This window comes from Natator depressus, chromosome 14, assembly GCF_965152275.1.
Source record: "Natator depressus isolate rNatDep1 chromosome 14, rNatDep2.hap1, whole genome shotgun sequence".
NCBI classification, from domain to species: domain Eukaryota; kingdom Metazoa; phylum Chordata; order Testudines; family Cheloniidae; genus Natator; species Natator depressus.
This window is the reverse complement of record NC_134247.1, coordinates 29,134,655-29,195,633: the sequence shown is the minus strand read 5'-3', so window position 1 is coordinate 29,195,633 and position 60,979 is coordinate 29,134,655. Positions and strand designations below refer to the sequence as shown.

At 55.1% G+C, this 60,979-nt stretch overlaps 2 long non-coding RNA genes, 1 other non-coding gene and 1 pseudogene across 3 annotated transcripts; all 4 read left to right on the top strand.

Annotated features, from left to right (window-relative positions):
* The first annotated feature begins 9,633 nt into the window (after positions 1–9,633).
* LOC141998307 (C-type lectin domain family 2 member D-like) lies at positions 9,634–21,726 on the top strand (annotated as a pseudogene).
* Positions 21,727–25,740: 4,014 nt separating this feature from the next.
* On the top strand, positions 25,741–25,814 carry TRNAN-GUU (transfer RNA asparagine (anticodon GUU)). The gene has a single exon. It is a non-coding gene; the product is annotated as a tRNA-Asn (tRNA).
* A 6,148-nt stretch (positions 25,815–31,962) lies between these two features.
* LOC141998806 (uncharacterized) lies at positions 31,963–36,435 on the top strand. The gene is made up of 3 exons (XR_012641925.1): positions 31,963–32,032; positions 32,223–32,340; positions 35,931–36,435. It is a non-coding gene; the product is annotated as an uncharacterized LOC141998806 (long non-coding RNA).
* Positions 36,436–49,420: 12,985 nt separating this feature from the next.
* Positions 49,421–52,581, top strand: LOC141998210 (uncharacterized). The gene is made up of 3 exons (XR_012641807.1): positions 49,421–49,612; positions 51,232–51,378; positions 52,480–52,581. It is a non-coding gene; the product is annotated as an uncharacterized LOC141998210 (long non-coding RNA).
* The last annotated feature ends 8,398 nt before the right edge of the window (positions 52,582–60,979 follow it).

The following is a 60,979-nucleotide window of genomic DNA, read 5'->3' as shown; positions in this document are numbered from 1 at the left end:
GTTTTCTTACAAGAAGACTTTTAATAGAAATAGAAGTAAATAGAAGTAAAGGAATCACCTCTGTAAAATCAGGATGGTAGATACCTTACAGGGTAATTAGATTCAAAACATAGAGAATCCCTCTAGGCAAAACCTTAAGTTACAAAAAAGACACACAGACAGGAACAGTCATTCTATTCAGCACAATTCTTTTCTCAGCCATTTAAAGAAATCATAATCTAACACATACCTAGCTAGATTACTTACTAAAAGTTCTAAGACTCCATTCCTGTTCTATCCCCGGCAAAAGCAGCATACCAACAGACACAGACCCTTTGTTTCTCTCCCTCCTCCCAGCTTTTGAAAGTATCTTGTCTCCTCATTGGTCATTTTGGTCAGGTGCCAGCGAGGTTACCTTTAGCTTCTTAACCCTTTACAGGTGAGAGGATTTTTCCTCTGGCCAGGAGGGATTTTAAAGGGGTTTACCCTTCCCTTTATATTTATGACAAGGGGGCAGAAAAGTCTGATCGGATTCTCCCCTAAGCAGCTGGGAAATATCAGGCTTATTAATGTGCTAAAGAGACTGTGATGGCTACATTAAACAAATTTAAAAAAAAAAAACTTTCAGAGTGAACCTCTGTGTATTAAAAGGGAGGTGAATGACTTGGAAAAGTGCTGTGATTTTCACTCAGTGGCATGCAGTGGGCATGTGGTGCTGTGCCACAAGAACTGCATGCCCCAGGCTGTTAGACACTAACTCCAGACACTGCTAGAAAGTGATTCACCGTTTATTTAAAGGGGGGACTTGTTTCTCGTGGGAGGAGATGGGTTAAACAAGAGAGAGACTCAAGATCAGTGTCTGAAATTTAACCCTTTCCGGGCCTTGAAGGAGACGCAGTTGGGTCACTTATAAATGACTGTGAGTGTTATGGTGGCACCTAGAGCTCAGCTCTTGAGGTCAGGGCTGCATTGTACTGAGCGCTGCACAGAGACACAGCGAGAGACAGTCCCATCCCCCGCTCAAGATCAGGGGCCCCTTATGCCAGGCTGGGGAGCAGGTCCCCTTGCCTTCAAACCCCTCTGCAAATGAGTTGGCAGCGTGTGGAGCTGATTGATCCTTTTTGTTTCTTGTTTCAATTCAGTTCCTCCTGTGGGCGGGGGGAGGGAAATGGACAATTCATGAAATGGAGTCAGACTGATCTTTGAAAACAGCGTGAGAAAACTCAAACTTTGTAACTGCCATTTCTGGGTGGGATCTGGGGTCCCTCTGACCTCAGGGCCAGGGGGCACAGGAGGAGGAGGAGGGAAGGGTGGCGTGGCGTTGATAGCCATGTAAACAGAGTATTAGGGAAGGTTTCTGGCTGTAAGAACCATAGCACAAAATGTCCACTGGAAACCAAAGGACAGCACTTTGCTCATCACAGAGAGCAGGGTTCCTCTTGAAAGCCTCCTATCTCCACACCCAGAGAACAGGCTGCATGCAGAGCAGACTCAGGAAAGGGGGTGGGGAGAACTCTGGGGGGGGGGGGAGGAGAGAGATTGAAATTGAGGTGAGGAAAGGAAGGAGGGAGGACTGAGAAAAGGGGGAACAGGAGAAATACAGGAAGGGGACGGGGGAGAGAAAGAATTGGGATAGAAGCAGGAACTGGAGAAGGAAAGAGAGAGGAGAGGAGGGAGAAGAAGAAAAACCCGAAAGAATCAGGGAGGGAAAATAGGGAGCAGCCCCCAGCGACTGCGATAAAGAAACCCCAGAGCTGGGAATGAACTCCGCATTCACGGCCCCTGGAATCAATGTGCACCTCTGAGAGGTGAAACACTGATGGGGGGTTGGGGGGTCAGATTGCACCCTTCAGCCTGGCCCCCCTCCATGCACCATGTAACCTAAACCAGCTCCCCACATCTGCCTGGAATCAGGGCCTCAGCCTGCAAATCCCAGCAGCCTCTCTCGCTCCCCCGTTCTCTGCACACTGCCCCCTAGGTCAAGTGGCTGCAACGCGGCTGTTAGCCCATCTTGGGTCTTTGTCCCAGCCCTGCAGCCAGCCAGCCACGGGCCCTGCATAATCCAGCAGGTTTTGGTCATTGCCTGACTGCTGCGTATGATCTGCATGCTCTGGTCCTCTTTGGCTCCTGGGAACCAGCAAGCAAGAAGTGGCCATGAGCCACGAGGCTCCTATCATGGCTCTAAATCACGGGCTTGACCCCCTGGGTCCTTTACTGCCGTGGCAGGTTGTTAGACACTGCAATGGCCCATGCTGTCTGTTCCCTGCTGCACACGTAGGAGGGGTGAACCAAAGAGCTCTGTCCCCTTGAAGGGATTTGGCGCGCTTTGTGCTAATCTGATCAGTGTCGTGACAAATGTCCCGCCACGCTGGTAAAGTTTCATTCATTTCAACAGCGGATGTAGTTAAGGCTCTTGGTGCCTTGTCCAATCCAGGATCAGGATGCTAATAGAGTATATGTCCCCGCCCCTGTGTGTATTGCAGTTCCCTTGCGGCGGGCTTTTTTCGCGGGTTTTTCCTTGCACTAGCAATGGGGGAAGACATGATGTGTGTGAAGAGGGGAGTTTGGGCTCCCCCTCCTCAGCTAATGCACAGAGAGGGGGAGATGGAGCAGGGACCTGACCTGCAAGGAGTGCTGCAGCCATGAAGTCCCTGGACGAGGGAAGCTGTGATCTTCCTACGTAGCAGTGGCTTGTGAAACTGACCCCCAACCCCCTGCTCTGCAAAGGGGGACACGGGCTTGGGTGGAGATCAGAGGTTATGTGGGAGACCCTGATATGGCAGCAGCCCTATTGTTGTTTTTACAGCCCCCAAAGGTGGGCTAAAGGGCCTCCCAGGACACATGAATGATGTACTATTATTTGCAGATTTAATAATTTTATTAAGATGATGTTGAAGTAAAAAGAAAATGGTACAGAATTTAAGCATAGAAGTTTCTGGTTATCAGGGAATAAGGTACAGATTATCAAGGGATGTGAAATTCAGTTTAGGAACAGATGGCGTAAGGAATACATAATCTGCAATCTCCGCGATTGGGGGTAAAAGTTTAACGGGTCAAAGTACAGACATTGAGATATGGGGTCATGTTGTTCATATAATGGCTATGTTCAGGTGTGGAGTATAATGAGTGGATACGATGATGAGGATGGATTGACCCTCATTTGGTGGGAATTAATGTTCAGTGGTTTATGGCTCCCAGCAGAACAGAATCCCATTGTGCTCGGTGCTGTATCTGTATGTAGTAAGAGACTGTCTCTGCCCTGAAGAGCTGTGCTAGGTGCTGTAGAGACACTTAGTTAGAACTGCACGGTCTCTACCCTGAAGCTGGTATGATCCAGTTTCACATGTGGCACCAGGAAAGGGATGAACAAAATACCTGAAAGGAGGATAGGTGTGTTACTGCCTCAGTTTCCATAGATACAGGTTTTTTAGGTCTACTTCTGAGTCCTCAGCTTGCCTAATCCCTATGGTATATCACAGCCCCAGTGCATGAAATGCAGCCACCTCTGGGTTGGGGCAGCTGGCAATAGCCATGCAGCAACGTTGCCCAGGGATTGCTTGCCAAGTACTGAAATATAACTGCCTCTGGGGTTGGGTGCAGCAGCTGGTTGACAGCCATATAGTAACAATGCGCAGCGATCGCTCGTCCAGTGCCGAAATGCAGCCATCTCTGGGGTGGGACTCATCAAATGTTTAAATGTATATCAACGTTTTTGCAAAAATTTTTAGTTGCATTTTTTCACTTAGAACAAACTCAGGTTTTGGGTTAAAGGGGATGGAGGCATGGAAGAGAGTATATAGTGAACAAAAGATTGATTTTAAAAGTGTCAGAACAATATTGTGAAACCAAGAAATTCCTATAGTCTTGACAATCTTTCACGAAAAACCCTTGCATTCCAAAAATAGTCACTTTTCTACAGACAATCCTTCCTTTGGAAAAGATTTTCAACCGTGTCTAGAAATCGCTCCCAGGTCAGTGTCTCTCTGAGTGTGGGGTGCACTCATTTGCCCTCCCCCTGGGGATGTGTATGAAGCACTCGTTAGAGGGGTACAGAAGAGGTATAAATAAAGATGATTAGGTCTTTAGGAATACACATGTGGAGGGTGTGGGGGGAGAGAGACATGACTGATTGTATTGTCCTGAAGCAGTGCACAGCTTCCGAAGATTTGGTGAATGCTTCTCTGGGGGAAGCAGTGAAACTGACGACACAGAGTGCTGTCAGTTGCACAAGGATAAAATGGGGAAAGGTTGTGTGTGTTTAACCTCTTTCAATCAGTGGGCTCTTAAATGTTGCAAATAATCTCTCGCTCAACCAGAAGTTAGGGGCTTGAGGTAGGAGTCTCCCAGGCATGGTCTTCACTGCAAAAGTGTGTTTACACGGAGATAGCTAACTTCATGTAAAATCCTAGTGGAGACAAGGCACCAGTGGCTTTAACCTCAGTGTCACTTGTCCAGGTAAATTCCAGGCTGAGCGTATAGCATTCCTGGACTAGCTACATCAAGGTAAAAGACACCTCTCCCTCACCTCTACTAGTACTTTACATTGAGTTAGCCAGCTGAGTGTAAACACATACTTTTTGAGCTGGGAGGTTGATTTTTTTGTTTTGCTGCTTTTTGGTGGGGGGGGGGGGAGGGCACTGAAGCCATAATAGTGACATTTTCTAGCCTGTGTTATTTGTATTACTGTAGCACATAGGAGCCCCAGTCATGGATCAGGACCCGATTGTGCTAGGTGCTGTACAAAATAGTACAAAAGACAGTCCCTGCCCCAAAGAGTTGACAATCTAAGTATAAGACAAGAGACAGATGGAGGCAGACAGACAGACAGGGGAGTGGAAGGAAATAATGAGACTGTATTGGTCGGTATGATAGGCAGTGGTCTCAGCACCCCAGGAGACAGGCTGTTGAATTTTTGGTAGACCTCAGGGCAAAGAAGAGCTTTGATTTGGGAATTGGAGATGGATAATGAGGTAGGTTTGCAAATGTTGAAGGGGCTCTCCTCCCGAGCATGTAGGGCATGTGGCAGAAAGCACGAAGGTAGTTGTCTGAAAATTTAGCAAGTGGGTGTTGCTGGCAGCATGGACCGATTGGAGGTGGGAGTCAACACCTTGGTACAGTGAATGAGAGATGTCCGGTTGGGAGAGGACAGTACGTGAAGGGCCTTGAAAGCGAAGACAAGCAGCTTCTGTTTGATGCGATAGAGAAGGGGGAGCCAGTGGAGGGATGCAAAGAGGGGTGACATGGTGAAAGCAATGGGCTAGGAGAATGATCTTTGCAGCTTGCAGCAATATTCTGAATGGATCTGAGCCGGGCAAGAGTGAGAAGAGAAGCATGTGGCAGTAACTGAGATGTGATGTGATCAGAGCCTCGATGGGAATTTTAGCTGTGTGGATGGAGAGGAAAGGCTGTATCTTAGAGATGTTATGCAGGAAAACTCCACAAGACTTAAGCACAGCCCTGGATGTGAGGACCTAGATCAGAGGTGGGAAAGTACGGCTCGCGGGCCACATCCGGCCTGCGGGACTGTCATTCCCGGCCCCTGAGCTCCCGGCAGGGGAGGCTAGCCCCCGGTCCCCCCGCCCCTGCAGCCTCACCTCACTGCGCCGCCGGCGCTCTGGCCCGCTGCTCCTACCGGGCAGCGTGGCTGCAAGCTCCTGCTGCTCTGAGCAGCGTGGTAAGGGGGTGGGGGGGGTGGATAAGGGGCAGTCAGGGGACAGGGGGCAGTTGGATGGGGTGGAGGTTCTGGGGGGGGCAGTCAGGGGATGGGGAACAGGGGGGGTTGGATAGGTGTGGGATTCCCGGGGGGGGGCTGTCAGGGAGCAGGGGTGTGGATAGGGGTCGGGGCACTCAGGGGACAGGGGTTGGTTAGGGGATGGGGTCCCAGAGGGGGTGGTTAGGGATGGGGGTCAGTCAGGGGGTGGGAAGTGGGAGGGGGCGGATGGGGGTGGGGGCCAGGCTACTTGGGGAGTCACAGCCTTCCCTACCCAGCCCCCCATGCCGTTTTGCAACCCCGATGTGGCCCTTGGGCCAAAAAGTTTGCCCACCCCTGACCTAGAGAGAGGTGTGAGTGGAAGATGACAGGTTATGGGCCTGAGTGACAGGCAGGATGCTGGCGTTGTCCACAGCGATGGAGAAAGGAGGTAACAGAGAGGGCTTAGACAGGAGGGGAGAGACAGAGAGCTCTGCTTTAGCCATGTTGGGCTTGAGCTGACAGCTAGGTAGGCACAAGGAGATGTCCCAGAGACAGGCTGAGGTGTTCATTTGGCCAGCAGGAGATGGGGCTGGTGCAGAGAGGCAAATGGGTGAGTTGTCAGCATCGAGAGGGGAGTTGAATTTGTGTTTACAGAGGAGACAACCCAGAGACGAGGGGCAGAGGGAGAAGAGAACAGAAGAGGGAGGCTGGCCATAAACCATGTCACATTTACTGGTGTTTTTTTTTTTTTCAAGACCTCCCCCTTCCTTGTAGCACACTGTTACACCGAAACAAACCAGTAAGGACCCTCCCCGCCCCATGTGTTTATATACTATTTGGTCAGCCCCAGGGGACCAAGGACAGAGCCCTTGGAAGGGCCCCGGAGAGCTGGCAGGAGGGGGAAGCAGCGATCAGAGGGGTCGGGGGTGGGGGGAGCAGGGGAGGGCAGAGGGAGGACAAGGTTTCAGGAGGAGGGCGGGCAGGGCGGGCAGGCCAGGGAGGGCGAGGACTGAGCCCCGATCGGAGCTTTGCCCGGGGCCGGGCGGGACGCCGCTCGGGCACCCGGCCAGCCCGGGAGAGAGGGGGAAGGTTTGTCGGGAGCGGAGTGGCCGGGAGTCCAGTGGCGGGGATCGGCGGCTGTTGCGATGACACTCCGCCACATGATGTCAGAGCTGGTCTCTTCGGTCGCTCTGCGGCTGCGAACTCACCCGGCGGGATCCGGCTGCGAGCCCGCCTGGCTGCTGGGACCTCAGCTGCTTCCCCCGGCTGCGGCGCCGGGCGCTCTTCCCGCGGGGTGAGACGCTCCGGGTCCCAGGGGTCCCTGCCCGGACCGCGGGTGGGTGGATGCTGAGGGCTGCTCGGCGGTGGCTCGCTCGCTGCGCGGCGGGGTTTGCAGGCCGGTTCCAGCCACCGCCGGGCTGGGGCGAGGGGGGAGCGCGGGCCTGAATGGGGGGGGGCTCAGGCGGGGGCCCGGAGGGGGAGGGGCCGGGACCCGAATGGGGGGCGGGGCTCGGGCGGTGCCTGCGGACCGCATGGGGAGGGCAGCGCGGCGGCGGGGGCCGGTTCTTGGCCGAAGGGGGGTGATTCAGGGGGGCGGGCCCCGGGTCGAAGGGCGGGGGGGGGTTCGGGAGAGCCCCCCCCCCAAGGGAAAGGAGGTGCTGGGCAGAGGAGCGCCGGACGCCGGTTCAAGTCCCGCCCTTCAGGGAGGGGGCTGGGCCAGGGACAGGGCTGTTTCGAGCCCCAGCCCCTCCCCTTCTGATATCCGACTCACACTTACTTCTAGAAAAAAGAAAAGGAGTACTGGTGGCACCTTAGAGACTAACCAATTTATTTGAGCATAAGCTTTCGTGAGCTACAGCTCACTTCATCGGATGCATACTGTGGAAGCTGCAGAAGACATTAGATACACAGAGACCATGAAACAATACCTCCTCCCACCCCACTCTCCTGCTGGTAATAGCTTATCTAAAGTGATCATCAAGTTGGGCCATTTCCAGCACAAATCCAGGTTTTCTCACCCTTCCCCCCCCCCCCCCGCCACACACACACAAACTCACTCTCCTGCTGGTAATAGCCCATCCAAAGTGACCACTCTCTTCACAATGTGTATGATAATCAAGGTGGGCCATTTCCTGCACAAATCCAGGTTCTCTCACCCCCCCCTTTTTCCAAAAAACACACACACAAACTCACTCTCCTGCTGGTAATAGCTTATCCAAAGTGACCACTCTCCCTACAATGTGCATGATAATCAAGGTGGGCCATTTCCAGCACGAATCCAGGTGTTCTCACACACACACACCCCCAAACACACACAGAAACTCACTCTCCTGCTGGCAATAGCTCATCCAAACTGACCACTCTCCCCACAGTGTGCATGACAATCAAGGTGGGCCATTTCCAGCATAAATCCAAGTTTAACCAGAAGGTTGGGGGGGGGGGCTAGGAAAAAACAAGGGGAAATAGGCTACCTTGCATAATGACTTAGCCACTCCCAGTCTCTATTTAAGCCTAAATTAATAGTATCCAATTTGCAAATGAATTCCAATTCAGCAGTTTCTCGCTGGAGTCTGGATTTGAAGTTTGTTTGTTGTAAGATAGCGACCTTCATGTCTGTGATTGCGTGACCAGAGAGATTGAAGTGTTCTCCGACTGGTTTATGAGTGTTATAATTCTTGACATCTGATTTGTGTCCATTTATTCTTTTACGTAGAGACTGTCCAGTTTGACCAATGTACATGGCAGAGGGGCATTGCTGGCACATGATGGCATATATCACATTATGCTGGAAATGGCCCACCTTGATTGTCATGCACATTGTGGGGAGAGTGGTCAGTTTGGATGAGCTATTGCCAGCAGGAGAGTGAGTTTCTGTGTGTGTTTGGGGGTGGGGGGGTGAGAAAACCTGGATTTGTGCTGGAAATGGCCCACCTTGATTATCATGCACATTGTAGGGAGAGTGGTCACTTTCGATAAGCTATTACCAGCAGGAAAGTGAGTTTGTGTGTGTGTGTGTTTTGGAAAAAAAAAGGGGGGGGGGGGTGAGAAAACCTGTATTTGTGCTGGAAATATCCCACCTTGATTTTCATGCACGTTGTAAGGAGAGTGGTCACTTTGGATAGGCTATTACCAGCAGGAGAGTGAGTTTGTGTGTGTGTGTTTTTGGAGGGGGGTGAGGGGGTGAGAGAACCTGGATTTGTGCAGGAAATGGCCCACCTTGATTATCATACACATTGTGAAGAGAGTGGTCACTTTGGATGGGCTATTACCAGCAGGAGAGTGAGTTTGTGTGTGTGTGGCGGGGGGGGGGGGGCGCGGAGGGTGAGAAAACCTGGATTTGTGCTGGAAATGGCCCAACTTGATGATCACTTTACATAAGCTATTACCAGCAGGAGAGTGGGGTGGGAGGAGGTATTGTTTCATGGTCTCTGTGTGTATATAATGTCTTCTGCAGCTTCCACAGTATGCATCCGATGAAGTGAGCTGTAGCTCATGAAAGCTCATGCTCAAATAAATTGGTTAGTCTCTAAGGTGCCACAAGTACTCCTTTTCTTTCTAGGAGGATTGTGTGTGTGAGGAGGGTCTTCTCCCCCACCCCCAGCTGGGTGCCTGTCACGGGTGGGCGGGGCCTGTAGTAGATCAGGTCTCTGAGGCCCTGGGGGCGGAGGAGCTGATAGGAGTAAAGGGGTTTTAATCATCATGGCACCGCCTCTGGCAGGGGGTTGGGCTGCTGGGCAGGGAACGAGAAACCACAAATCGCCTCCCCCATCCCTGACCTGTCCTGCTGGGTCCGCCTCGGTTTCAGATCGGCTGGAGAGTCTGGAGCAGGGACGGGGAGCCAGGGCCAGGACCTCTGCCTCAGCTTTGCTGCTGCCAAATCGGACCCACTCAGACGGAGAGGAGCTGAGCCCAGCCCAGCACCTGCAGCAGCGTCTGTGGCCTGAGTGTCGCTGAGAGAGACAATGGGGACAGCATCTGGGGCTGCTGAGAGTGAAGAGCTGCTGCAGGAGTTGTGTGTTAATGGCAATGGACACCGGGAGACTGGAGGGAACCCAGGTAATGGGGCATCTCTGCCTGGGGGCAGGCTGGAGAGAGACACTGAGACTGCCCGGGGTGCTGAAAGGGGGCATGGCCCTCCCACTTTTTGTCACTGGCCCCGCCCTTCCCCCTCTTCTTCCCCCTGAGGTCCCCCCACCCCGCCTCTGGCTGGCAGCTGGAGTCCAGGCAGTTGCAGGGAGCCGAGGATGACCCTCCACTTGCCTGGGGTGGGGGGCCGAGAGCAGCCCCTGGTCCGTATCCCTCCCCCCAGGCTCCCTGGCCAGAGCAGAAGGAGAGTCTATAGTTCCCCACAGCTGTGGCTCTTACCGTGGCCCGGCTGCTGCTCTGAGGCCCTGCTACCCAGCCAGAGCCGGATCTTGGTAACAGCCCCCGGGTAGCTCTAGGGAGCCATGGACCCTCCATCTGCCCTTGGGGGGGGGGGGGTCTGCCTGACCCTCGGGGCTCCTTTCCCAGAGCATCTGAGGGAAGGAGCAATCGACAGAACGGTGCATGTTCCAGGGCAGCTCCAGCCCTGGTGCTGTCAGTGAGACGTGTCCCCCCAGCCCTGCCTGACGGGTCTTTCTGTTTCAGACCCTCCTTGTAACTGCAAGAAAAGTCCAACCCGTAGAGTTGTGGTTGCACTGATAGCTGTATCGTCTGCTTTGATCGCTGCCATCATTGCTCTGGCAGGTGAGTTCCCAGCTTCCGCCCTGCTCCCTTCCCCTCCAGCTACGATCTCCGTGCATCCCATTCCCCCGTGACCTACCACGCTCACTCTCTCCTCCCGGCCTGTCTGGCTTTTGCCCCTGGGACAGAGGATTCCTGGGGGATGTTCCTCCCCGACCCTCCTCCTGCTCCCTCCCAGACCCCTGCACCTGGGCACTCTCTGTGTCGGGACGATCTGACTGACATTAGCCCCCCCAGCCCATCTCTGAGCACTTTGGGTCCAAGTCGCCTTTGCCATGCGCCATGAAGCAGTCCCTGACCAGGGTGTCCAGTGGGACAGGGTGCAGAGCATCCCTGAGCCCTTTGCCTTCCCTGTGTTGCTCTGAGGTTACCAGCCTGGCCTTTCTGGATCTTCAGGTCATGCCTGTGGCCGGGCGGCAGGTGCTGCCGTGTTACTGAAATGAGCCGTAGAACTCAGTCGAGCCCCCTCCACCAGCGCAGTGTGGAAACCCACCAATCGCTGAGCTGGGCCATGAAGGGTCCCTTAGCACCATTCACTCCCCTGGGCCGCCCAGACGGCGTGTGCTCGTGCAGAGGGCATCTGTTTGCCGTGAACATGAACCCTGCTGTATCCCCCCGTCGTCTGGGGCAGGGGGTGCTGGAGACTGTCAGGGTTGGGATTTCTCTATTGCCCTGGGATCTGATCACTGGGCCCCAGGAGGGTTTAGCAGCTGGCAGAGGGGATTGAATCCAGGTCTGTCTGCATTAGGAATCCTCTGTGCCGATGTCATGACATCCGTGCAGTTGAATTGGGGCAAACCGCTAAAGGAGACGCACTGCACTGGTGCACAAAGGAGCTTGCCTTGGTGCAGTTTGCTGCAGGAAGTTATCAGAGCGAGCCGCACTGCTCCAGCGCATCTCCAGGAGGTGTTTGCCCTGATGTCACTGAGTCACTGTGATTATACTGGTGCAAATTGCTCTGATACAGATGGGCCCTGAATCCCAGCTCCCTGCTGTAATGGCAGGCTGTTGCAATGGGCAGCATTGGCTCTCGCTGTGTAAGGTGGGAATCTGTGAGCTTAGGGTTGGTTACACACCTGCAGGTGCAGGGAGCTCTGCAGAATATGTGGCATCTGACCTGGAGATGGATGGTGGAGACAGCCTGTGCCATCAACTGTTAGTCACTGACTTCTCTGCTCAGTTCAGTAGGGGAGGGGTGTGGGCTACTGTGCACTGCACAGTTAAATCTACAGGGTCAGACATGCCTTGTGCATGAGGTGAACACATGCTCGTTTTCTGATCACCGCTGCCACGTTTCCTAACTCTTCCAGACTCAGAGTGTCTGTTCCTCGCTGAGCGCCAGCCACATGGGAAGGCTTGAAAACCAGCTACTGAGTTACTGTGGTGCAAAAAAAAGTGATGTGCTCAAAAATGTCTGGAGGGGTTTGAGTCCAACTCCTCTCAACTAGACAGGCCTTTCAAATCCTCTTTGGTGTCACTTATGGGTGACCCCACCGCTGCTCTTTCATGGCTCTGAAAGGGTTATGCTGCCGTGAGGGCTTCCAGAAAGTGCCTTTCTTGCTGCTGTGTTTGGGGAAAGAAAAGTCTGCAGGTAGGAGGTGAATTAAGTTCCATCATTCCTGGCCCACAGGGCAACAGGTCACTTCCGGTTGCTGTGGTTTCTGGCACCCCCTTGTGGCTTTCATGTCCCTGCGTGAAAGTTCCCACATTCTTCTCAGTTGTTCACCTGCTGTTTGTTGCGAGGTTGAACGTCCATCTGTTGATCTTGTGCCTGGGGTGAAATGCTCTGAGCTGTGTCAGTCCTTCCCCGGCTGGGAGTGTCCCTGGAATCCTTCTTGCCAGGCAAATTTACTGTGGTAAACGCCTCCGTCCCCCTGCTTCTAATTGCCTTGGACCTGCCCCAGCTGGGGGTCCCAGCAGGCTTGGCAAACCGGTCAATTGACTGCCTGTTTGGCCACAGTCAAATAGTGTCAAATACTCCAGCAAGAACCCTGGGGGTAGGAGGCAGTGAGATTTTTGATTGCGTCTTGGAGCCTCACTTGTGTTTTTCAGAACTTGGTTTCAGTGTTTCACTTTTTAATCTGAGTTAAAATAACTCAGTTCAATATTTTTTTAAAAATTAGGCATAAGTATCTATCTAAAGCTAAACCTACTGGAGACAATGACATCTTGCTCTTTTTTGTTACTGTTCTGATAGATTGGTATTTTAAAATATTTGACCATTTGTTTTGTTTTATGACACATTTGATGAACCAGTCAAATGCCCAATTCTAGGTGCAACTCTTACCCTCCATGTTACTTTCTCATTCTCAGTGCTGGCGTCTAAGCTTTCATCAGCTGATCTGTGCCCCCCTGCTTGCCCAGACGGCTGGATGGGATACTGAGGGAAATGCTACTATTTCTCAGAGATGGAAGGGAGCTGGACTGACAGCCGGAGCCGCTGCTCTGCAGCGGGTGCCTCCCTGGCTGGGATCGACAGTGAGCAGGAAATGGTGAGAGACTCTGGAATTGCCGTACACTGATCTTGGCACAGCGGTGGCTGCTGCAGTAGGACCTGGGCTCTGCCCCGTGGGGTGAGGAGCAGCTCTGACCCCTCCCGTGCTGGGAGGCCAGAGTGAATGAACTTCCAGCGGCTGAACGCCAGCCCTGGCTGGGCCCAGGGCCCTACTGTCTGTGTGTGATCACAGGGATTGCCCATTCTCCGCTGCCCCCCTCCCCAAATAGGGAGACAGCTTCTGTCTAGGGCAGGGCTGGCTCAGGCATCTCCTGGCCTGCTGGCTGCTGGAGTGGGACTGAGAACCCAGCCAGTGCTCCTGTTGTGGGGATGGGAAAGGAGCAGCCAGCTGAGGAGGCGGCGGAGGAGGGGATCCTCTCACATTGACCCCTCCCACTTCAGCTTGACTCGCTCCCCCCTCCTGCCTTGCTGTGGTGAGTGGGGGCTGCTCTGTAAGAAGAGACGTCTCTGCAGAGAGCTCAGACCCAGCAGCTGCCCCCAGCCCAGGGGGACTTGGGGTGCGTGTGACTGGGAGCACTGGGGTGGGGCTGCTCTGTCCAGGGGGAGGGTTAATACTGCCTGGGTGATCTTATACTTTGCAAAAGGGAGGGGAAATGCCCCCCCGAAAATTGAGTGCCTTCAATATGGGGGGAGGGGTAGCTCAGTGGTTTGAGCATTGGCCTGCTAAACCCCGGGTTGTGAGTTCAATTCTTGAGGGGGCCATTTAGGGATATGGGGCAAACATCTGTTGGATGATTTAATTGGGGATGGGGGTGGGACTAGAAGATCTCCTGAGGTCCCTTCCAACCCTGACACTCTATGAATATGCGGCTGGGATTCTCTGCAGCACAGAGCCCTGGAGGGGTGGGGGAAGCACCGGAGCTGGGGCTGATACCTGCTGTCCCTCGGCTTTCTTTAAGGCGTTCCTGCTGCGCCATAAGGGTGTCCGGGACCACTGGATCGGCCTCCGGAGGGAGCAGGGTCAGGCCTGGAAATGGGCCAACGGCACCGAATTCAACCACCTGTGAGTCTCTCTCACCCTCTGGACTAATGCCCTGGGCCTGGGGATGCTGGTGTCTGAGCTGTTTGAGTTCAGGGAGATCCACCATTCAGTGCTGGTGAAACAGCCAGACCCGGCCCTGGTCCGTTCGCGTCCTGCGTGTATCGGAGAGCGACGGGAGCCGGCGTGTCCCTGAGCTCTCGGCCCCTCCCCGCAGCACGGTGCTGGGCCGGAGACAGAGCCCGCCATAGCCAGAGGTGCCCTCGCAGCCCGCTGGGATTTCAGCGGGGACACTCGCTGTTCTCCCCCAGCCCTCTTCAGCAATGTCTCTGGGGGTGTCTGACCCCCCTGGGGAAAGGAGGCAGCAGGGAGCTCAGGTTAACAGTGGCTGCTGGAGAGGGCAGCATGCCGAGCACTGCATGGCAGGTGCAGGTCCCGCTGGGGATTGCAGCCGGCAGGTTTGAGTGACTTGGCTGGTGAGGCCTCTGAATCCGCAGCAAGGCACCGATGTTAAAGGAGCCTGCGGTTCACAGGTGCTGGACGCCTGGGGCTCCCACTGGAACGGGGTACAGTAGTGATGGCTGCCCAGCCAACAACCCGCGATGGGTTTCAGTGGGCTCCAAGTGTGATCACAAAACCTTGAGCCCGGAGCAGGGTTTGAACCCTGGAATTCAGCACTAGAAGCATGAGCCTCTGCCATAGGAGCGAAAGAATCCACTTCTTTAAATGAAAATCCCACCGACTGATAAAGCTCTTACGCAGGCCAGCCATTAGAGGGGGATGGAGACCCCCCACTTCCCTGGTCTGGGTTACTTCAGTACTTTGAAAACTCAGGCTGTTATGGCACTGGGTCAGGGCTCCCCAATGGACAGTCCCCATTCTGCTGTATTGGACCCAACCTTTGGATCCCACCTGCTTCCAGCCTCACTCGGTCTGAATAGCCACCAGACACTGTCCAGTGTTCGGGCCTCTGTGGCCCTCTCCTGTGGTGCAGACTCCCTGTCTGGTACCCTCCTTAGGATGTGGGACCCTGCAGATCAGCTGCTGTAGGACCCAAAACCAGGTCTGAACCCTCCCAAACCTCCCGAGAGGCATGTTGTTCCTAGAGCTCCACCCTCCGCTCCAGATGAACTCTGGGAGGGTCACGTGAGGGTTACAAACAAGGCACACATGCTTTCACAAAGGAACTTCTTCAACACTCTCTTTTTCCCCCATCCCCAATGGAAAGCTCAAGAGTTATAGATCAATGGAAAAGGAAACCCCTGAATGCAATTTCCTCTTTCAGTGTCATCTTGGTTCTGCTCCGTGTGTTTCAAGGAGGCGAGATCCCTCCTGCCCCCCGCTTTTCCTGCTCGGTCGTCTGGTTCTGGTGATGGTCTTCCCCTCTTGTTAGAGGACCGGTCCCTTTTGACAATCAGTCTAACAAATTCTCTCCGTCCTGCTGGGGACTTTCCGTTCTCCAGCACCCCTGTGGGCGGCTCAGCCTAGAGGGTCACGAACAGTCAGCGGTTCTGCAAAGCCCCCGCTGTCCTGAGCTCTGCTCCTGAGGGGCTGGGAGAGTAGCTGCTCCGCACTCAGGCCTGCACTGTGGAGAAGGGCTCCCCTGGCTGGGACTAGTGTGAAATGCCCGGCTTCTGCCTGACTGCAGCTCCCTGGCTTCTGTGTTGCAGGTTTCAGATAAGAGGAGGAGGTGACTGCGCGTATCTGAAGGACGAGAAAGGGGTCAGCAGCTCACGGTGCTACATGGGAAGACGGTGGATCTGTAGCAAACCTGAGGTGTATGTGATGGTGTGAGGATGTGACGCAGCAGGGAGGGGGGAGTGTTGACCTGGGAATGTGCCCTGGGGACGGGAGACCTGAGAGCCTGTCACCTGAGCCAGGAGGGGGAGGGGGAGGTGACACCTCTGCCCAGGAATGTGGACGGAGGCTGCAGCAGGGAACCTGCTCGGTGGGTTTAGTTTCAGTTTGGGGCTGGGTGGAGGAACACAGGGAACCCCAGGGCTGGGGTCTAAGCTCCCTGCTCCCCCAGAAGGACTTCACTGAGGGGTCCTGGGTGTACCCACAAGCTCTGTTTTGGACTGTGTTCCTGTTGTCCAATAAACCTTCGGTTTTACTGGCTGGCTGAGAGTCTCAGTGAATCCCAGGAAGAGGGGTGCAGGGCCTGGACTCCCCCACACTCCGTGACAACTGGTGGCAGCGGTGGGATCTACTGCACCCCGTGAACGGCGCTTCCTGCAGTAAGTGACTGGGGAACAGTAAAACGAAGGGGGATTGACGGGGACCAGGCGTGCTGAAGATTCAGAGAGAGACGGTTTCAGGGGGCGGTTAACCCCTGGGAGTGTGTCACCAGAGAGAAGGACTTTTGCAGTAACAGGGTCCCCCGGGGGATTGCAGCGAGCGGTCCCAGGGGCGGAGGAGTCTGCAGCTCGACCCTGGCAAAGAGGTGGTGACCTCAAGAAGGACTGGCACACTAGGGGCTTTTCCTGGAAACCGTGGACAGCTGCCCGGCCTGCGAGTGGCCAGCCGGGAGATGTACGCTAAACGCCTTAAGAGCGACCTGGTGGAGCTGTGCAGGCAGAGGGGGCTGCGCGTCGGGAGGTCCACCAAGGAACAGCTGATTGCCCAGCTGGAGGAGAGGGATCGCTTGGATGACCCGATCCCTGTCCCTGAGGGAAGCCGCCCGGCGGACGCAGCGTGGGCCCTGGGGCCTGACCAGGCTGGGAGGGGTCAGACTGCTGCCCAGGACACCCCGAGACCCTTCCTACCTATGCCTGGGGGAGGGGTTGTGGGAAGCCCAGCGAATACCGAGGGCCCCCTGACCCCAGCAGCCAGCAGGGGATCCTCCCAGCGGAGCTCCCCATCCCTGGAGCGGATGCGGCTGGAATGGGAGAGGGAGAGGAAAATGAGGGAGCTGGAGGATCATGAAAAACAACGTCAACATGAGGAGAAACAACGTCAACATGAGCAGGAGGAGAAGGAGAAACAACGTCAACATGAGCAGGAGGAGAAGGAGAGGGAGCGTCAGGAGAAGGAGAGGGAGCGTCAGGAGAAGGAGAGGGAACGTCAACATGAGCAGGAGGAGAAGGAGAAACAAAGACAGCATGAACTGGAGCTGGCCAGGCTGAGGAGCAGTGGGGCCCCGGCTGCGGTGAGTGCGGGGGGACCCAAGACTGCAAGGAGCTTTGATAGGTGCTTCCTGGCCCAGCGGAAGGAGGGGGAGGACATAGATAGCTTCCTGACGGCCTTTGAGAATGCCTGCGAGCTGCACAGGGTTGACCCTGCCGACAGGCTCCAGTTCCTCACCCCCTTACTGGACCCCAAAGCCGTGGAGGTCTACAGCCGGATGACAGGGGCAGAGGCAGGGGACTATGAACTGTTCAAACAGGCCCTGCTCCGTGAGTTTGGGCTGACCCCCGAGATGTACCGGAGAAGGTTCCGGAGTCAGCGTAAAACGCCTGAGGTCACCTACCTACAACTGGTCAACAGGATGCAGGGATATGCCCGCAAGTGGACAGCTGGGGCCCAAGCTAAAGAGGACCTGCTTGACCTGTTTGTACTGGAGCACCTGTATGAACAGTGCCCTTCCGACCTGAGGCTGTGGCTGGTGGACAAAAAGCTCGCGAACCCCCAGCATGCAGGGCAGCTGGCCGACGAGTTTGTGAACAGTCGGTCAGGGGGTAGCCGGGAGGAGTCCCAAAAGAACAGGCCCCCCCCGATGCAGAGAGAGAGTCACCATGGGGCCTCCCAGCGGGGAAATAGGGAGAACCCCCTCCAAAGGGGAACGCCTGGTGTCGGGCCCCTCCGACCCGTTCGAGGGGACCAACGTGACCTGAGCTGCTATCACTGTGGCCAGAGAGGCCACGTACGGGCCCAGTGCCCCGGGCTCAGGGACAAACTGAGCAGACCCAACCTACCCAGGGTTAACTGGGTAGGGACTCAGCTGGACGAGGGGCAGGCGACCCAGGAAAGGGGGGCTACCAGTTTGCCACCTGCTCAGGAGGGAAGAGTACCCCCAGCCAGCCCCGCCAGAGGGCTGGAGGCTCTGGACTCAGGGTGCTCGGTTTACAGGGTGGGTGCGGGGCTGTCCCTCCGGAGAGAGTGCCTTGTTCCCCTGGAGGTGGATGGGAGGAAGGTCAATGGATACTGGGATACGGGCGCGGAGGTGACGCTGGCCCGGCCCGAGGTGGTGGCCCCAGATCGGGTGGTGCCCAACACCTACCTGACCCTGACGGGGGTGGGCGGGACCCCATTTAAGGTGCCCGTGGCAAGGGTACACCTGAAATGGGGGGCCAAGGAGGGCCCCAAGGATGTGGGGTACACCACCATTTGCCCACTGAAGTTTTGATGGGGGGAGACCTAGAGGACTGGCCAAGCGACCCCCAACCGCCCTGGTTGTGACCCGTAGCCAGAGCCGGCGAGGGGCACTGCGACCTGACCCTGGGGAGGGTACCACACTGGAGGCGCGAGACCCTACTCGGGTGGGGAGGGAGCGCCGAGGGGCACGGCTCAGAGAGGATGCGGCCTCAGACCTGGCCACGGAGGGGGAACCGGGCCCCATCCCTTCCCCAGCCGCTGAGTTCCAGGCTGAGTTGAGGAAAGATCCCTCCTTGCAGAAGCTCAGGGACCTGGCCGACCTCAGTGAGGGACGGACCATGAGGAGAGGCTGCCAGGAGAGGTTCCTGTGGGAGAAGGGGTTCCTGTACCGAGAATGGGCTCCCCCAGGGGAAGGGGAGTCCTGTGGGATCAGGAGGCAGCTGGTGGTCCCCCAGAAGTACCGCCGCAAGCTCCTGTCCCTGGCCCATGACATCCCCCTCGCAGGGCACCAGGGAATCCGGCGCACCCGGCAGAGGTTGCTACAGAACTTTTACTGGCCCGGGGTCTTTACCACCGTCCGGCAGTATTGCCGATCCTGTGACCCCTGTCAGAGGGTGGGGAAGGCCCGGGACAAGGGGAAAGCGGCGTTGAGACCTTTGCCCATCATAGAGGAGCCTTTCCAGAAGGTGGCCATGGACATCGTGGGGCCTCTCAGCAAGACGACCCGGTCGGGGAAGAAATACATTCTGGTGGTGGTAGATTTCGCCACCCGCTACCCCGAGGCAGTGCCCTTAGCTTCCATTGAAGCAGACACCGTGGCAGATGCGCTCCTGACCATTTTCAGCCGAGTGGGGTTCCCCAGGGAAGTCTTGACAGACCAAGGCTCCAACTTCATGTCGGCCCTGCTCCGGTGCTTGTGGGAGAAATGTGGGGTCCGGCATGACTGGGCCTCAGCGTATCACCCCCAGTCCAATGGGCTGGTGGAGAGGTTTAACGGGACGCTAAAGATGATGCTGAAAACCTTTATGAACCAGCACCCGCAGGATTGGGACAAGTACTTACCTCACCTGCTGTTCGCGTACAGGGAGGTGCCCCAGGAGTCTACCGGATTTTCGCCTTTCGAACTGTTATATGGAAGGAGGGTGAGGGGCCCCCTGGACCTGATGAGAGACGAGTGGGAGGGGAAGGCCACTCCCGATGGAGAGTCAGTGGTGGAGTATGTCCTGACCTTCCGAGAGAGACTGGCTGAACTCATGGGCCTGGCCAGGGAGAATCTGGCCAGAGCCCAGAGGAAGCAGAAGGTCTGGTATGACCGCACGGCGCGGGCCCGGGCCTACGCCACCGGGGATCAGGTGATGGTTCTCATCCCCGTGAGAAAGAACAAACTACAGGCCGCCTGGGAGGGCCCGTTCAAGGTCGTCAAGCAGCTCAATGAGGTAAACTATGTGGTGGAGCTGTCGAACCGGGCCCACCACCGCCGGGTGTACCATGTGAATATGATGAAGCCATATTATGCCAGGGGGAATGTGGTGTTAGCTGTGTGTGGTCAGTGGGAGGAGCAGGGAGATGACCCTTTAGTAGATCTATTCCCTGGGACCAGAGCTGGTTCCCCCCTGGAAACAATCCCCCTCTCGGATCAGCTCACCCCTGCCCAGCAAGCTGAGGTCAGGGGGGTGCTGCATCCGTACCAACAGCTGTTTTCCAACCAGCCTGGACGCACTAATCTGACTGTCCACCGGGTGCAGACAGGGTCGCACCCGCCGATAAGATGCTCCCCCTTCCGAGTCACAGGGAAAACTGCTCAGGACCTGGAAAGAGAGGTCCGGGACATGCTGGCTTTGGGGGTGATCCAGCCATCGGCCAGCCCTTGGGCCTCGCCGGTGGTGCTGGTCCCCAAAAAGGATGGGTCGGTCCGGTTCTGTGTGGACTATCGGAAGCTCAATGCCATCACTGTATCTGATGCCTACCCCATGCCCAGGCCGGACGAGCTCCTAGACAAGCTGGGAGGAGCTCGGTACCTTACCACCATGGACCTTACAAAGGGCTACTGGCAAGTGCCGCTGGATGCAGATGCCCGGCTGAAATCGGCCTTTATCACCCCTCTGGGGCTCTATGAGTTTCTGACCCTGCCTTTCGGCCTCAAGGGAGCGCCGGCCACCTTCCAGCGCCTGGTGGACCAGCTCCTGAGGGGGATGGAGAGTTTTGCCGTGGCGTATATTGACGACATCTGTGTCTTTAGCCAGACCTGGGAGGACCACGTGTCCCAGGTTAGACAAGTGCTGGACCGACTCCAGGGGGCTGGGCTGACTGTCAAAGCGGAGAAGTGCAAGGTGGGGATGGCTGAAGTATCTTACCTGGGCCATCGGGTGGGGAGCGGCCGCCTAAAGCCGGAACCGGCCAAGGTGGAGGTGATCAGAGACTGGCCCGCTCCCCACACCAAAAAGCAGGTCCAAGCCTTTATTGGGATGGCAGGATACTACCGAAGATTTGTGCCCCACTTTAGCGCCATCGCCACCCCCATCACTGAGCTATGCAAGAAGGGGAAGCCAGACAAGGTGGTCTGGACCGAGCAGTGCCAGGAGGCTTTCCGGGCGCTGAAGGAGGCTCTGGTCAGTGGCCCAGTTCTAGCAAACCCAGACTTTGACAAGCCCTTTGTGGTGTTCACCGACGCCTCCGACACGGGACTGGGGGCGGTGTTAATGCAGGAGGATGAAAAGGGGGAGAGACACCCCATCGTGTACCTGAGCAAGAAGTTGCTACCCCGGGAGCAACACTACGCGGCCATCGAGAAGGAGTGCCTGGCCATGGTGTGGGCCCTCAAGAAACTAGAGCCCTATCTCTTCGGGCGACACTTCACCGTGTACACCGACCACTCTCCCCTGACCTGGCTGCACCAGATGAAAGTAGCCAACGCCAAGCTCCTGAGGTGGAGCCTGCTCCTGCAGGATTACGACATGGACGTGGTCCACGTGAAGGGAAGTGCCAACCTGATAGCGGATGCGCTGTCCCGGAGAGGGGGCCCCGAACTTCCCCAGGTCACCGGTCACAGTGACCCCGCTCAGTTCAGTCTCGAAGGGGGGAGAGATGTGAGGATGTGACGCAGCAGGGAGGGGGGAGTGTTGACCTGGGAATGTGCCCTGGGGACGGGAGACCTGAGAGCCTGTCACCTGAGCCAGGAGGGGGAGGGGGAGGTGACACCTCTGCCCAGGAATGTGGACGGAGGCTGCAGCAGGGAACCTGCTCGGTGGGTTTAGTTTCAGTTTGGGGCTGGGTGGAGGAACACAGGGAACCCCAGGGCTGGGGTCTAAGCTCCCTGCTCCCCCAGAAGGACTTCACTGAGGGGTCCTGGGTGTACCCACAAGCTCTGTTTTGGACTGTGTTCCTGTTGTCCAATAAACCTTCGGTTTTACTGGCTGGCTGAGAGTCTCAGTGAATCCCAGGAAGAGGGGTGCAGGGCCTGGACTCCCCCACACTCCGTGACAGATGGGAAAAGAGACTGCACTGGAAGGGGGCTCGAAATGAGACTCCTAGAAATGACACTGATCCAACTCACACCTACTTGAACGAGCCAAGTCCCCATTTGTCAGCCTGGCCAGGATCTCAATATCAGGCAGCGGGGCCCTCAAGCAATAAGTGTGTCTCGTTTAAACTGTGGATTCTTCGTATGTGCCTTCTGCTTTTGAACCTTTAAACTCAGGGTCACATTGTCAAGCTTTTCTCTGCAGCTGAGAGGGAGTGATCTCATGAGAAGGAGTCTCAGCCACACGCTGGGGAAATGAGGTAAGGGAAGGCCTTGTTCGTTTAGTCTCCAGAACAGCATTTCTCAGATGCAGCCACCCGCTGATTGTTTTGCAGCCACAAGAGCCTCCAAAGTGCCCCAACAATCGCTGAGATGTTAAGTATTAAAAGTGCCTTCTAAATGCCATAAATCCCAATGCGCGCTCCCTTTTACACAGCACCATGCCGGCAGAGCTGAGCTACATCGGTGTGGTTTTCTTTCAAGTCACAAAGTGTATTCTTTGGCTAAGAACATAAGAACGGCCAGACTGGGTCAGAGCAAAGGTCCATCCAGCCCAGTATCCTGTCTGCCGACAGCGGCCAACGCCAGGTGCCCCAGAGGGAGTGAACCTAACAGGCAATGATCAAGTGATCTCTCTCCCGCCATCCATCTCCACCCTCTGACAAACAGAGGCTAGGGACACCATTCCTTACCCGTCCTGGCTTATAGCCATTAATGGACTTAACCTCCATGAGTTTATCCAGTTCTCTTTTAAACCCTGTTATAGTCCTAGCCTTCGCAACCTCCTCAGGCAAGGAGTTCCAGAGGTTGACTGTGCGCTGTGTGAAGAAGAACTTCCTTTTATTTGTTTTAAACCTGGTGCCCATTAATTTCATTTGGTGGCCCCTAGTTCTTGTGTTATAGGAACAAGTAAATAGCTTTTCCTTAGTCACTTTCTACGCACCACTCATGATTTTATAGACCTCTAATCACTGTGTTTACATCTCATGTTACTGCAGCTCAGTAAGTGGCTATGGGCCATGTCACTGCATGGTGTTTGGGTAGGTTGCGATTGTTCATGGGGGGGAGGTGAAAGAGTCAAAAATGTGACTGGGTATCAGAAAGTATTTCAGATAATCTAGTGCCAGAAAATGACCTTGAATGTGACAGCAGGTGGCTCCTCTGGGACCTTCTGCGAAGAAAAGCAAAACAGAGAAAGAAAAAGGAACACTTCAGCACCAGGGGGAAAGGCAGTTTCCTGTGTTTCTGAAGCCACCCGATCCCGTTTCTGAGCAAGTTGCAGTGTGAGAGAGAAATTCCTCAAATTGAAATGTATGTAGTGCAACGTCCCTACAGCACTCGTGCAAGGGAAGTTGAACCAAATTACCACGGTGAGTTTCAGAGGCGCAAGCTGTTAAATGATGCAAAAACCAAGCTGAAAAGACAACAGGAACGGCTCAGATTTTGTTGTTACTGTTATCATTGTTATTATTACTGGGCTAGGTTGATTGGGTTATTTTGTCTGTGAAAGAAATTTTGGACATATTGGCAGATTCATTCTCTCATTATTATTTGGACTTCTCTTATGTAAAGGATTTTTAAATTTAGTTCAGAATTGTTGTACAGCCGTCCACCTTTGACCAAAAAAGCAAAAGAAGAACAAAGAAGACAAGACTGTGCAAAGCACTGGTTTGTTCTGTGTTTAGGTCCAGTAAAGATAAGACACAACTGTACCTTATATTTATTATTGAGTCTGCAAAAAATCCCGACGTAAATATGCACGTGTAATGTATTTATTTGTTTTTCCTACAGTTAGTTAAGTATTGTCAGAGCCGCATGCTGAGGCTGCCAAAAGCTTGTGAGAACCCCGGCGCTAGAGAGCGTGAGGATTTGGTTTTCTATGTGACCATTACTTTCCAGTATTTATTCACTCTCGCTTGCATCTCTGTTCTTTGATGATAAACTCATTCCTGTTCTCTGTATATCTAAGTGCTGTGTTCTCAATAGAGTGGTTGGCCTGAATTGAATCTTACAAGCTGCTGTGGACCGCGCCTGTGGGATTAGAGTCACAGTTCTGCATGTGCTCCGTGGAACGGGCTGAGCACTCCAGAGGGACGCTCAGAGGCTTTGGGGGTGTCTATCGCTAACCTGTACACAGAGAGCGAGGCCTGCAGGGGGCTGGAAGGTCAGGCCTGCGCTGCCAGGGGTGGTGGTTTGAGAGAGCTGACCCATGGCAGGCCTGGACAAGGCTCCCCCAAAGGTGCCTCGTTTGCCTGCTAGGAATCGCTCAAACGGGCACACGTCCCCGGCTCATTCCACCCCTGCACCCCCCAGGTACAACCCGCACAAGGCATTCTGCCGGGGCGAGGAGAACACCTGTGCTTCTGTCCCATTCCTGCTGCTTGCCCGGAGCTGGGCTGCCTGCGATGGGTTTTCAGTGTTTGCTACTTTCAGTGGGTTTAGCATGTGAGTGGCTGCGGGAGGGGAAACGAGAGTCGGAAAGTTGTATCCCGAGGGTTTAGCGAAGCATCAACCTCCACAGTCCCATGAAAGCCGTGGCAAATAAAGTATGTGAGGCGGTGCAGGGTGGTAGTTCACACTCCACTGCGTATGTCAGCCTGCAATGCAAGGATGGGGGTGCACCAGACGTCTCTTTTCCTTGCTCGCCTGGACCCAACCCCAGTGATGATAGGGGGGATTTCTGGTTGGCTGTACCAGGCCTGCTACCCAGCAGTGTCTTGAGCCCACTCCCAGTGAAAATTCGCACCCTTAGTCTCACAAATAGGGTGCAGGCCGTATCAGGCCATACTGGGGTTGGCATTAGCACCGCTCACCCCAGGGCCCTGGGCAGCAGACGGTTCAGTTACTCAGTTGGTTTTAAGAGCCATGGCAGGAGAGGGGAGGTAGGAGCCCCTTAAAACTGTATTGGGCACAGACAGGCTCTTGAGAAGTTTGATTTGTCCCATGGCCCCATCCCCACTCTGCCCCTTCCCCCAAGGCCTCACCCTCGTGCCCCCTCTTCCTGCACCCAGGGGGTCAGGGCCCACAGCAGGTGTGTAAGACTAAGTGACGCGTGTGTGTGTGACAGAGAGAGAGAGAGGTTAGATAATTTCTGTATTGATAAACGCAAGAGTTCAAAATGAGTCGGGCCTCAAAACTGTGAAACCCACTTAAAAATCATGAGACTTAAAATACTAAATGCAGAGTTTTTTATCTGCTGGTTTGTGAGCCTTTGGCGGTCATGGTTTGGAACCAGGAAGAGTAGTGTCATCCCCAGGGGGAGCCAACAGGGCCAGGGCAGAGAAGGGTGTACAGGTCTGGGGGGGGGCCGCAGGGGGGCCCAGGCCCAGGTGAGTTCAGTTTCAACAGCTGGGGGTGTGGTGCAGGGTATGGGGAGACTGAGGCACATGTGCTGGGCTGGGCTACCTACACTCAGACCCCTGGGTATAAACAGAGAGACTAAGCCTAAGCAATTGCTTGGGGCCCCCAGCAGCTCAAGGGGGGGGGGGGGCTAGTCCCTTTTTTTATTATAAGAACTTGTCTGTTTTAGTATTGGGGGAGGGGCCAAAAGGCAACTTGCGGGGAGGGAGAGGAAGAGATGGGGTGGGTCAGAGCCTCTCCGCAAGTTGGGGAGAGAGAGAGAGAGAGACAAAGACAGACACCCCCCCACCACCACCAGCGCCTGTCTTCCCACTTCCACATTGTAAGGTGGGGGGGAGGAGAAAAGGGGGGGCCTGAGGGGAAAGGGTGGTGCAGGGGGCAGGGCCCTGGTTCAGGCTCCAGTGGTTCCCCCCCCGCACCCCAACACACACACTTTTAGGTACTTCCACTGCCCCGGAAAGCCGAATGTGGGGGGACTGGGCTGTCGCCCCTCCGCAGCCAGCTGCTGCACACGGGGCCTGCCGGGGAGGGGCTGCGGCTCGCTGGGAAGCCGAGCCCGGGCAGCGATCGGGCTGCTGCTGCCGCCCCTCCCCAGCCAGGCTCTGCCCAGCAGCTGGCTATGGCCGCTTGCTCCCTGCCTGGGGCCTGGCTGCCCAGTCTCTGTGGCACAATCGGTTAGCGCATTCGGCTGTTAAGCGAAAGGTTGGTGGTTCGAGCCCACCCAGGGACGCGTACCTGCTTTGGGGGGGTAGGGATAGGTCAGTGGTTTGAGCATTGGCCTGCTAAACCCAACGTTGTGAGTTCAATCCTTGAGGGGGCCATTTGGGATTTGGGGCAAAAAGTGGGGATTGGTCTTGCTTTGAGCAGGGGGTTGGACAAGATGACCGGCTGAGGTCCCTTCCCACCCTGATAGTCTAGGAACAGGGGGAGGGGCGGAGCAGCAGGAGGACACAGCCCGGCCCCTGCCACCCACATGTCTGGAAGACGCGCCTAATAAGGTATCATACGTCACTTTGGGCCGGTTTCCCCGACAGTCTATAGCAGGGGTGGTCAAACTAGGACCCGCGGGCCAGGGGACCCTCCTGCCCGGCCCCTGAGCTGCTGTCCCGGGAGACTCGCCCACTTCCCCGCAGCCTCAGGCCAGGCGCTCTCCCCGGCAGCTGGCTACGCTGCACTGAGCCGCGTCGGGGGGGCTCCATCCCGCTCCCCGATGCGCCCCATATGGATCATTCCGTGACGGTGTCCCCGGATCTCGCGGCGTATGTAAGGAGGACCCCCACACCCAGCGCGAGCCATAAGCCCGGGAGGCAGCGGCACAAGAGCGGGGAGCGCTGCGGGATCCTGACCGGCTGGAGCCTCTGCTCTTCGCCCGCTCCCCGGGGGCAGACAGCTGGGTGTGTTTCCCTTCGGTGTTGCTGACCTGCCCAGCTGAGCGGGGCTGCAGCCGCGGGACCCTCTCCCCGAGCCTGGCGGCTCCCGGCGGAGCAGCCCGTCCCCTCGCTGCTCCCTCTGCCTGCCAGCCGGGGTCGCTCTGAGCCCGCTCCAGGGGACACGAGCCTGGGCGAGCTGCGAGCCGGGATCCAGGCGCCGGCTGCCCGCGGAGCGATCAGGGGCTGGGGGTCTCCATCAGCAGGTGAGGAGGGGCTGGTGTTGAGCACGGATTGGGAAGGGGGCGAGCAGGGAGGTGCCGGGTGGGGGGGGGAGGAGAAGACCTGGGTGGGTGCATCGATCACACTGGGGAACCCCGGGTCTATTGGGGAGGGGGCTGTGCGCTGACCAGATGGGGGAGGGGTCGGGCGGAGTCTATTGGGGAGGGGGCTGTGCTCTGATGGGGGGGGTATTGGGGAGGGGGCTGTGCGCTGACCAGATGGAAGGAGGGTTAAGGGGGGCAAAATAGGCGGGTAACCTGCAGGAGCTGAAGTTGCCTCCCGAGACAAGAGCTCCGCTGCTGGGCAGCAAATCACGAGCGCGGATCGTTTTGGGGTGGAAGGGGAAATGATTTTTCTCTGCAGTGAGGGAAGACGTCTCCGTTGGTCCCCAGGGCAGACTTTGTTTCTTTGTCTTTTAACTGATGGGCCAAAGTGTCCTAACGCCCCCTCTGAACTGCCCCCTCGGGAGCGTCGCGTGTCTCAGCCCGCCGTGTGGGGGGGTCCGGGGCTGACCCTCACTTGGGGTCCCAAGCGAGCCCTGGGGACAAGGCGCTGAAGGACGGGATCTTAGTGGAGGGCAGCTAAAGAGATTTTATTCTAGCAAAGCGCCAGCTCTCTGCCTGAAGCACCGATCTCCTGCCTGCTCTGAAATCCACCCGCTGACTTGGAGCCTTGACAGTTTGTGTGCCTCGGGGCGGGGGGGCCCCACAGGGCCATTTGGACAAGGGATTTCTGAGATCCCCTCCTCCCCCGAACAAAGCCCCCAACCAGCTAAAGTTGACCTGCTTTCCTTACAGCCGGGGCTGAGATCACTGCACCAGGGTTTTAAATGCATCCGATGCAGTGAGCTGTAGCTCCTGAAAGCTTATGCTCAGATAAATGTGTTGGTCTCTAAGGTGCCGCAAGTCCTCCTGTTCTGTTTTTAGAGGGCTGAGAGTTCTCCCAGCAGAGTGCAGGGCGTCCCCCAGCCCTTTGGGGGAGATCAAATGACCACGTTATGAACCACTTTGATTCGAGGTTGGCCGGCGGCTCAGCCGGTGTGAGACTCACACGCCAAGCAGATCACGCTGTGCCCCTGCAGGGAAAGAGGGGAAGGAGCCTGAAAGCTAGTTATGACGCCAGGGGGAATGGTCCAGCCATTGAACCACAGCGGGCACCATGAATTCATGCAGAACAGGTCCATCCATGGCTATGAGCCAAGATGGGCAGGGATGCTGTCCCTAGCCTCTGCCAGACGCTGGGAATGGGCAAGAGGGGATGGATCACTTGATGATTCCCTGCTCTGTTCATTCCCTCTGGGGCACCTGGCACAGGCCACTGTCGGAAGACAGGACACTGGGCTGGATGGACCTTTGGGCTGACCCAGTGTGGCAGGTCTTATGCTCTTAGGAGTTCAAATCCAACTCTTGGTAGGAAATTTGTATCTTAAAAAAAGGAGGCATCTTGCTCTAATCTGCCTCTCTCCAAGGATTTTTTTTATTATTATTATTATTATTTATTTTGGGGAAACTTAATCCAAAAACAGCAGAATACTCAGAAGGTGGTAACCCTGTCTTTGAAATGACAATGAATTCCACATGCAAATGCTTGCTGGGAGCGGAGGGTGAGAAGGACGGAAGAGTGGCTGGGAATAGGGGCAGAGAGGGGTTGAGGTTGGGGGCTAGGCGGGGTGGGGCACTGAGAAGGGAGGAGTGGGGGAGAGGGATGGGGACTGGGGGAGAATAGGAGCAGGGGTGTGTGGGCCGTGATCTGGCACCTCCCAGCCCATATATGGCTGACACCCCCATGGGATCTGGGAGCTGGAAGGCCTTGGCCTGCCCTTGAGGAGTCTGAGCCTGTTTCCCTAAAACTTCCCATGTGTGCCTGTCCCTTGTGCGAGTGCCAGGATCTGGGGGAGGGCCCTGGCCAACTCTGTAGTTCTGACCCCACCCTCTGTGCCCTCCATCCTCATGTGAGCATGGTTCTGGGGAGCCATTGCTTTTGAGGGAGGGTCCCGAGCCCCCTCCCTCCCAATGATCCTCGACCCCCTCATGTGAGCTGGGCTCTGTGGGTCCCTGCCCCTCTGGGGATGTCTGAGCACCTCTTCCTGCACCTCCTGTGAGCCAGTATGTGGGGAAGTCCTACCACTGTGGGTGTGGAGAGGAGAACAGGCATACTGGGAGCATGCACCAAGAACACACCGCTGACACCAGGGTGAGGAGTTGAGTACGGGCACGCTTGGTGCATATCCCAGGCTCTCCAGCAGTGGAGATGAGAATATCCATGGCCATGAATGGAGCAGTTCCAGAATATCGAGTTCAGCAAATCTCAAACACCTAAAAGCCAGGAAATACAGGTACGTGCCCAGGTAGCCGTAACTCCGCCCTCTGAGTGGTGTCCCAACAGGTCCATCATACGCTCACACTCGGCCTTTTCACTGTCATGGGCAGGAGCTGCCTCCGCTTGCCCCGTGCTCAAACACTACGCATAATCCCTGCACAATACTGCACATGTGAAATGTACCAGCCACTTCCCACTCACTCACTGGGTACCATCTAACCTTAGACTTTCCCTTACCCACCATTCAACCCACAGCCTGCTCTGGCATCCCACCTCACTGCTGCCAATCCCCATGGCAAGACCCCCCAGTGCCTTGCTACTGAGACAACATACACAAGTTTGCAACAAAATGAGGCAGACTGGATCCTCAAGGTACAATGCTTCCTGCGCTTTGATGGGGTGGGGGCAACCCCTGGTTTCCTCGTAGCCCAGTCACAGCTCGGACACTCCTCAAACTAACGCCTATCACCTCTCTCGACCTGCCCCACCCTTCAGTACAGCTACAGGTCCCACGGTGAGTGCAGCTGCTGTACATGCCGATAATCCCAGTGCCTATTGCCTGCTCCAGGGAGCAGAGTTGAGGTTGCCTGGGCATGGACCGTAACTCTGTAATTCCCAGGTTTCTGGTGCTTGAGTTTTGCTGATGCCCACCTTCTGGAAGGGAAGGAGCTGTCCCTGCCCGGCAAGCCGGACCTCTGCCTGCATGAAGTCTCTGCTGTTTAACTGATTTCAGATTCCTGCCCCTGGTTGGAGCTGAATTCACACTGCTGTGGGGTGGCGGTGGGGACAGTCTCTCAGAGCCCCACAAGTCTAGTCCATCCCAGCGGCCTTTCAACCCTCTGGCTCTCTGTCTGTGCATGCTCAGTGTAGTCCAGGGGTCCTCAAACTGGGGGTCGTGGGGTTTTTACATGGGGGGTCACGAGCTGTTGGACTCCACCCCCAAACCCTGCTTCATCTCCAGCCATTATAACAGTGTTAAATATATTAAAGTGGTTTTTAATTATTAATGGGGGGGGGGGGGGTGTTGTACTCAGAGGCTTGCTGTGTGGAAGGGGTCACCAGGACAAAAGTTGGAAAACCACTGGATAATCCATTTGGTTCTTGGGCTGGAGGCACAACCCTAAAAGGAGAAGCACACGCTTTTGCTTCTCGTGTTCTCCGTTTTGGTCCGGCTGGTGGGGCTGCAGGGGTAGCTGCTGCCCCTGTCCCAGGCTGGGTAGGGGGAAGGGAGGGACAAGGACCCTGGGCTGGAAGCACTGGGAATGAATTCTCAGCCAATCAGATTGTGGGGCATGACACCAGGAGCATGGGCGAGGGTCTGAAGCCAGAGAACTGGGTGGGGAATGGAGGGGCAACAGCTCCGGAGCCCATTGCGGTGGCATTGGGACAGGGATGCTTGGGAGAGACACCACTGGTCACAATCCTGTAAGCGGGGACTGGATGAACACGAGTGAATGTCACCACATGCCTGAGGGATCCCAGCAGGCCAGGGCCAAGGACTGAAGTGAGATCCCTCTATCTGGTCCCTCCAGGGCCTGGTGAGGGGATATAAGGGGGGAATCCTGATACGGGGACCCCACAACTGGTTCTAAACAAAGAAGGCAATGTCTTGACTGACAGGTCTGGGAGGAACTGTCCGAGCTCCCCTTAGAGAGAAGCTTGCCACGTTCAGACAATCTGCATGGGGCCAGGAGGTGACCAGCCCTGCAAACCAGCTGCCAAGCCACCCCAGAGTGGCCTGATCCCAACCCAGTGCTTGCCTGGAGCCCAGATGGAGCCAGCAGCTTCTCCCTCTGCCGAGGCACCGCAGCCCACAGGGCATCTTCATGGCAGGGATGGGCCTGGCACAGCCCCAGGTACCGCACTTCTCTGCCCAGGACAGGGAGAGGCTAAACACGGACCCTGCAGGGCTGAGCAGCGGCAGGTGCAGCTGGCTGGTCCCTGTGCGGATCCCCCGATTGGGATCTGCTGCAGCTGCTCTTTGGGGGACAGGGAAGGGGCCCTATGGCCAGGCAGGGGGCGCAGCTGTGTGTGCAATGGGTGCAGGGGCTGGAGTTGGGGGGGAGGTTGTGGGAACTGGGGTGGGTGAGATGGGGGATTTCACAGCAGCTGTAACTAGTGGACTGAAATGGTTCAATTGACTTTTTTTTAGGAAAAATTGGGTGTTTGATTCAACGCAAGTTTTTGTGGAAATTGTCGGCTTTAATAGAAAACATTCACTGTCTTCCTGGAAAATTCAAAAACCAAAAATTGTTCTGTTTTCAATCATTCTGGACTAATTTTTTCTGATTCTGGTAGAAGATTTTGGTGGGGTTGGCCATTTTTGTCAGAAGTTTTTCTTGTTCTAGCCCTCCTGGATGGGGAGAAAAGCTTGAAAAGGTGACCCCTAAGGGCTCCACCACCAGGAGATCAAGAATAGAACCCAAAGTTGTTTTCAAAATCTCCCCTTGTTTAAGCCAATCTGATGGTTTTGCGGGGCTCTGACTTGTGATTTTTTGGTCACTGGGGGTTGGCCACATGGGCTAGAACCAGCTTGACCAGGATCCAGATGTTAACCCCAGTGTAGAGGGCCCTGGCAGTGGCCCATACCCATCAGCTGTGGGGGACAGGAGAGAGCTTTGATGTGTTCCCTGAAGTTCAAATTAGCAAGAGAAGCGGCCGGGGAGATGCATTATAAACTGGGAGATCAGTGACATTCAGGGTGAGGCAACATTGAAAATACTCAGTGGTTTTACAGTCGCTTTGCTCTGACACTCTCAGCCCTGGTGGAGCAGAGCCCCTGGCCCTTCCCTGAACACACCCACAGATACCCCTGCAATGGGGGTCCAGAGCTAGGAGCGGGGCAGGGGGACCCCTGGGCACCAACTCCTCACCGCACTCTCCTCTCCCTGTTCTCTCTCTCTCTCTCCAGATCCAGCCAGCCGGAGCGGGGTGGAAGCTCCTCCCGCCCCACAGGGACCCCTTGCTGCAGCTGTCGTGAGTAAGTGTTGGGGAACGAACCCCTCTCCCAGGCTGGGATCTCGGTGTCTGGGGTGGGGGGATTTGCTGGGGGGTGTCTCTGTTCTGCGCTCTCACAGCCCCGCTTTCCTCTCTCTGTTAAATCTCCTGGGGTGGGATCCACCTTCCACCCCTTCGCTGACCTGCCTGTGCCCCTCTGCTCTCTCTGCCAGGCCCCTGCCTTCGCTTGGAGCTCTCGCCGGGGAGGGGCTGCTGCTGCTGACTCTGCTCTGAGCTCTGCCTGAGGATGGGGGAGATGCACTCGGCCCCTGGAGGGGTCAGGAACTGAAGGTAGAGAGCATCTCACAGGGGTTGCCTGGTAACTAGTTCATGGTTTGAGATTGTCTAGCTCACCTTTTGTCCAACTGGGATTCCTGACCCAAAAGGGGGTTGCCAGGCTATGGAGGGGGGAGGGGGGGGTCAAGAGATCACAAAAATATTCTCGGGGGGGGCAGGAGGGGAAGAGGGCTACAACAGCTGCCCCTCTCCAGCTGCCCAGCTCTGAGGGCAGTGCCCCTCCCGTAGCAGCCCAGAAGTGAGGGTGGCAATACCATGCGTATGTTTCTATGAGTCCGTACAGTAACTTGCTATGACTGTTTGGGCGTTGGGGGATTGTCATAGCCTGAAATATTTTCAAAGTGGGGCCAGCAAAAACAAAAGTTTGAGAAGCCCGGGTCTAGCTTATTCTGATACCTGTTGCTCCCAGCCTTCCCCCAGCTGGTTTTATAGAGCTGGTGAGGCTCTTCCTCCCCATCTAGTGTCCGATGATAGTAAAGCAAGAGGGGAAAAAGTGATCCAGGCAACTACAGACCCATTCATCGAAGCCTAGCTGAGTAGTAGGCAAGGGGCTGTAGAACGCACTGTGAGGGAAGGATGATGAAATTCATGGAGGTAAATGGCAAGGGGGATGTAACCAAAGGTAGATGGGACCAGACTAACCCGAGTTCCGTCTCTGAGACGAGAACTGATTGTTCAGACAAGGGAAATGCAGCAGATCTAATATACTTGGACTTCAGTAAAGCATTTGATATGGTACCACATGGGAAATAATTAGCTAAATTAAAGAACTATAGGACCAGAGGGAGGTTCCTAATGGAGTTCTTCAAGGATCTGTTTTGGGATCCATCTTCATTAATCTCTTTACTAATGGTGTTAACATGAAAAGTAGGAGAGTGATAACAAAACTTACTGATGATAAAAAGCTGGGAAACGTGGTCAGTACAGAGGAGGGTCGGAATCTTACACAGGAAGATCTGGATGACCTTGTAGACTGGAGTAACAGAAAAAAGATGAAATTTAATAGTACGGGGTGCAAGATCCTGCACTTAGGGTCTAATCATAAGAATTTCTGCTATATGCTGGGGGCTCATCAGTTGGAGGAGACAGAGGAAGGGCGAGACCTTCATGAGTTGGTCGATTACAGGACGATGGAGCCACCAATGTGATGTGACCCATGAAGAAGGCAAATGTGACTCTAGGATGTATCAGCTGAGGCATTTCCAATAGAGATAGAGAAGCATTAATGACTTTGTACATGGCACTGGGGGGCCCTCATCTGGAATGGAGGGTCTGTCCTATGAGAGGAGAAAGGGAGAGCTGGGCTGGTTTAGTCTAGCAAAAGGAAGGCTGAGAGGGGATCTGATGGCTCTCTATAAATACATTGGGGGGTAGACACCAGGGAGGGTGAAGAGCTGTTCTACATAAAGGACAGTGTAGACACAAGAATAAATGAGGATCAACTGGCCAAGAACAAGTTCAGGCTGGAGATTAGAAGGTTTCTAACCATCCGAGGAGGGAGGTTCTGGATCAGCTTCCAAAAGGAGTTGTGGAGCAAACAGCTTTGGACACATTTGAGTGTGATTTGCATGACAGGGTTGCTTGTGGTGGTGGGGGTTGGGCTGGCCAACTCTGGGGTCTTTTCTGGCATATGTCTTATAGTCCCAAGTCTCATGATTCAGGGCTTCAGCTGGTCACCTGCAGGGGTCAGGAAGGGACTTCTCTCCCCCGCCCTCCCATTTATTCTGGGTTGGGGGCAGTGTTTGTTGTTTCCATCCTCTGAAGCATCAGAGTTAGCCCTGGCTGGAGGTGGGACACTGGATGGGGTGGGCCAGTGCTCTGGAGTGGAACCAAGCTTTCTTTCTCTCAGGAGCTTGGGTGGCTGGGTCACATGCTCAGGGTCTCAGTTATTGCCATATGTGGGGTTGGGAAGGAATTTTCCTTCAGATCAGATTGGCAGGGAGCTAGGGAGTGTTTAGCCTTCCTCTGCAGTGTGGGGGGCAAATCGTTTGCTGGGACCAACTGGGTATCTCTCCCTTAATCAGTTCTGTTAGAGGCACCTGCTTTCCAGTTCCAGAGGTCACTGATCAGCCCCAGCAGACGACCCCCAGCCAGGGGGCACTGGGAAGTTCATTTTTAAGAGGATTTCATGGCTCATGATGAACTGGGCATGCAGATCCCTTAGGTAGCTCTGAAAATCGCTTCCTGGGGAAAGAAGATACCTGGCTAGTGGGGCAGGAAAAAAAAAAACAAAAAGGAAAAAAAAAACCCAAACCCCACACCTCCCCCATTTTTTTGATGGCTTAAAATATTGAGTAAAATACTTCCCCTGTGGCCTGTGCAGTGCAAGAAAAAGCCTCTGGCAACCCTGTGGTGCTGTGAATGGGTTTGGCTGTCATGGGCGTACAATGGGCATGTTACTGATGAATGGTGAAGCCTTGAGTTATAGAATCACGGACTTGTAGGACCGGAAGGGACCTCAAGAGATCATCCAGTCCAGTCCCTGGCACTCATGGCAGGACTAAGGATTATCTAGAGCATCCCTGACAGGTGTTTATCTAACCTGCTCTTAAAAATCTCCAATGATGGAGATTCCACAACCTCCTTGGGCAATTTATTCCAGGGCTTTTCCTAATGTCCAACCTAAACCTCCCTTGCTGCAGTTTAAGCCCATTGGTGCTTGTCCTGGCCTCAGAGGCTAATGAGAATTTTTTTTCTCCCTTCTCCTTGTAACAACTTTTTAGGTACTTGAAAACTGTTAAAATGTCCCCTTTCAGGTTTCCCTTTTCCAGACTAAACAAACTCAATTTTTTCAATCTTCCCTCAGAGGTCATGTTTTCTAGACCTTTCATCATTTTTGTTGCTCTTCTCTGGACTTTCTCCAATTTGTCCACATCTTTCCTGAAATGTAGCCCCCAGAACTGGACATAGTCCTCCAGTTGAGGCCTAATCAGCATGGAGCAGAGCGGAAGAATGATGTCTCGTGTCTTGCTTACAGTACTCCTGCTCATACATCCCAGAACGATGTTCGCTTTTTTTGCAACAATGTTACATAGACTGTCATCAAATGTCTTTTTGAGGTTATGGAGAAGAAGAATCAGGATTAGTAAAACCGTTGTTTATATTTGATAAGCATTTATGAGACTTTAGGACGGGTGCAATTTCTATAAAATTGGCATAATGGCTGTTGATGGAGCCTCACAGGTGAACTCCATCTCCATAGAGATCACTCCAAGTGCGTGTCAGAGGAACCCACTTACCGCCCCACTGTGTATCCTGTATCTGCCACAGAAGGAGTGACGAGAATCAAGAGTTGTCCGGGGTAACCTAGGGCCATAACCGCAGGGGGGTGAGGTGGGATTGAGGAGTATTGACAAACCTATGGTGGGGGGAGCCGAGGCCTGGAATAGCCGGGAGATGCAGGTTGGGCTTGAGGGGCAATGAGGTGTTTGTCTACACTGAGACAGCTCATAGCCTGACATGGTTGTCCAATTTGGTTCCTTGTTCAATCTTTTTGCCTTCATCCGTCTGCCTGCATGGGCAGCACAAACCTCCCTGCACTCGGCCCTTTAACCCGGCCGTGGGGCTCTGTGCTTGGATTGTAGATTTCAACCATGCTTCGTGCCTTGCTGTGAACATCACGTTGCAGCTGCCATTGGGAGATGCTGTTAGGGGTCACTACAGAGCAGCGGATGGCCAAAGAGCCAGTCCCCTGCTCCCAACAGAGCCCCAGGATGACCCTGAGAGCAGCGACGTGGAGGAGATGGAAGTGGAGGAGATGGGAGAACAAGAGGACGAGGAGATGGACGTGGATTAGGACATCGCTCTGAATGTGATCTGTATAGTGCTATATGTACATATGGACCATAGGATGTGCCCATTAGGAGGGGCACTGTTTACACATCTAGACCTCTCTCAGGGATTTTTTAAAATGTATTTTATTATTACATTCTCCTTTGCACTTACGAGCTTAGCTAGGATAAGGTCCGTGATTCTGAAGCCTAGCAGGAGGGTTACAATAGCTGGAGTGGGGGTGCAACAGTGGGCATATCTCTGTAAACACTCCTGACTGTGCAAAGCTGTTTGAAAGGTGGATTCTTGTTCTTGAAACGCTGGAGATGAGAGCTGGTCGAAGTGTTTCAATGGTTTTCAATAAAAAGCTTTTTTCCCTTTTCAACAGCGAGATTTTTCATGCACAGTTGTCGGCCTTTTTGTTTGTTTGCCAAAACTAAATATTTTAATATTTTTTGATAATTTCCGAAACGCAGAGCAAAAATACTGGTTTGCTGAAAAAGTGGATTTTTGGCAAACAAAATAAATAACTGTTTTGGATTAAACATTTGAACAAAAATGAAGAAAAGTGGGTTTGTTTCAAACACGTTGAAATGAAAACAACTTTGCCATTTTGCATGAAAATGGCTTTTTGTATTTTGACCAGCTCTACTAGAGGCCACACTGTTAACAGTCTTCGTCTTTTTAAAATATATATCCTAGCAGGGGCATTAAAACCTGGCATTGGGATCTGAATGCACTGTGATTTGTACGTATGTGCAGTATTCCTACATATCAGACGTTTCTATTCTTCTGATGATTTATGACGCTGGAAAGCAAGGGATTGTGTTGTAGAAAACTCAGGGTTTTGAACCAGATGCTTTTAAGATGAATGTATTTCTTTATTCTGAGGTGTAAAAATACAATTTTATTTGTTCTGTCACCTTATTTATTCGGCTCTTTCCTTTGCCCACCCGTCTCTCCACCATCTGCTTGGGCTTTGCTGCTTAATTCATACAATTACACTCCCCTTTCCTTTCTCTGTAGCACAGTTCCTAGTCCAGTCCCCTTGCTCCCTGTTGGAAACAAGAGAGGGACAAGCGCTGGCAACCGGAACAGCCTAGGTGCAGGTAAATAGACCAAAGTGTTGCTAAAAAAAAGCCCTGTTTCCATCAATAGATTGGGCTAGTAACTTTGGGCTATTGGTGCAATAGATAATAGCTGGCAACCCTTTGAGTCATAGATCATGTCCCCAAAGCCACCCTGCTTCTGCCAGAGCTGGACGTGAGTGTCTCTTTAACCGAAGCACTGATTTCTGGGGGGGGGCTTGACCCCTGCTCTACCCCAGGCCCCGCCTCTTCCCAACCCAGCCCTCCCCCAGGCTTGCCCCGTCCTCCCCCCTCAGCACCTCCTGCACACCGCTGAACAGCTGATCACAGGCAGACGGGAGGTGCTGGGGGGGGCTGGTCCTCAGGTGGCCTGCGCACCAGAGCGTTAACTCGGACGACATTTGATGGTTTATGTGGAGTCCCAGCTCCTAGACAAGTGAGTGTGGGAGAATCTCGGCTTTGGTTTAAAAATTAAAGGAGGTTTGCAGCCCTCAGCGTCATGGAGAAAGGACTGAAAACGTGCCCACAGGCTGTAAAACCAGGCAGCGGAGAAACAGGCTGTATCCTTGTTTAATACCTTGCTGATTTTTAAGCTAATCTCTTGATTTGGGGGTTGGCAGGTTTGGGGCCACCCGTGGGTGCTCCTGGGCTGGAGCACCCCTGGGGAAAAATTAGTGGGTGCTCTGCACCCACTGGCAGCCAAGCTCCCCGCCTCCCACCTAACCGCCTCCACTCCTCCCCAAACCGCTGTAGCAAGCGCTGGGAGGGAGGGGGAGGAGCGGGATTGTGGGGCGCTCAGGGGAGGAGGCGGGGCCGGGGCGGGGATTTGGGGAAGGAGTCGGAATAGGGGCAGGGAGGGGGCGGAGTTGAGGCGGGGACTTTGGGGAAGGGGTTGGAAAGGGGGTGGGGGTGGAGCGGGGCGCGGGCAGAGGGGGGCCAGCACCCACCTGCCCCGCGGAACTTTCCCTAGCTGGAGATTGGAGCTCTTGGGACTAAGATCCAACCCCCCCCCCCCACTGTCTGAGGCCCCCCCACCCTCCCTTGCTGTCAGCCCAACCGAGATCACTTTAGCAGCCCACAGTCGGAGGGGGAGGCAAATCAACAAGGAACCGACCTGCTCTGCAGTGAGACCAGTGGAGATGGGGGGTCTGTGGGCAGGAGAGAAGAGCTGGGCACATGGAGATAAAGTTCTGCCCCCAGGGAGAGGGAATAAATCTGTCTGGGGGTGGAGGAGCAGGCGGGGGGGGGGGCTACAAACCCAACTACAGCCCCGATGACGTGGGACCCTGTTTATTGCCATCTTGGCTCCTCCTCGCTGAAGTTCAGGATCACTATCGCTCTCCCCTCTGGCACAACCGTCCCGCGTCTGACTCGGTCCGGCCAGCCCCGGGTCTTCTGCCTCCGGGAGCGGCCAGTCCCGGCTGCTTGGAGGGAAGGGACCGGGAACCCGGCAGCAGACAGCTGGGTAGGGGTGGGGGGGCGCCCCGCTTTGAGAGCTGATCCCCAGCAGCAGGGACAAGTCTGAGAACCAGGCACGTCATTTTGGACTGTCCGAGCCAGCCAGCGTGCGGGGCGCTGGTTTCTGGACACACCGGAGGACCCCCCCCCCGAGCCTTTGGTCACGGCGGAGGCGGGGTGTCCGGCCGGGCCCCGCCCCCCGCCGCAAGACGAGTTCATCCCAAGACGATCTGCGTGGGGCCAGGAGGTGAGCGGCCCTGCAAACCAGCTGCCCAGCCACCCCAGAGGGGCCTGATCCCAACCCAGCGCTCGCTCGGAGCCCAGATGGATCCAGCAGTTTCTCCCTCTGCCGGGGCACCGCAGCCCACAGGGCATCTTCATGGCAGGGATGGGCCTGGCACAGCCCCAGGTACCGCACTTCTCTGACGGGGACGGGGAGAGGCTAAACACGGACCCTGCAGGGCTGAGCGGCAGCAAGTGGAGCTGGCTGGTCCCTGTGTGGATCCCCTGATTGGGATCTGCTGCAGCTGCTCTTTGGGGGACAGGGAAGGGGCCCTATGGCCAGGCAGGGGGCGCAGCTGTGTGTGCAATGGGGCTGGAGTTGCGGGGGAGGATGTGGGAACTGGGGTGGGTGAGATGGGGGATTTCACAGCAGCTGTAACGAGTGGACTGAAATGATTCCATTGACTTTTTTTTTTTTTTTTTTAGGAAAAATTGGGTGTTTGATTCAACGCAAGTTTTTGTGGAAAGTGTCGGCTTTAATAGAAAACATTCACTGTCTTCCTGGAAAATTCAAAAACCAAAAATTGTTCTGTTTTCAATCATTCTGGACTAATTTTTTCTGATTCTGGTAGAAGATTTTGGCGGGGTTGGCCATTTTTGTCAGAAGTTTTTCTTGTTCTAGCCCTCCTGGATGGGGAGAAAAGCTTGAAAAGGTGACCCCTAAAGGCTCCACCACCAGGAGATCAAGAACAGAACCCAAAGTTGTTTTCAAAATCTCATCTTGTTTAAGCCAATCTCATGGTTTTGGGGGGGCTCTGACTTGTTATTTTTGGTCACGGGGGTTGGCCACATGGGCTAGAACCAGCTTGGCCAGGATCCAGATGTTAACCCCGGTGTAGAGGGCCCTGGCAGTGGTCCATACCCATCAGCTGTGGGGGACAGGAGAGAGCTTTGATGTGTTCCCTGAGGTTCAAATTAGCAGGAGAAGCGGCCGGGGAGACGCATTCTAAACTGGGGGATCAGTGACATTCAGGGTGAGGCAACTGTGACGAAGTGGGACTGTTCTTAATGTTTCCTCTGAATAGTGTGGGGGTGCCTCAGTTTCCCCTAGGCAGTTCTTAAGTATGTAGGTGGTGGGATAAGGGTGTACGATCAGTGCAGAGCCCTAGAGGGCAGGTGTGTGCAGGGGTCTGGACCCAGAGAATGGCCGACACCCTGTTTCCCGGCAGCTGATGGCCCGGGCCCTTCCCCCTGCAAGGTGAGAGCTAAAGGGTTGGAGAACAAAGGAATCAGGTGACCTCCTGACCGGGAAAGGGACAGAGGAGGAGGGGCTGGAGGGAGTTTCAGTTTGGGGCTGCTGGGGAGTGGAGTGAAGAGCGGAGTGATGGCCTGTCACCTTCTCCTTAAGAAGGACATTCTAATCCTGTGCAGAAAGAGAGGGTTGAGCATTGGAAAGTTCACCAAAGCACAGTTAATCGTGCAGCTGGAGGAGGATGACCGCTCTAAGGAACAGATTCCTGACCCCAAATGGGGCTATAGCAGGGTCTGGGAGCAGCTGGAGTGGTAGCCAGGCATCCCCAAGACTCCAGTCCCCGACCAGACGAGGGTCTTCACGATCGGGTTCCCCATCAGGGGATCGGAGAAGGATGGGATTGGAGCTGAGTCCGAGAGAGCAAGAGGACTGTGAGAGACAGCGAGAGCCCGAGAAAGAGCTGCAGAAGCAGCAGCAGCATGAACTGGCGGAGGGGGAGCAGAGAGGCATAGGGGACCTCCCAGGGGTGAGTGGGGATAGACCCCGGGGTGCCAGCTCTGTTGGGAACCTCGAGACTAAATTGCTGCCCCGGTTAAGGAGGGGGGGATGTGGATGCCCACCTCACTGCCTTTGAGCAGGCTGGCGATTTGAACCAGGGGGACCATGCGGAAAAGTCCCAGTGTCTAGCTCCCTTGCTGGGTCCCAAGGTGTGACGATGTGACGCAGCAGGGAGGGGGGAGTGTTGACCTGGGAATGTGCCCTGGGGACGGGAGACCTGAGAGCCTGTCACCTGAGCCAGGAGGGGGAGGGGGAGGTGACACCTCTGCCCAGGAATGTGGATGGAGGCTGCAGCAGGGAACCTGCTGGGTGGGTTTAGTTTCAGTTTGGGGCTGGGTGGAGGAACACAGGGAACCCCAGGGCTGGGGTCTAAGCTCCCTGCTCCCCCAGAAGGACTTCACTGAGGGGTCCTGGGTGTCCCCACAAGCTCTGTTTTGGACTGTGTTCCTGTTGTCCAATAAACCTTCGGTTTTACTGGCTGGCTGAGAGTCTCAGTGAATCCCAGGAAGAGGGGTGCAGGGCCTGGACTCCCCCACACTCCGTGACAACTGGTGGCAGCGGTGGGATCTACTGCACCCCGTGAACGGCGTTTCCTGCAGTAAGTGACTGGGGAACAGTAAAACGAAGGGGGATTGACGGGGACCAGGCGTGCTGAAGATTCAGAGAGAGACGGTTTCAGGGGGCGGTTAACCCCTGGGAGTGTGTCACCAGAGAGAAGGACTTTTGCAGTAACAGGGTCCCCCGGGGGATTGCAGCGAGCGGTCCCAGGGGCGGAGGAGTCTGCAGCTCGACCCTGGCAAAGAGGTGGTGACCTCAAGAAGGACTGGCACACTAGGGGCTTTTCCTGGAAACCGTGGACAGCTGCCCGGCCTGCAAGTGGCCAGCCGGGAGATGTACGCTAAACGCCTTAAGAGCGACCTGGTGGAGCTGTGCAGGCAGAGGGGGCTGCGCGTCGGGAGGTCCACCAAGGAACAGCTGATTGCCCAGCTGGAGGAGAGGGATCGCTTGGATGACCCGATCCCTGTCCCTGAGGGAAGCCGCCCGGCGGACGCAGCGTGGGCCCTGGGGCCTGACCAGGCTGGGAGGGGTCAGACTGCTGCCCAGGACACCCCGAGACCCTTCCTACCTATGCCTGGGGGAGGGGTTGTGGGAAGCCCAGCGAATACCGAGGGCCCCCTGACCCCAGCAGCCAGCAGGGGATCCTCCCAGCGGAGCTCCCCATCCCTGGAGCGGATGCGGCTGGAATGGGAGAGGGAGAGGAAAATGAGGGAGCTGGAGGATCATGAAAAACAACGTCAACATGAGGAGAAACAACGTCAACATGAGCAGGAGGAGAAGGAGAAACAACGTCAACATGAGCAGGAGGAGAAGGAGAAACAACGTCAACATGAGCAGGAGGAGAAGGAGAGGGAGCGTCAGGAGAAGGAGAGGGAACGTCAACATGAGCAGCAGGAGAAGGAGAAACAGAGACAGCATGAACTGGAGCTGGCCAGGCTGAGGAGCAGTGGGGCCCCGGCTGCGGTGAGTGAGGGGGGATCCAAGACTGCAAGGAGCTTTGATAAGTGCTTCCTGGCCCAGCGGAAGGAGGGGGAGGACATCGATAGCTTCCTGACGGCCTTTGAGAATGCCTGCGAGCTGCACAGGGTTGACCCTGCAGACAGGCTCCAGTTCCTCACCCCCTTACTGGACCCCAAAGCCGTGGAGGTCTACAGCCGGATGACAGGGGCAGAGGCAGGGGACTATGAACTGTTCAAACAGGCCCTGCTCCGTGAGTTTGGGCTGACCCCTGAGATGTACCGGAGAAGGTTCCGGAGTCAGCGTAAAACGCCTGAGGTCACCTACCTACAACTGGTCAACAGGATGCGGGGATATGCCCGCAAGTGGACAGCGGGGGCCCAAACTAAAGAGGACCTGCTTGACCTGTTTGTACTGGAGCACCTGTATGAACAGTGCCCTTCGGACCTGAGGCTGTGGCTGGTGGACAAAAAGCTCGCGAACCCCCAGCATGCAGGGCAGCTGGCCGACGAGTTTGTGAACAGTCGGTCAGGGGGTAGCCGGGAGGAGTCCCAAAAGAACAGGCCCCCCCCCGATGCAGAGAGAGAGTCACCATGGGGCCTCCCAGCGGGGAAATAGGGAGAACCCCCTCCAAAGGGGAACGCCTGGTGTCGGGCCCCTCCGACCCGTTCGAGGGGACCAACGTGACCTGAGCTGCTATCACTGTGGCCAGAGAGGCCACGTACGGGCCCAGTGCCCCGGGCTCAGGGACAAACTGAGCAGACCCAACCTACCCAGGGTTAACTGGGTAGGGACTCAGCTGGACGAGGGGCAGGCGACCCAGGAAAGGGGGGCTACCAGTTTGCCACCTGCTCAGGAGGGAAGAGTACCCCCAGCCAGCCCCGCCAGAGGGCTGGAGGCTCTGGACTCAGGGTGCTCGGTTTACAGGGTGGGTGCGGGGCTGTCCTTCCGGAGAGAGTGCCTTGTTCCCCTGGAGGTGGATGGGAGGAAGGTCAATGGATACTGGGATATGGGCGCGGAGGTGACGCTGGCCCGGCCCGAGGTGGTGGCCCCAGATCGGGTGGTGCCCAACACCTACCTGACCCTGACGGGGGTGGGCGGGACCCCATTTAAGGTGCCCGTGGCAAGGGTACACCTGAAATGGGGGACCAAGGAGGGCCCCAAGGATGTGGGGGTACACCACCATTTGCCCACTGAAGTTTTGATGGGGGGAGACCTAGAGGACTGGCCAAGCGACCCCCAGACCGCCCTGGTTGTGACCCGTAGCCAGAGCCGGCGAGGGGCACTGCGACCTGACCCTGGGGAGGGTACCACACTGGAGGCGCGAGACCCTACTCGGGTGGGGAGGGAGCACCGAGGGGCACGGCTCAGAGAGGCTGCGGCCTCAGACCTGGCCACGGAGGGGGAACCGGGCCCCATCCCTTCCCCAGCCGCTGAGTTCCAGGCCGAGTTGAGGAAAGATCCCTCCTTGCAGAAGCTCAGGGACCTGGCCGACCTCAGTGAGGGACGGACCATGAGGAGAGGCTGCCAGGAGAGGTTCCTGTGGGAGAAGGGGTTCCTGTACCGAGAATGGGCTCCCCCAGGGGAAGGGGAGTCCTGTGGGATCAGGAGGCAGCTGGTGGTCCCCCAGAAGTACCGCCGCAAGCTCCTGTCCCTGGCCCATGACATCCCCCTCGCAGGGCACCAGGGAATCCGGCGCACCCGGCAGAGGTTGCTACAGAACTTTTACTGGCCCGGGGTCTTTACCACCGTCCGGCAGTATTGCCGATCCTGTGACCCCTGTCAGAGGGTGGGGAAGGCCCGGGACAAGGGGAAAGCGGCGTTGAGACCTTTGCCCATCATAGAGGAGCCTTTCCAGAAGGTGGCCATGGACATCGTGGGGCCTCTCAGCAAGACGACCCGGTCGGGGAAGAAATACATTCTGGTGGTGGTAGATTTCGCCACCCGCTACCCCGAGGCAGTGCCCTTAGCTTCCATTGAAGCAGACACCGTGGCAGATGCGCTCCTGACCATTTTCAGCCGAGTGGGGTTCCCCAGGGAAGTCTTGACAGACCAAGGCTCCAACTTCATGTCGGCCCTGCTCCGGTGCTTGTGGGAGAAATGTGGGGTCCGGCATGACTGGGCCTCAGCGTATCACCCCCAGTCCAATGGGCTGGTGGAGAGGTTTAACGGGACGCTAAAGATGATGCTGAAAACCTTTATGAACCAGCACCCGCAGGATTGGGACAAGTACTTACCTCACCTGCTGTTCGCGTACAGGGAGGTGCCCCAGGAGTCTACCGGATTTTCGCCTTTCGAACTGTTATATGGAAGGAGGGTGAGGGGCCCCCTGGACCTGATGAGAGACGAGTGGGAGGGGAAGGCCACTCCCGATGGAGAGTCAGTGGTGGAGTATGTCCTGACCTTCCGAGAGAGACTGGCTGAACTCATGGGCCTGGCCAGGGAGAATCTGGCCAGAGCCCAGAGGAAGCAGAAGGTCTGGTATGACTGCACGGCGCGGGCCCGTGCCTACGCCACCGGGGATCAGGTGATGGTTCTCATCCCCGTGAGAAAGAACAAACTACAGGCCGCCTGGGAGGGCCCGTTCAAGGTCGTCAAGCAGCTCAATGAGGTAAACTATGTGGTGGAGCTGTCGAACCGGGCCCACCACCGCCGGGTGTACCACGTGAATATGATGAAGCCATATTATGCCAGGGGGAATGTGGTGTTAGCTGTGTGTGGTCAGTGGGAGGAGCAGGGAGATGACCCTTTAGTAGATCTATTCCCTGGGACCAGAGCTGGTTCCCCCCTGGAAACAATCCCCCTCTCGGATCAGCTCACCCCTGCCCAGCAAGCTGAGGTCAGGGGGGTGCTGCATCCGTACCGACAGCTGTTTTCCAACCAGCCTGGACGCACTAATCTGACTGTCCACCGGGTGCAGACAGGGTCGCACCCGCCGATAAGATGCTCCCCCTTCCGAGTCACAGGGAAAACTGCTCAGGACCTGGAAAGAGAGGTCCGGGACATGCTGGCTTTGGGGGTGATCCAGCCATCGGCCAGCCCTTGGGCCTCGCCGGTGGTGCTGGTCCCCAAAAAGGATGGGTCAGTCCGGTTCTGTGTGGACTATCGGAAGCTCAATGCCATCACTGTATCGGATGCCTACCCCATGCCCAGGCCGGACGAGCTCCTAGACAAGCTGGGAGGAGCTCGGTACCTTACCACCATGGACCTTACAAAGGGCTACTGGCAAGTGCCGCTGGATGCAGATGCCCGGCTGAAATCGGCCTTTATCACCCCTCTGGGGCTCTATGAGTTTCTGACCCTGCCTTTCGGCCTCAAGGGAGCGCCGGCCACCTTCCAGCGCCTGGTGGACCAGCTCCTGAGGGGGATGGAGAGTTTTGCCGTGGCGTATATTGACGACATCTGTGTCTTTAGCCAGACCTGGGAGGACCACGTGTCCCAGGTTAGACAAGTGCTGGACCGACTCCAGGGGGCTGGGCTGACTGTCAAAGCGGAGAAGTGCAAGGTGGGGATGGCTGAAGTATCTTACCTGGGCCATCGGGTGGGGAGCGGCCGCCTAAAGCCGGAACCGGCCAAGGTGGAGGTGATCAGAGACTGGCCCGCTCCCCACACCAAAAAGCAGGTCCAAGCCTTTATGGGGATGGCAGGATACTACCGAAGATTTGTGCCCCACTTTAGCGCCATAGCCACCCCCATCACTGAGCTATGCAAGAAGGGGAAGCCAGACAAGGTGGTCTGGACCGAGCAGTGCCAGGAGGCTTTCCGGGCGCTGAAGGAGGCTCTGGTCAGTGGCCCAGTTCTAGCAAACCCAGACTTTGACAAGCCCTTTGTGGTGTTCACCGACGCCTCCGACACGGGACTGGGGGCGGTGTTAATGCAGGAGGATGAAAAGGGGGAGAGACACCCCATCGTGTACCTGAGCAAGAAGTTGCTACCCCGGGAGCAACACTACGCGGCCATCGAGAAGGAGTGCCTGGCCATGGTGTGGGCCCTCAAGAAACTAGAGCCCTATCTCTTCGGGCGACACTTCACCGTCTACACCGACCACTCTCCCCTGACCTGGCTGCACCAGATGAAAGGAGCCAACGCCAAGCTCCTGAGGTGGAGCCTGCTCCTGCAGGATTACGACATGGACGTGGTCCACGTGAAGGGAAGTGCCAACCTGATAGCGGATGCGCTGTCCCGGAGAGGGGGCCCCGAACTTCCCCAGGTCACTGGTCACAGTGACCCCGCTCAGTTCAGTCTCGAAGGGGGGAGAGATGTGACGATGTGACGCAGCAGGGAGGGGGGAGTGTTGACCTGGGAATGTGCCCTGGGGACGGGAGACCTGAGAGCCTGTCACCTGAGCCAGGAGGGGGAGGGGGAGGTGACACCTCTGCCCAGGAATGTGGATGGAGGCTGCAGCAGGGAACCTGCTGGGTGGGTTTAGTTTCAGTTTGGGTCTGGGTGGAGGAACACAGGGAACCCCAGGGCTGGGGTCTAAGCTCCCTGCTCCCCCAGAAGGACTTCACTGAGGGGTCCTGGGTGTCCCCACAAGCTCTGTTTTGGACTGTGTTCCTGTTGTCCAATAAACCTTCGGTTTTACTGGCTGGCTGAGAGTCTCAGTGAATCCCAGGAAGAGGGGTGCAGGGCCTGGACTCCCATAGACTCCGTCAGTCAGATGGGTGGGGAGGTGGACAGGCTCCCACTCCTGACCCCAACCTATATGTCTATGTGGAGTTTCCTGGGGTCAGGCCCCTCGGACCTCCAGTGGGAGCGGAAGGTGATGGTCAATGGGGAGACATTTCTGTGGTGGTGAGATCCTGGGACAGAGAGAACTGTTGTCAGGCCCTGGGTGGTGCAGCCTCAGATGCTGAGGGGCTGTGTGAGCTGGGTGAGGGTCCCAGGGATGAAGCCCCTCGCCCTGCCTATGGCCCAGATCCCTGTGTAGACCCAGGAGGGGTGGGGCTGGCTGGCTGTTGGGGTTCTCCAGGATATCAGCTGCGAGACCCTGTTATGGGGTGACTGTGTCTCTTTGGGACAGGATCCAGGCCCTGTTCCTGTAACTGCCAAGGGTTTGAATTTGAATCCAGGGAACCAATCAGCGGAGAGGGAAATGGTCAGTGAAAATGCAGATGACCTGGCTGGCAGCAGGGAGGAGCTGCTAGGCTCAGGCTACCTGCCCGCCTGTAACCAGCCCCCTGGGGCTGGGTGGGACAGAGAGATGCTCCCCACCCCCTTGCACACCGGAGAGGGGGCTCAGGCTGGCTCTGATGCAGTGAGGAAAGCAGCGAGCTCGCTGCCTATCCCCAGTGGGACAGCAAGGGCAGCGCTGAGCACAGTGGGAGCTGAGACCCCAGCTGAGTGGGGGGAGACACAGGCAGGGCATCTGTTGGGAGTGGCAAGGTGCTTGGTAAGGAAAGTCTGGATGAGCCTAGGCAGCCTTGTGAGCTGATGGCTGTGTCTAGTCATCAGGGTGGGAAGGCGAGGAGAGTGGAAGATGAGTGTCCGTGGACCTTACCTGTTAGCTGGGTGGAGAATTGTGACAGTGAAGGAAATATGCCTGTGTCTGTCAGGGGTATTGACTTGCCTATGGAGGGAGCTACCCTGATCTCCAAGCAGTTGTCTGTGACCAGCCTTGTGTGCTGGGACAAGGGGAAAGAGATCCCAAGCTGTGGGTCTGGGAAAGGAGAAAGTGTGCCCAGCTCTTCTTTGTCTGTGGAGCAGACAGAAGGGGCCTTTCAGCCTGTGATGGTTGAGGGTCGTGCAGTTGTCTCAGAGCTGGTTCTGGATTCAGCTAAAGCCCAGGAAGGGAAGGGTCCTAAGTTTGGGTCTGCTCGGGAGAATGGCCCTGTAAATAGGTCGCATCCAGTCAGTGTCTCTGTAAAATCCCAGAGCCCAGACAAGTCTGCTGCTTGTGTTTTGCCTGTTGCTCGTGTGTGGCAAAGGGAAGGAGAAGGCTTCTGACCTTTTATCTAGGAAGCCTGTCAGTTTGCCTGAAAGGGGATTGGGTAGGAATCCGCCGGATGGGCCAGAGGTGATTCTGGATGTAAGTGAGACCCAGAAAGAGTCTGGTGTTGCTCAGGAAAGTGTTCCTCTAGAGCAAGCCCTCGGTGAAGAGGGTAAAGGCAGAATTTCTGTGAGGGGTGAATTGTTGCACAGACAAGCCCTAGGGAAAGGAATCCTCATAGAGTCTTTGCAAGCAGTTTACTGCAACTGAAGGGTGTAAAAGTGATTTAAGCAAGAAAGTCTCTGTTCCTAACAGCCAGAAATGTTCTGTTGTGAATGAAGCCACTGACTTTCCTGTTGAAAGGTCCAGTGTGGAGAGCTTTGAGAAGGTCTCAGATGGAGTGAAAGCTGTTAAGAAAGTTAAACAGTCGTCTAACCAAGTGGCTGTGTTTGGCCAGCCTGTTGGGGAGACAAGGTTGTTGAGAAAGGAATGTCTCCATGCAAGTTCTGTCAGTGAACAGTATGTGGCCCAGGTCAAGAGGGGGGCTCTTAACCAAGACAGCCCGAATTGCAGGCCTCCAGACTGGAGCGCTGGGAGAAGACCCAATTCCAGTTTGACCCCCTGGAGTTTTGGGGTGGCCAAAGGGCACAGGCCGCATAAACCTTCCCACATGCAGCCAGCGAGTGCTATCGACCACCCCCGACCTAAGGGAGGGCGTGAAACTGGAAGGCTCTGGGGTAAATCCCACCAAGGAACGGGAGAGATGCTGGGGCATCCATGGGAACATTGGTGGCTTCGAACTTCCCCAGGTCACTGGCTAAAGTGACCCAGCTCAGTTCGATCTCGAAGGGGGGAGAGATGTGACGAAGTGGGACTGTTCTTAATGTTTCCTCTGAAGAGTGTGGGGGTGCCTCAGTTTCCCCTAAGCAGTTCTTCAGTATCTAGAGGGTGGAATAAGGGTGTATGATCTTTGCAGAGCCCTAGAGGGCAGGTGTGTGCAGGGGTCTGGACCCAGACAATGGCCAACACCCTGTTTCCTGGCCACTGATGGCCTGGGCCCTTCCCCCCTGCAAGATGAGAGCTAAAGGGTTGGAGAACAAAGGAATCAGGTGACCTCCTGGCCCGGGACAGGGACAAAGCCCAGAGGAGGAGGGGCTGGAGGGGGAGTCAGTTTGGGGCTGGCTGAGGACAGTGAAGTGCAGATGGGGTTGTCTGGCTCACTGCCCCCCAAAATGGACCCAGCTGAGGGGTCCTGTTCTCTGCACCTACAAGCTCTGTTTTAGATCATGTTCCTGTTGTCTAATAAACCTTCTGTTTTACTGGCTGGCTGAGAGTCCCGTCTGACTGCAGAGTTGGGGGGCAGGACCCTCTGGCTTCCCCAAGACCCCGCCTGGGCGGACTCGCTGTGGGAAGCGCATGGAGGGGCAGAGGATGCTGAATGCTCCGAGGTCAGACCCAGGAAGGTGGAGCCGGGTGAGCTGTGTGTCCTGCAGACAGGCTGCTCCCAGAGAGGAGACTTCCCCAGAGTCCTGCCTGGCTTCATGGGGAGCAGTTCCAGAGCATCGCCCAGGAACTCCAGGACACCCCCCGAGCCCGGAGAGTGGGAGGGGGAGGGAGAGGGGACGGAGCCCCACCCCAGCCTGCAGAGGGGGAGAGAGGCCCCCCTCAGCCCGGAGAGATTAACAGGCCAGGTTTAAAGCACATAAGGGGAATCACGTTACAGCCTCCATTGGCCTCGTCAGCCCCACCTATCAAGCCACCTAACCACAGAGCTCTATCACATGACTATATGAATGACTAAATGAGCCAGGGCAAAATGTGTTCTAAGAGTGTGCAGGTTGCAGCCAAAGATGCTCCCCCTATAGGCTCTCAGTGGAAGCCGGCAGCTGGCCAATGAATTCCAGTGAAATGTGACCGAGGTTTAAACTCCCCTGGTGGCAAGGTTCAGAGTTGCAGGGCAAACTCATCTCCGGCCGCTCTCTCTCTCTCTCTCCATTGGCCACAAGCACCAGAATGGGCGGGTCGGGAGTGGAGCTGAGTAAGGGGTAACACTCAAATTGCACCTTGAGTTAACACTGCAGAGGACGGGGAGGCTCCGGGCGGTGACGGTCGCTGCTGAGCTGATGAGAAACGTGCAACCCGCGCCGGGCTCGTGGGGGGAGTGCCGGACACTGGGGGGGCAGGGGTGGATCCCCCCCCCCGGAACCCTGACTCGTGGGCTGGGCATCGTCTCTATCCCCCCTCTCCGGGCTGGGGGTCTCTCTCTCCCCCCACTCTGCCCTTTCCCCTCCGAGCCCACCCCTCTTCTGTCTCCGTCCCCTCTCCCTCCCCCTCCCCCTGTCTGGGCTCCTTTGGGGAGGGGCGGCGCACCCCCCCCCCCGTCCGGGCTCCTTCAGGGGGGCGCGCCCCACCCCCCTTGTCTGCTCGCTGGGGATGGGGCACCAGTGCACTGTTGCTCCCCGTACCCGCAACCTTGGGGGCCCCAGGCCGGGCTTCCCACGGGCATCCTCCCCCTGCCTGCATTCCCAATGAAAAGGGGGAAGGAAAGGGCCACTCCCACAATTTCCCCGCCCCTCCCCACCCCCCTGTGGGGGAAGTTTTGGACAGGAAGTTTTAATGGTTCTGTCACCCACTGAGTGGGCACTTGGCCTTAGAAAATTACTGAAGTGTAAATCGATAAGTTGATTAAAATTGATCATTTCAATTGAGACGTTGGACTTGGTGATTTAATTGCCTTGATTTTACTCCATCCATCCTGGTTCTCTCCCCCCGCCCACCAACTCCCCACTCCTGTTAGGATTCTCGACTTGCTCTCGATTGCAGGTGGTATGTGTGGAGAGGGAGGGCTTTTTCCTCCTGTCAACCCCAGCTGGGTGCCTGTCAGGCATGGGTGGTGCCCGGCGGGTGGGGTCCGTAGCAGATCAGGTCTCTGAAGCCCTGGGGGGCAGAGGGGCCGATGGTGTTTAAGGGGGTTCAATCATCATGGCACCACCTCTGGCTGGGGGGTTGGGCTGCTGGGCAGGGAACGAGAAACCACAAATCGTGCCCTACCCCCCACTGACCTGTCTTGCTTGGTCCGTCTCGACTTTCAGGTCGGCTGGAGAGCCCAGAGCAGGGTGTGCGGGGAGCCAGGGCCAGGACCCCCGCCCCAGCTCGGCTTCGCTGCTGCTGAATCGGATCCAGTCACAGAGAGGAGCCGACCCCAGCCCAGCGTCTCCAGCAGATTGGCGGGGAGCCAGGTAATGGGGTGTCACTGCCTGGGAACAGGCTGGAGAGAGACACTGAGGCTGTCCCACATGGGGCCAGGCTCTCAGTGGCAGCAGCCAGTGCCCAGCAACCCCCCATCTGTGGGCAGCAGGGACTGGATCACCCCCAGGGGCTCTCAGGGCACCGATCCCTGGCTCACAGCTGCTGTCTCGCAGACACAGCGGTGGCCGTGGGGCTGCGCAGGGCCCTCCTGGGCTGGGTGTGTCAGACTCCCTGCGACAGCCCTGGCCCATCTCTGCCTGGTTCGTTCTCCCCCCTTCTGCTGTGTATGGCCAGTGTGAGACCCCAGTGTGCGGGGACAGGGGCACTCGGCAGTGTGGGCCCAGCCAGCGCTCGGCAGGGGGCAGAATGGGGGTGGGGATGGTGGGGGGGCAGTTGGAGCAACTGCCACCAGGACATGCGTGTCCTTATCTCTGTGCCCCTGAGCTCACCAGGCCTCCTGGCAGCCTGGCTGGGAGTGCCCAGGGGAGGGCACTGGGCTGAGGGGAAGGAGGGGCTGTTCTGCCAGCCCCAGCCGGCCCAACCCTCCGGGCTCCTCTCCCAGAGCGTCTGACGGAAGGAGCAATCGACAGAACGGTGCATGTTCGAGTCCAGTGGTTCTCAGCCTTTCCATACGACTGTCGCCCTGTCAGGAGGCTGATTTGTCTTGCACTCTGCTAAGTTTCATCTCACTTAAAAACGACTTGCTTCCAAAATCGGACATAAAAATACAAAAGTGTCACAGCCACTATTCTGGAAAAATTGCTGACTCTCTCATTGCTGCATATTTAATTATGAAATAGATCGATTGGACTATAAACGCTGTATCTTTCGTGTATAGTCTATCGAGCAGTATAAACGAGTCATTGTCTGTATGAAATTTTAGCTTGTACTGACTTAGTGCTTGTTATGTAGCCTGTTGTAACACGAGGCAAATCTCTCGATGAGTTGATGTGCCCCGTGGAAGACCTCTGCTTGCCCCCAGGGGTACATGAACCGGTGGGTGAGAACCACTGTTCTAAGGCAGCTCCAGCCCTGGTGCCGTGGGGGAGACATGTCCTCGCGGCCCTGCCTGACAGGTCTTTCTGTTTCAGATCCTTGTCCTAACTGCAGGAAATGTAACTACAAGAAATGTACAATTGTGCTCGCAGTCGCCCTCGCAGCCATGTTCTTAGTTCTCATCATTGTCCTGGCAGGTGAGTTCTCACCCTTCTCTTCCCCCTCTCTGCACATCCCATTCCCCCTGGAGCCACCACAGTCAGTCTCTTCTCCTGGCCTGTCTGGCTTCTGCCCCTGGGACAGAGGATTCCTGGGGGATGTTCCTCCAAGACCCCCCTTTTCTTCCCTCCCAGACCCCTGCACCTGGGCACTCTCTGTGTCGGGACTGAAATCCCCCCACATGCCCAGACGGCTGGATCGGATACCGAGGGAAATGCTACTATTTCTCTGAGGCCGAAAGGAACTGGACCTACAGACTGACTTACTGCTCTGTGCTCAGCACCTCCCTGGCTGAGATCAACAGTGAGCAGGAAATGGTGAGAGATGCTCGAATTGCAACGTATTGGTCTTGGCTCAGCAGCTGCTGCAGGAGAACCTGGGCTTGAGGAGCAGCTCTGAGTAAATGAGCTTCCAGTTGCTGAATGCCAGGCCTGGCTGGCTGTCCCGGGGCACCTCTAGTGTCCATGTCTGACTGCGGGGATCACTCACTGTCAGTCCTCTCAAAAGGAGACTGCCCCTCTCTCAGGCTAGGCTGCCTTGAGTGTCTTCTGGGTGGCATGGGGCCAAAGGGGAACTGAGATCCCAGATTGACTTGAAGAGCCAGTGCTCTTGGGTAGCCAGATGAGGATGGGGGGGCTCCTCTTAGCCCTGGCCCCTTCTGACTGAGGATTTGGTGGCTCTACTCTCATCCCTGGCCCTTCCCAGCATCCCATATTGAGCTCAGCTGGGCTCTTTCCTTCCCCTTCCCCTGTGATGGGGAGGGGAGCTCAGCTGTTCTGTAAGGTGAGGCTTTGACACAGAATGTGGCCTTCTATGGAGAGGTGTGGGGGCAGCTTAGACCCAGCAGCACCCAAGAGCTGCTCCAGCCCAGGGCAGTTTGGTGTGAGGGGGAGCTGAGTTTGGGATGGGAAAGTTAATACTGAATTACCCAGAGCTGGGCAAGAGGGAGGTGAAAATCCCCAGCCGTTCCCTGAAAACAGAGCCCTTCAGTGTATACCTGTGAGTCTCTGGTGCACAGAGCCTGTGCTCTGACCCCACCTCTCCCTCTGCTGTTTTTAGGCTTTCCTGCTGCGCTATAAAGGCAAATTTGACCACTGGATTGGCCTCTGGAGGGACCCTGGGCAGCTCTGGAAATGGGCCAATGGCACCAAATTCAACAACCTGTAAGTCCTCTGTGAATTCCCTGGGCTTTGGGTCCCTGGCGTCTGAGATAGGGAGTTCAGGCCGACGCACCAGTCAGTGCTATGTACTCTGTGTATTAGTGATGGGTGGAAGCAAGTGTTGTCTGCTGGGAGACTGGCCAAAGCTTTCAGATCTGTCTGGCTTTAGTGGGGCCATCTGCGTTAAAGATGCCTGATAGTCACAAATGCTGAGTGCCTGGGGCTGCCATGAGAAGTGGGGTACAGTAGAGATGGCCCAGACGACATCCCAAGAGGGATTTCAGTGGGATCTGGGAGGGATCAAATAACCAACCCCCAGTTGAGCCGATAGCAGGGTTTGACCCTGGACCATCAGCACTGAAAGAACGGCAGAGTAGGTCACGCTGGCGGGGGAGTGGCACTATATGTCCAGGAAAGCATAGAGTAAAGTAGAGTAAAAATCTTAAACGAATCCATCTGTATCCTAGCATCTCTAAGAATAGGAATTCCACACTTGAAGAATAAGAATCTAGCAGCAGGAGTATACTACTGACCAGGGTGGTGACTGTGTGAAATTTACAGAGATTAGAGAGGCTACAAAAGCAGAAAACCGAATAATAATGGGGGTTTTCAACTATCCCCATATTGTCTGGGAACATGTCCCCTCTGGATGGGATGCAGAGAAGTGATTTTTAGACACCATCAATGACGGCTTGTTGGAGCAGCTAATCCTGGCACCCACAAGGGAAGGGGCAATTCTTGATTTAGGTCTAAGTGGAGCACAGGGGCCGGTCCAAGTGGGGAATGTAGCTGAACTGCTCGGTAATAGTGACCATAATGTAATTAAATTTAACATCCTTGTGTGGGGGGGAAATGCCAGGTGGTTAGAGGCAAAAAATGAGCATCCTTTAAAAAACGTTAGGAAAGGGATAGAGAAAAAGGCATAAAATATCATCATGCCACTGTATAAATCCATGGTACCCCCACACCTGGAACACTGTGTGCAGATCTGGTTGCCCCATCTCAAAAAGGATCTATGAGAATTGGAAATGGTACAGAGGCAGGCAACAAAAATGATTAGAGATATGGAACAGCTTCCATATGAGGGGAGACGACTAAGGGGGGGATATAAAAGGTCTATAAAATCATGAGTGGGGTCGAGAAAGTGAAGAGGGAAGTGTTATTTACTCCTTCACATAATGCAAGAACTGGCAGTCACACAATTAAATGAAAAAAGAAAAGGAGGACTTGTGGCACCTTAGAGACTAACCAATTTAGTTGAGAATCAGCTTTCGTGAGCTACAGCTCACTTCATCGGATGCATTCAGTGGAAAATACAGTGGGGAGATTTATATACACACAGAACATGAAAAAATGGGTGTTCAACATGCATACTGTAAGGAGAGTGATCACTTAAGATGAGCTATTACCAGCAGAGGAGTGGGGTGGGGGGAGAGAGAGAAAAACTTTTGAAGTGATAATCAAGGTAGGCCATTTCCAGGAGTTAACATGAGCATCTGAGGAACAGTGGGGGAGCGGGGGGAGAGATAAACAAGGGGAAATAGTTTTAAACACCCATTTTTTCATGTTCTGTGTATATATAAATTTACTCACTGTTATTTTCCACTGAATGCATCCGATGAAGTGAGCTGTAGCTCACGAAAGCTTTTGCTCAACTAAATTGGTTAGTCTCTAAGGTGCCACAAGTCCTCCTTTTCTCTTTGCGAATACAGACTAACACGGCTGCTACTCTGAAACCTGCCACAATTAAATGAATAGGCAGCAGGTTTGAAACAAACAAAAGGAAGTATTTCTTCGCACAACACACAGTCAACCTGTGGAACTTGTTGCCAGGGGATGTTGTGAAGGCCAATAGTATAACTCTGTTCAAACAAGAAGTAGATAAGGAACTGGTTGAGCTATCCTCTGTGAACTATCAGCCAGGATGGTCAGGGATGCAACCCCATGCTCTGAGTGTCCATAAACATCTGACTGCCAGAAGCTGGGTGTGAATGGGATGGATCACTCGATATTGACCCTGTTCTGTTCATTCCCTCGGAAGCACCTATCGCTGGCCAGTATCGGAGGAAAGGACACTGGGCTAGATGGGCCATTGATCTGACCCAGTGTGACCAGTCTTAGGTACTTACAGCTGAATGGCATTTTTAAAAAAGCCCTTTGCGATTGATGGGAAGCTGGAAAATGTGCCCAGAGGAGGCTTAGAAAACAAGTCAGTTGATGACCTGTTGTTTGATCCCAGTCAGATATTTTCACATATTCCAGCAAGGATGCCCTGACGTCGACAGCAGTCTGTCTTTGTGATTGCATCATGAGCCCATCTGTTAGCAGGCCTGTTTGGGGTCTGTCCACACCGCAGCTGGCACTATGCCATTGCAGAGAAACTAAATGAATTCTTTGCAGCAGTCTTCATGGCTGAGCGTGTGAGGGAGATTCCCAAACCTGAGCTGTCCTTTTTAGGTGACAAATCTGAGGAACTGTCCCAGATGGAGGTGTCATTAGAGGAGGTTTTGGAACAAATTGAGAAACTAAACAGTAACAAGTCACCAGGACCAGGAACTCAAATGTGAAATTGCAGGACTACTAACTGTAGTCTGTAACCTATCATTTAAATCCGCTTCTGTACCCGATGACTAGAGGATAGCTAATGTGACGCCAATTTACCCGAACTGGGTAAACAGGCATCTCAGTGGGGTGTTAACCCTGAAATCTGCCACCCTGTGGGCACCCACCCCAGCAGAAGGCTCTGGGTGCATCATTGCCATCCCATCAGAGCTCTTCTGGGGTGATGCTGGTGGGGGAGCTAAATTATTGTTCCCAAAACTTTTAAAAGCTGAGCCCCCTCCTCAAGGCAAAGAAACCAATCGTACCCCTCACCCGTCAGCAATGTGTTAGCGACCCCACCCCCCCATTTTCATGTACTCATCTTCAAACCCCACCTTTCCCACCATGGCTAGCCCTTCCCCACGCTTCAGGAGACACTGGAGTAGATGATCATAACCTTCCCCTCTAACCTTAAGACCTGAGGGACCCCATCCTGGAGCATCTTAAAAATCCCAGTTCCCAGACTCTGGAACAGGGGCTGCTTTGCCGGGCTCACCTTTCTCCCTCCGTCAGGTTGGCCGATGGGGATAATGAGCCTGGAGATCTCATTCCCGCTGCTCTGAGTGTTGCCCATGTGCACAGGACCCAACTCAGCTCTTCCTGTATCCCAGGAACGTCTTCATCTTCTGGGATCCTCATGGAAGCAGTGGGATAATTTAATTGAGTCCCTTAGTCATGGGGTCTTTCTCTCTCTTTTGTTTCAGAGCCAGCGTCCTGGAATCATCTCATGGTGCATAGAGTGGTGGGGGTGGTGGGGGTCCTGGTCTCACTATACCTATGTGGGTTTTGAAAAGGTAGAGGGAAAGTGTTTGCCTACTCTCGACTCGTCTTCAGGAAGCTGCTGACTCATCCGTCCCAGCAGCCTGGAAGTCTGCAGGATTCACAGGAATATGAGCTCACCGCAGTGTGTGACAGGGACGGGGACTAGGCCCAGGGAATTAGAAACAGGAATCGAGACCCAGCCCTGGAGAATGGTGAAGGAGACCTGCTCATGGAGGACAGACACTGCACCCAGGAACCCAGAGGAAGGGATCCATTAGGTGGGGACACGGGTGTGGCCCAGGAAACTGGAGTAGCATTGCCAATCCTCCAGGATGACCGGGAGTCTGCAGGAATTAAAGATTAATTTTTAATTAAAGATTATGTCATGTGATAAAATCTTCAGGAATACGTCCAATTAAAATTGGCAACCCTAAACCGGAGTGGGGGGAGGGACCCATTAAATGGAGACAGACTTGGGCTGGGGAACCAGCTAGAAGAGCTGATCCCTCCTACGATGCCCCTCAATGGTGGGGACTAGACTGGGCGAAACTTTTCATCTAAACCTATTTTAGATTCAGCAGTTTGCGAATTCATATCCATTCTGCTGAATTGTTCACGTCCAGCCCCTCCCCTCAGTTGTTAAAAAGTCGAAGCATTTCGTTTAGACACTTTCCAAACAAACCATTTTGATTTTTCACTTTGAAACAATTTTTTGTTTAAAAATGTCCTTCAGTTTTATTTTAAAAATTCAAAACGTTACAACCCTTGAAATGTTCCTGGGTCTTTTTTTTTTTTTTAAAAGCTTTTTGGTTCATCAAAAATTTGGAAAAATGTTTTGTTCAACCTGAAACCAGTTTTTTTCCATCTTTTTTTTTGGAATTGCCAGTGACCAGAAAATTCTGTTTGCCCAGCTCCAGGGGTGGGTGAGGATTTTAGCGGTTATATTGTGGGTCTCTGAGTCTCCTTGTTGCTCAAAGTTTTCTTATTGTAACAAATTTATTTGAGACGACGGCAGGATGGGCAAAAGCTTCCTACAAGTGGGGGGGGGGCTGCTGGCACCCAAACTGTGGCCTAGCCCCTGTGCCATCCCTTCTCCTTGACCCCTGGCCCCCTCAAACCGCCCCTTTCCGAGGCCCCCCTCTTGCCGCCTTTCTCCCTGAGCCCCCACTTCATGCCCCCCCTTGTCCCCAAACCCCGCCCCCCCCACCCGCTCCCTTCTCTCCCTCTTCATCCAGTCGCTCACAGTTATGGCCAGTAAAAAGTGGTGGGCCCTGGTCCCCCCTGTTCCGGCACCCCTGGCTGAGAGTGGGAGAGGAGGAAGAACTCCTTTCAAATATAACTCCCCCCCCCCCGACCTCAAAAAAGCACAGTTTGCCAGCAACAGCAAAACATGCACCTCACCAACCCGGGCCAGTCCCGCTGTGCTGTGTGTGACATTCCCGTCCTGGGGCGGTTTATGTCTCTGAGAACGTGAACCCCGCAGGCCTGGGTGTTTCTCTGCGTCATGTGACCTCAGGGCTCCTGACGAGAGCCGTTGTTTGTAAATGTTTCAGTAGCAGACATATTTATCATTCATGGACAGACAGACATTTATTCATAATTAGAACTGGTCAAAAATAGCGGGGGTGGCGAGGGTCATGAAAATTGAAGAAGAAACCACTTCCCTCCCCCCCATATTCTTCAAACTTATTTGCAAATGTTTTTAATGATCAAATTTTTGTTTAGTTTTGGTGGGAAAAACTCCACGTTCTCTCTCAAGTGGGCAGAGAAATCCAAAATGTTTTTTTTAAAAAGGGAACTTTTTTCAAATGATCAATGTAATCCAAAGTGGCATTTTCAGTTCAAAGGTTGCATTGTGAGTGTAAAACCATTTTGAACCAGCTCTATTACTGTATAACAAGATGAGTTTATTTGTCATGCTGCATTGTTTGGGCCAAGTTCCAAGTGGTATTTCAGTTTTTGCACAGCTCTTCTCTTCTTGCATCTGCACCTCTCATAAGCTGTGGCCTTAATCTTGGCCCTGGAAACACTTACGTGCATGTTTCACCTTAATGACTGCTATGAATAATTCCATTTCAATGGGACAACTCTGAGGCTGGGTTTACATTACGACCCTATATCGGTGTAACTACGTCATTTATTTCGTTTTCTTTCTTTTATATATGAAAGTTATTGAGAGGTTAAAGCAGGTAAAAGACATGAACAGGTTCGGACAGTCCAAGTTTGTCAGTGCAAAGTGACAGCAGAGATGTGGGATCTGCTAGTTTTCCAGAAGTCTCTCAGGGTTACCCAGGATAACTTTGGGGATCTCTGTCTTGCATCTGGAATGTTCCCTGAAAGTGTCCAAACAGCTCAGAGATACAGAACCATTCCCTGGATCCATTCTTATAGCTGTCTTCCCCAGAAAGCAGTCTGGCAAGTGTTCCTGTCAGCTCTTTGCTAAGTTATCTGCCAAAACACTAGAGTTTTCAGGTGCCGAAGTAGCCCTTTGAATCATGGTGAAATTATCCTCCCCGTCACCACCAAAATTTGAAATGGTGCCCCTGAGTGCACGGTACCCTACCATGCTCCCCCATAGGAGCTGCATTAACAGGCAACTCTGCAAGTTCTCTGCATGTCTCTGCAAGTGACCCCCATGCCTCTCCATTTCCTTGGCCACATGTATCCTGTCCCCATGCTGGCGGCTACTCCAGAAAAAGAGGGAAAGAGCTCACCACTGCGACCACCTGAGGGATGTGTTGGGGTGAGATCAGCTGGTCAAAGGAGGCAATAGGGACAGAATGTGAGACTTGAAGCTCCTAGAGTGACCTCTGACCTTTCCAGACCTGCCCTTCAATCAGACACAGCGATTGTAAAGTTGAATGTGATAGTAACTAGACCCATTTTAAACCTTTCACCACACAAGACAAAGCCCGTAGGATTCATCATGAACTATTTATTTCTCCTCCCCTGGCTCCCTGCAGCCACCTTGGAGCTTTCCCTCGTCTCTCCCAGGCTGGGCTCACTTGATGGCAGGAGCTCAGCGGATGGTCCAGCTTTGCTCATTCGCTTCCATTCTTCACGTCTTTGGGTGGCTGCATTTGCAACTGAGCAGCCTGATGGAAACATTGAGTCCTCTGTCTCGGCAGGCAGGCCCAGCCGCCAAAGCCAAAGACGCCCTGAGAACAGGGGGAGGTTCGCCTGAACTCTCAGGAATGGAGGCTGGGCCCATAAGGTAGGGTTACCATATTTGAACTTTCAAAAAAGAGGACACTCCGGGGGGGGGGGGGGGAGTTGTAGCCCTGCCCCCTATCTACTCCCTCCCACTTCCTGCCCCCTGACTGCCCCCCGCCCCCAGAACTGCCAACCCATCCGACCCCCACTGCTCCTTGTCCCCTGATCACCCGCTCCCAGGACCCTGCTCTCTATCTAAGCTTTCCTTCTCCCTGTCTCCAACTGCCCCCTCCTTAGACCCCCCCAACCTAACTGCCCCCCTAGAACTTCCCCCCTACCTGTCCCCTGACTGCCCTGCCCCCTATCCGCACCCCCGCCCCCTGACAGACCCCCAGGTCTCCCACACCTATCCAATCACTCCCTTTCCTCTGACTGCCCTCACAGAACCCCCAACCCATCTAACCCCCCCTGCTCCCTGCCCCTGACATTGCCCCCAAACCTCTGCCCCATCCAACCCCCCCTGCTCCCTGTCCCTTGTCTCCCCCGACCCCTCTCCATATGCCCACCCCCTGACCCATCCAACCCCTCCTGCTCCCTGTCCCCTGACTGCCCCTTGGGACCCCATGCCCCAGCTCCAGCCCCCCGGCCCCCATACCCTGCTGCTCAGAGCAGTGTGTCTGGGGTGCGGAGCCAGACACAG